The sequence below is a fragment of the Pan paniscus genome, chromosome 22 (assembly GCF_029289425.2).
Source record: "Pan paniscus chromosome 22, NHGRI_mPanPan1-v2.0_pri, whole genome shotgun sequence".
NCBI classification, from domain to species: domain Eukaryota; kingdom Metazoa; phylum Chordata; class Mammalia; order Primates; family Hominidae; genus Pan; species Pan paniscus.
Genome location: NC_073271.2, coordinates 24,236,455 through 24,308,543, shown reverse-complemented (window position 1 = coordinate 24,308,543; position 72,089 = coordinate 24,236,455). Strand labels below are relative to the sequence as shown.

At 35.5% G+C, this 72,089-nt stretch overlaps 1 long non-coding RNA gene across 1 annotated transcript; it reads right to left on the bottom strand.

The window, feature by feature from the left end:
- Positions 1 to 16,278: 16,278 nt before the first annotated feature.
- LOC130541127 (uncharacterized) lies at positions 16,279 to 35,347 on the bottom strand. The gene is made up of 3 exons (XR_008955171.2): positions 30,017 to 35,347; positions 19,223 to 19,276; positions 16,279 to 18,117 (listed from the first exon to the last, which is right to left on the bottom strand). It is a non-coding gene; the product is annotated as an uncharacterized LOC130541127 (long non-coding RNA).
- Between the last annotated feature and the right edge of the window lie 36,742 nt (positions 35,348 to 72,089).

Genomic DNA, 72,089 nt, shown 5'->3' with positions numbered 1-72,089 from the left:
AAAGTGTCATTCATGACTCTGTAGAAAAGACTAATGCTTTCTGTCAGGCAACCGTAAAATGATTTTTCCCCTTTTAAATAGGCTTTTTTTTTTTTTTTTTTTTAACAGTTTTAGTTTCACAACGATATTAAGCAGTAAGTACAGGGAGTTCTCACATATCCCCTGCCCCCAAATAAGCGTAGCCTCTTCCATTATCAATATACCCTACCACTGTGGTACATTTATTACAATTGATGCATCTAACTTGACAAATCATATCATCCAAATTCAGGGTTTACATTAGGGTTCACTCTTGGTTTATATATTATATGGCTTTTGACAAATATATAGGGAGATGTATCTACCATTGAAGTATCGTTTAGAGTAGTTTAACTGCCATAAAACTCTGTGTTCTGCTTATTCACCTCTTTTTATTCATCTCTTTTCTCTCCTTATCCCTGGCACAGATCCTTTTACTGCACCATAGTTTTGTTTTTTTTTTCAGAGTGTTGTATATTTGGAATGATACAGTATGTATTAATAGTATTTTCAGATAGGATTTTTCCACTCAGTAATATGCATTAAGCTTCCTCCATTTATTTTTTATTTTTTGCTTGATAGCTTCTTCTTTCCCCTAAGTTGAATAATAGTTCATTGTCTGGATATACCATTGTTTATTTTTCCATTCCTCCACTGAAGGAAATCTTGGTTGTCTTCTAGTTTTGACAATTAAAAATAAAACCGTTTCAGGGTGTGGTGACTCAACCTGTAATCCCAGCACTTTGGGAGGCTGAGGTGGCAGATCACTTGAGCTCAGGAGTTCAAGAGCAGCCTGGCAAAATCCCGTGACTACAAAAAAATATGAAAATTAGCCGGGCATGGTGGCGCACACCTGTAGTCCTAGCTACTTGGGAGGCTGAGGTGGGAGGATTGCGTGAGCTCGGGAGGTTAAGGCTGCAGTGAGCTGAGATCGCACCACCACACTTCGGTCTGGGTGACAGAGTGAGATCCTGTCTCAAAAAACAAAATAAAATATAACAAAACTGGTATAAACATTCATATGTAGGTTTTTATATGGATTTGGTATGATTTTTATTGTTAAAGTTTAGTTTTTATGTTTTAGAGTTATATATATATATGAATCATTTAATTTGTATGCTTATGTGTTTGGCTCCTTTTCCTCAGCATAATGTTTTAAGATTCCTCTATGAATCAGTTGCATATATCAGGAGTTTTTTCTTATAGTTTAGTAATATTCCATTATATGAATATAGTATAATTTCTTTATCTCTTCAGCTGTTAATGGACATTTAGGGTGTTCGGTTTGGGGATATTTGAAATGTTATGAACATTTTTGTACAGATCTTATGATAGATACATTTTTATTTTTCTTATCAGAATGATATTACTGAATCATGTGATATTTTTAACATTATGTAAACTGTTTTAAATAGAACAATTGTTTTCCAAAGTAGCTGTGCTATTTATACCTTCAGTCAAAATATACAAAAGTTTCTTGTTACTGCACATAATCTCCAACAGAAAGGACTTATGGTAAATCTTTAACAAATTTTAGTCATTCTACTCCCTGTTGGTGGTATCTTTTTGTGGTATTTTTGAAAGAAATTGACTTTTATTGAGGTATGATTTACATATAATTAAATGACCACATTAAGAGTACACTTTGATAAGTTTTGCTAACTGTACATATCAATGTAACCACCACAATTGAAAATTAGATCATTTTTATCTTCTCAAAGTGTTCCTTTATGCTCTTCTGTAGACAATCTTCCCCAGTCCTCAACACAGGCACCAATGGATATGAATTCAGTCATTGTCGACTGGTGTTCTGCCTGTCCTAGATGTCACGTAAATGGATTCAAATAAATGTGTGCTCTTGTGTCTGACTCCTTTTGTTCAGCGTGGTGCTTTTGAGATTTATCTGTGTCATTTGGGGTATCAGTAATTCATATCTTTTATTTCCAACTAGGGTTGTGTGATTATACCACAATGTCTTTTGCAAATTAGTTGTTTCGTTTTATATATTTTATATGTATCAGCAGTTTATGAGTTATAAATAACTTTTCTTTATAAATTACCCAGTTTCAGGTAGTTCTTTGGTGGTGTTTTCCTGTTGCTCTACGTTCTAACACCTGATATTGTTGGTCTTACTTTTAGCCATTTTAGTATTAGATGCTCCCCGACTCACGATGGGGTTATGCCCCAATAAATCCATTGTTAAGTTGAAAATATCACAAGTTGAAAATGCATTTTTAATACACTTTAACTATCAAACATCATAGCTTAGCCTAGCCTACCTTAAACAGGCTCACAACACTTACATTATTCTACACTTGAGCAAAATCATCTGGCAACACAGCAAACTGTAGAGTATCTCTTGTTTACTCTGGTGATCTTGTGGTTGACTGGAAGCCTTAGCTCCGTGCCACTGTCCAACATCCCAAGAGGGTTTTCTACTGCTTTCTACTGAATGTGTATTGCTTTTGCACCATTTTAAAGTAAAAAAAGTTATATGTCAAATCATCAAAAGTTGTTTTGATGAGATTTTCTGTTTGTGTAGTAATATTTCACTTTAGTTATAATTTCTGTATACCTGACAGCCAATTATATTTTGTATGTTTATATTTATTTACTTATTTCATACCTTCTTGTATGAAATTGTTGTCCAAATTTTTTGTCCAGTTTCTAAATCACAGTTTACTTTCTCATTATTAATATGTTTTTTATTTTTATTTTTTATTATTTTTGTTTTTAGACGGAGTCTCTTCTCTGTCGCCCAGGCTTGAGTGCAGTGGCGCGATCTCTGCTCACTGCAAGCTCCGCCTCCTGGGTTCACGCCATTCTCCTGCCTCAGCCTCCCGAGTAGCTGGGACTACAGGCGCCCGCCACCACGCCTGGCTAAGTTTTGTATTTTTTTAGTAGAGACGGGGTTTCATCGTGGTCTACATCTGACCTCGTGATCTGCCCGCCTCGGCCTCCCAAAGTGCTGGGATTACAGGCGTGAGCCACCGCACCCGGCCAAGTTTTTTCTTTTGTAAAATTTGAATATATAAGTCCCATATAAGGTCAATTTATTCTTTTTTCTCGCATGGTTAGTGCTATACAAGATGATAAAGATATATGCCTACCTTTTCTTTTCTTAAGTTTATATTTCAGCTCATATGTTAACTCTATAATCCATTTTGAGTTAATTTTGTAGATGGGGTGAGGTAAGAATAGATATACAACTTTTAGGCTGATATTCAGTTGTCCTAGCACTAGCTTATTGAAGATAATTTTTTCCCCATTAAATGTCCTTGAACTTTTTCAAAAAAGCAATTGACTATATGTGTTTGGGTGTTGATACAGTTTGAGTCTGTGTCCCCACCCAAATCATGTCAAATTGAAATCCCCAGTGTTGGAGGTGGGGCCTGGTGGGGAGTGATTGGTTCATGGGGACAGATTTTCCCTTTGGTGTTGTCGTTATGACAGCGAGTGAGTTATGAGATCTGGTTGTTCAAAAGTGTGTAACACCTCCCCACTCTCTCTTCCTCCTGCTCTGGCCATGTAAGACGTGACTGCTTGCCCTTCACCTTCCGTCATGGTTGAAAGTTTCCTGAGGTCTCCCCAAACATGCTTCCCATACAGCTTCCCAACTGTGAACAAATGAAATCTCTTTTCTTTATGAATTACCCAGTTTCAGGTAGTTCTTTATAGTAGTGAGGGAACAGACTAATACAGTTATATCCTGTTCCATCTTTTTTCTAATGCTTTGCTGCATTGTCTTATAACACAGCTTTATAATCTTAAAATCATAACCTGTAGGCCCTCAAAATCTTTTCTTTTTAAAAATTATTTTGGCTATTGAAGGTCCTTTGTGTTTCCGTATAAATTTGACAATTGTCTGGTTGATTTCCTCAAAAATTCTTTTGGCTTCCAAAATTTGAAAGCAGCCTAAGTATTATCAAGAGTTGAATGGATAAATAAAATGCAGTACAAATACACAATGGAGTACTATTCAGCAATAGAAAGAATGAAATCCTGTCATTTGCAACAACATGGATGGAACTGGAGGTCATTATGTTAAGTGAAATAAGCCATACACAGAAAGACAAACTTCATATATTCTCACTTTTTTTGCGAGAGCTAAAAATTAAAACAATTGAACTCATGGAGATGGAGAATAGATTGATGGTTACCAGAGGCTTGGAAGGATAGTGGGAGTGGGGAATGTGGTTGGTTAATGGGTACAAAAATACAGTTTGATAGGGTTAATACCTGTTGATACAACAACATGGTAGCTACAGCCAACAATAATTTCTCGTACATTTAAAAATAACCAAAACAGTATAATTGAAATATTTGTAACACAAGGAAAATGATAAGTACCTGAGGTGATGGGTACCCTATTTACCCTGATGTGATTATTACACATTGTATGTCTGTATCAAAATATCTCAGGCACTGATAAATGCATACACCTACTATGTACCCATAAAAATCGAAAATTAAAAATTAAACAACATAACGTTTCTACTGGCTTCTATTTTTTTCTGGCAATCTTTGTCTTCCTTGGCTTGTCAACTCATCCCTCCAATCTCAGTCTCCGTATTCACGTGGTATTCTTCCCTCCCTGTGCTGGTGTCTCTACATCCAAATTTCTTTCATTTTATCAGGTCGAGCCCTACTCTAGCATGACCATATTTTAACTTGATTACATCTGCCAAAACCCTATTTCTGAATAAGATCACATTCACAAGACATGAATTTGTGGGAGAATTTAACCCAGTACGGTACTGTTTTAAGAGATGTCTCTTTATATCTCATTTTGTGATTGTTTATTATTATTATATTAAAATATATGACTGTTGTATATTTACCACATACCTGTAATCTTATTAAATTTACTTATGGGTTGTAAGATATATTTTGCAGATTATTTAAAATTGTGTATATAAATTATTATGCCATTTGCAAACAAATATGTATTGTTTTGATTTATTTTTTTCTTACCTTCTTCCACTGGCCAAGTCTTTTAGTGCAGTGCTGAATAAAAATGCTAAAAATGGACATTATTGCCCTGTTTCTGATCTTAAGCAGGATGAGCTTTTTCACCATTAAGTATGTTAACCATAAGGTTTTTTTTTTTGCAAATACATTTTATCAGGCTAAGAAAGTAATGCATTCAGCCTCCAACGATGGTTTATTTCCTTTGTTTTTGTTTGTTTGTTTTCCCCCTATTTAAACTTGTTTCTTTGTTGCTAAGTCTTCGGTTCTTCTCAATGCGCTTCATTTTTTTGCTTGTTTCTCTTGGGATTTCTCATGTAGTTGCATTGAGAAAGTGCCTGGATTGGCTGTCGTTACAAGCTCAACTGGAACATGGAGACAACTGTGTCTTTCTCTTTGTTACATAGTGTGATGGTTAATATTGAGTGTCAACTTGATTGGATTGAAGGATGCAAAGTATTGTTCTTGGGTGTGTGTGCGAGGGTGTTGCCAAAGGAGATTAACATTTGAGTCAGTGGACTGGGAAAGACAGACCCACCCTCAATCTGGGTGGACACAATCTAATCAGCTGCCAGTAACGGCCAGAATAAAAGCAGGCAGAAGAATGTGAAAAGACTAGACTGGTTTAGTCTTCTGGCCTACATCTCTCTCCTGCGCTGGATGCTTCCTGCCCTCGAACATCAGACTGCAAGTTCTTCAGCTTTGGGATTCGGACTGGCTTCCTTGCTCCTCAGCTTGCAGATGGCCTATTGTGAGACCTCACCTTGTGATCGTGTGAGTCAATACTCCTCAATAAACTCCCGTGTGTGTGTGTGTGTGTATATATATGTGTGTATATATATGTATATATATATGTGTATATATATGTGTGTATATATATATGTGTATATATATGTGTGTATATATATATATACATCTCCATATATACATCTATCCTATTAGTTCTGTCCTTCTATAAAACCCTAATATACATGGTCTTAGGGTATCTCACACAGTATCTCCAGCAGGTGTAACTGGACATCTTTTATGGCTGCTCAACATTCCCAAGATCTCAAAATTAAAAATCAACAGCCTTTCTTAAATTGTAGGTCCAGAATTATCTCACCATTCTTCGTGGGCAAAAACTGCACAGAATCTGGAAGGCTGGCTCCTTTGGGGCCATCTTTGGAGACAAACTATCAGACTACCTGCTGGTGTACATTAAGTTAGTAATATTTTATGTGCTTTTGTTAGCTAATTATAGAATGTGGATTTCAGATGACATCTTTGAAGTGTGATCTAAAAGCTCTAGGTTGTAGATTGCAATTAACTTTTCTACCTATACACATGCCGTTGCTTACTTTGAACTATTTTAAAGTAAATTGCGGAAGATATAACATCATAGATTTACAATTTTATTAATTTTGTTTTATATATTAGCATTAAATAGTAAAATGATAATGCTAAAACACTAGAAGAAAGATTTTTAAAGAATATTAAATTAATTGCATTTATATAAAATGTAAAATTGAAAGTTATATACTAAGCCCCAAATGAAAAATAGAAGAAAAACTGAAGAATGAATTAAAAATATTGAAGTTACATTAATAGAAAAAAATAAAGAAAAGTATGCCTAATTTAAAAGTAATGTTATTTATGTAAAAAGCAAAACAAACTGACAAAAATACAAGCAAACACTTCTAACCCAAAACTCTGGACCTAGCCTTGAACTATAGAGTGGTTTCTATTGGTGTTTGCCTTTAGAAAATCTGTGCAAAATAGACATAGTGAGTCATCAAAGATTCTTTTCCTCAGGGCATAATTGATTTCTATTGAAATAAGTATAAGAAAAATTGTATAGATAAACAAGATAACATAATTGATGAATATCATTTGCAGGAGTAAAATATGCTACAATATGTTGTCACTAAAGTCATGTCTATATTATTTAGAGGCAATTATCCATTTGTGATTGAGATCTTCCATAAATATGTCAATCCATAATCAGCCCTTCCTTCTTCCTGTTATGGTAACTGCTATTTGTGAGCACTCACTTTGGATTATTAGCCATCTTTTAATGCTACTTCTTTATTATTTTTCTATGGAAAATTTTCATGAAAATTATAAATTCCCTTATGACTAGAAACTAAGCCTTCTATCTTTTGTGTCTCCCATATTTCAAACTGTGAAAACATATATTAAGGCTATAAATATTTGTTAAATTACGCAGAATTAAATATTTTTGCTACCCTAATTTTGGTAGTATATTTTTCATGAGCTTTCAATTACAAGTCAGCAATAAAAAAAGATCTGTAAGATAATTTGAACATATGTTACACCATGTTCTTCAGAGTCATTTAATAGTGTATACATGCACAAGCACATGTGTGCGCACACACACACCCCCCATATTCAGAGTCTTTATATTGAAGAACAATGAAATACTCTATGCATTACTTAACCAAATGATATATTGTGCTCATTTTAAAATACGCTCTACAAAATGGACTGTGTTTTGGAATTCAATCGCACTTCCAACAACTGTGTAAATTTAGAGGTTGAGCTGGAGAGAGCACATAAGTCATCTAGGCATAGTAGTTAGCTTTGGAAGAGCAAAGATGCATATCTAAGCATTACTGTATCCTTAGCAGTTACCAGGGACATTACTGAAAGAGTACTCTAGCTGACTTTAGGAGCCAACGATCAATTGCATTCAAGGAACTGTTTGGATGTAAACATTATTAAATTATTTTATCCACAGTATTCATACCATTTTTCACTATCATTCTAAATTAACAGAGATATTCATTTAATGGGAAAATCTACCTGGAAAAAAATTCTTAATTCTTGTGACTTATGTAAAAGTTTTCTATAATAGGACTTCAAATAACTTTTTATCTCCGAATGAAAAAGGAAACAAAAACCCAGACATTCCTATTAACAATAAATCTTGCTTGTAAAAAATTTAAGCATGTGAGGCCAAAATAGAAGACTCCAAGTGAAGCAGAAAACACTTACGAGGCAAATGTAGAGTAACATTTTAACTTACAATTGTTTTAAACAAGAAGTTACATTTTATGACAGACCGAAGTCAAACCTACATTAAAGAAGTGACATGAGAGTTTCATGACTCCAGTAGCAACTGAAGAACTGAGGTCAAAAAAGAAACCTCTTGCAAACAGTTACTTTTTGTTGTTGTTGTTGTTGTTGTTGTTTGTTGTTTGTTGTTGTTTTGAGACGGAGTCTCTGTCTGTCGCCCAGGCTGGACTGCAGTGGCGAGATGCAAGCTCCGCCTCCCGGGTTCACGCCATTCTCCTGCCTCAGCCTCCCGAGTAGCTGGGACTACAGGCACCCGCCACCACGCCCGGCTAAATTTTTTTTATTTTTAGTAGAGACGGGGTTTCACGATGTTAGCTAGGATGGTCTCAATCTCCTGACCTCGTATTCCGCCCTCCTCAGCCTCCCAAAGTGCTGAGATTACAGGTGTGAGCCACCACTCCCGGCCGCAAACAGTTGAGTTTTAAAGTTCAGCATGAAATAGTTGCAATACCTTGCCCTGGGCCGCATGAAGAGAAACACCCAGTAAAAGCAAAACTTGGTTCACAAGAAGCCAGAACATTAGCATTATTGAATATGGCATTATTCTTGCTATAGAAAATTATCATTTGCTATTGTTCTGTTAGCTTCTATAGAGTACCTTCCATTTGCTATTCACCAGTAGCTTGAGCTTAAATTCATTTTTTTGCCCTAGAAGTAAAAATCTGCATTGTTTACTAGCAGATCTCTTTGGTTGCTGAGGGCAGTTAAAAGTCCTTGATTGTGTATGTGTGTGTGTGTGTGTGTATTTATGGTTTATGTTTTAACCAGACTGTCAAAATATTGCTGTTGGGGTGAGAATCCAGATTTTGAAGAAATATTATAGTTTTGTATTTATGTTTACTTATGTTTTAGATAAATGTGGAGAGAAAAGAATGGTCAAAATATTGGCCTCTCTGGTACTTTTTCCTCAGCGTATCGTTCTGCAACTCTCAGGACATTTTAACCTTTCGATTTGATCTTATTTTGTTTTGAATGGATAGCGTGGTACCGGTAAGCCATAAATTGCATTATTGCACACTAAATACTTTTAAAAAGCATGGTAGAAACTAACAATTGCAAGAACTATTATTTATCCTAATTGATCCCAGCTGAGCTTGGAAGGGAGTCTGGCCTGAGAGCCTTCAAAGGCTTGCCAAAAGGCTGTCAGGTTTGATAACTCACACCACGCTGAACTTGGCTCAGAGAGGTCAGTTACAGAGTGAACGCTAAGCTGCCCCCGATATCCAAGCCTGCTTTAAAAATGCAGAAACACTGCCAGCTGACTCGAAAGCCGCTAGATTTTCAACTTTGTTTTAAGAAGCTCATGTTTTCTTGGAACTGGGGATGGGCTGGTAAGCAAAGAGAAGACGGTCCCACTTGGAGCTACAGAGCAGCTGTAGCTGTCCTGTGTGCTGGGAGGCATCTGTTTTTGTGAAAACATGGTTTACGCATTGGCCTAAAGATTTAGGATGCACTGGGGATATAACAAAACCTTAAATTATGCTTATTTGATTGAATAACTAAATGCATCCAGGAATTTGTATTTCATTGTTTTATATAATGATTTTCACATACAATTCATTTACAGATTATACGAAGAATTTTGTTTTACATTATCAAAACTTCAGCTGAGTAATCTCATGCATTAGAGTAATTTGTAACATTAAGTTGTAAGCACAGTGAAGAAAACAAAACAATATTTTTCTTTTCATTGTTACAGCCTCCTTGCCTAACAAAATCCCTGGGCTCACAATGGGATATCAAGAAATATTTGTTGGATGAATGAATAAATGAAAAAATAATTGCATGAATGAAGAAACTGGCCAATCTATTTTAAGGCTTTTCTTTTTCTTAGTTCAATAAACTTCCTTACTCTCATCACTTTTTAAGACATTTTGGTAGGAAGATACTATTTAAACCATATACTTACAGCATTCTCTTCAAATTCTAATAGCAGCTTTCTGAAACTTTCATATTATTCATAGACAATATTTTAAAAGGAGCCTAGAAATTGGCAAGAAAATTTTATAATGAAAGTTCTTTTTCTTCTCCATTTTCTAATTTATGAATATAGGTAGTAGCTTCTTTATATGTTTAACTTCATATCAGAAATATGGTCTAAATAGCATAATGGATTAAAGATGGCCACAAATTATTTGCCACTTTTCATTGAAATAAGGGGTTTCTATTCCCCTTGAATGTGGACAGGCCTGAAGACTGACTTTGACCAATATAATGGTCAGAAGTGACGTTGTGTACCTCTCAAGGTTGGGCCTAAAGATGCTTGCAGCTTCTTGTGTCACCTATGTTGGTACACTCCCTTTTGGAGGCCAGATGTCATGTAAGAGATCCAGGTGACCACCATTTTGTGAGGAAGCCCAATTTTCCCAGATGGTGAGGAAGAGAACACATGAAGGAGTACATGGGCTCCAGACATGTGAGTGAACTTTTTCTACCTTCCAGTGAAGCGAAGAGAGAGTGAATGGTGCTAACACTACAGGGCGCAGCTGTCCAGCTGATTCCTTCTTATGTTCCTGACACATTGGAACAGATATTGGAAATAGAGATGTCTTAAGCCAGTAAGTTTTGAGGTACTTTGTATTCATAGCAGCATATGTAGAAACATGCATTTTCTTTATTAAATATAACTTTGAAACATGCCAAATACAGTTATAACATATTCGGAAGAAAATAGTAAGTAATTCCACATTACAGTAAAACTTCTTTTTTCAATGTGAGTGTGATCCCCCTGGGGATAAATAATTCATTCCGATATGAATTTATAATATTAAATTTTCACACCTACTTAAAAACCAAACTGATTGAAGCTTTATTATATCATGACAACACTTAATACTAAAAAATCTAACTTTAGAAATATGGTTTTTAAATTTAGGTTTTTACTATAGTTTATTTCATAAATGTATAAAAAGCATGAATATAGTCACATCAGATTTTAATTTATTACATTCTTTTTACCATAAACAGATATCACATGTCAAGGTCCTATGTAGCTTTCTGTGGGATTTTACTTAGTAGACCCATTAAGCAAAATAGTTTCCTTTATTTGTTATGAAATGCATCAAATGATGAATTTCTTCATTTATTATCTCAATAATACTTAAGACTTCAAGCTGGGTTTAGGTCTGAGCTTTTTATCAATATAAACAATTTGCTTGAAATAGCCATGCTGAAATACATTGATCATCTTAGGATCGACACTTATCTAGTTTAAGAAAAGATAATCCTTTGTATCAGTTCACTCATATTTAGCAATTTTGCAAACTATTAGAGTTACATAAGATGCTCAAGAAGAAATGATGAATTTCAAATATTATTTAACTCTCCTTCAAATACACTATTGGATCAAATATGTGGACATATTTCTTAAATACTTGTAAAACAAATGAAGTGTAAGTGACATATCCCCCTTACCACCTCTCCCCACTGCCACACAACAATTGAAAAACACTTTTTTTTTTCTGTGACTTGGTGTGAAATGATTCAATAGACTTATCAACTGCTCATATGGATAGACTGGGCTGAAGCTGTAAGAAATGTTATACTTCATCATGCTCTCTTCCTTTCTGTATTAGTTAGGCTATGAGTTTAAGCACGAGACGATCCCAAATATGAGTAGAATTAACATGATAGAAGTTCATTTTTTCTCTTTTGTAAAATGTCAAGCAGTCAACCCAGCCCCACTCTGCAAAGTCAGAAGTTTTCTCTACTTGTCTATATGGTAACTCTGCTGCTTCCCAAGATGCTGTACTGCCCCTTCAGTGTTCAATATGAACAAGTGAGAAGAGGAAGAGGAAAAAAGGATGGCACACCTTATCAAAGGGCATCTCCCGGAATGCAGATGCATACCCATTACCCACATCCTAATGCAAGTGTTAGTTGCTTGGCTATGCCCAGGTGCAAATTTGGAAAGTATTTTTTATTTCCTATATCTGTATGTAGAGCTAAAAATTTTTATTATGATGGAGGAAGGGGGTACAGAAATTTACAGACAGCTGTCTCATGTTTTTTTGATCACTTATTCAATTCTTTATGACCATTTAGTAGAAAACTAGCATTTTCTGCCTTCGTGGTTGTTTTAGTCAGTTTGGACTGTTATGACAAAATGCCATAGACTGGATGACCTATAAATAATAGAAATTTATTTGTCACAGCTCTGGAGGCTGGAAGTTCTAGATTAGAATGCCAGCATGGTTGAGTTTTGGTGAAGGCCTTCTTCTGGGTTGCAGACAGCCAGCCTGTTGCTATCTCCTGACAGAGTAGAAGGGAAGAACTCTGGTATCTTCAGCCCCATATAAAGGCAGTAATTCCGTTCATGACAGTTGCTACCTTTATAACCAAATCACTTCCCTAAACCCCATCACATTTAGGAATTAGGTTTCAACATATACATTTGGGGGAGGACATAAACATTCTGACTATGGCAATATAAGACACTAATTGTAGATAATGTTCCAAGCTCTGTCTTCCTGCCTCCATTCTTATATAATTTAATATAAATTTTTAAAACACTTAACTTATCCTTAAATCTGTCTGTGAGATGACATTACAGAGAAATAGGTTAGTATGTGTTTTGAAAGATTATTTAGAACCACATAATGTTAAATAGAGAAGCTAATAGTGAAAGTACAGACACTGTATTATGCAAGCGGCAGAAAGTTTCTCATTACAAATGATCTTTACCTTTTGTCAATTATACCTTGTAGTAAATGTGTAAAGTAGATCTTAATAAATAACCTCATCTAATATTATCAGGAATTATTCACCTTTCTATTTTTCTTTGTGGTCTATATCTCTCCCCCCCCGCCCACCCTTTCTCTTCTGTATCATCTGTCTCAAGTGAAAGTACCAGGAAAAAGGGTAACCCAGCATAGCAGAAATATTTTAACCATACTTATCTTTCTTCAGGAGGAACACTATGAAAAAAATGTGTTCTATCTCCACCTCAATGAGTGCTATAACTGTGGGACTGGGGATAGAACCCTGTCTTCCACCCTCTTCCTGGAGTAAGGAGGTAGCATCCCCCCACCATGGAGGTTGTGGGTGGAACTCACATCTACCCACCTTCTGCAGGAATGAGATGGCCTTCCTTCCCCGTAGAGACTATGACCCCTCTGACTTTCTCCCTTCTTCTGCAGTAACTGGGATGTACCTCTCCCCAGTGGAGCTTATGTGCACAACTCAGACTTCCATCTCCCTCTTCTATGGTATTCAGGCAGTCTCACCATCCCTGCAGAGATATGGGGCATAAGCCTGTTCTCCACCCCATCCCAGTATCAGGAGGCACCGCTATCTACTGAAGCCTGTGGGTGTCACTCTGCCATTCATTTCTGACCAGTTTTAATGTATAAGTGCCATTTCCCTATGGACATGTGCCTGGAACTCTGAATTCCACCCTCCTCTGTGGCAGTGAAGTAATTTTCCTCTGTCTCCCCAGTCCATGATGAGAAGATTGTGGGGCAGAGTCCTGTCACCTGAGTCACATACAACTGTGACTGGGGGATACTGGACTCCAGGGGATTTAGAAACCAAACTGAAATTTGAACAATAGCTCACAAAAGTGAGCTAGGACATGTATTTTGAAACTAAACAGGTGGAATACCCACTTAAGTAAAAGATCGAAGTAATAACTTTAGTCTTATGTCATAATACATGTAGTGTCCAAATTATAGTCCAAAGTCACTTGACATACTAAGGACTAGGAGAATCTCAAATCAAGTAAGAAATGACAATCAATAGACTATAACACTAAGATGATACAAATGTTAAAATTATTGAGCAAGAATGTTAAACAAGGTACTGTAAAAATATTCCAAATAGCAATCTCAGCATATGGACAAAATCACAAAATGGAAACGACAGAGGAAAGGATCAGTAAGATTTAAGGTAGATTAGTAGAGATTACCCAATCTAAACAACGAGAGAAAACAGATAAGAAAAAGAAAACTGAGCCTCAAAGACTTCTGGAGCAATAATGACATAGTTAACGTTTGTGTCACTGCAGTCCTAGAATGAGAGGAAAAAGGACGTGGGGCTTAACAATTACTTGAGGAAATAATGACTGAAAACTTCCCAAATTTGGTGAAAAACTAATCTATAGACTCAGGAAACTGAGTGACTCCGAAATAGAATAAACGCAAACAACTCCAGGCTCAGACATATAGTCAAATCTATGAAAACTAAAAGAGTAATTGTATTAGTCACTGGTCTAATTTTCCAGAGATAATGCTAGAAAAAATACCATACAGAATTTAGTATGCTAGAATTTTAGTAGAAAAAACAGAAACCATGGACAGTTAGAGCAGCACACACAACACTTGGTAACTTAAAAAGATCTATGTGGAGTCTTATCTTGTTGGCTTATGTTTGACTGAATTGAACAAGACAACCAATGAACAAAAAAAAATGTATTTTTAAAATCACTTTGGTATTACCACAATTGTTGGTATTTTTTTCTTATTTTCTGATGAGGAATATTACCTTTATTTTTAATATTTTGGTTTTACTTTTTCTTGTTAATTTTGTTTCTCCAAATGTTATAAATACTTCTTTAAAGTTTAAACCTCATGCAACACTCTGAATCCAATTGATACACTTATTTTAATGTTAGAGCTGTTTTCCTATATTTACACAAATAGGTAATTTTCTATAAAGTATAGATCACTTTTCAGGAATACATATTCCTTTTTCAAAAATACTTTAATTCACTGACAGCAAGATCTACAGACACTAAAACTAATCATGCTTTCTGAAATAATTTTAAATCCTGGTATCAGAGAAACAAAAACTTTGAGATGTAATCAGTACTAATTTAGAAGTAAAAATAATTTATTTTGATAATAATTGTTATCAAAAATAACCATACTCTTTCACTCTTTATGAAAGGATTAGGTTTCTTATGGCCTATTTAAGGACTCTTTTTAATAGAATATTTGTCTTCAGCGTAAGGAATCTCAGAGGTAACTTGAAATAGGTAATGAACTTTGTATTATCTGTTCTCTTTTTAGACATCTGGAATGAAAATTTCAGCATATGCTTGCATGTTTGTGTGTATGAATGTCAGTATCCTGTTTTCAGTTGGCAAATATAGCAGCCTAAAATACACCTGTGATTTTGATAAGTGTTTGAGAGGAAGCATTTCTAGTTGTAAAAACTAGACAATTTTCACCTAGCCAATATTGGTTCATTACCCATAATCTGATTTTTTTAGAAAAATATATTAATTTCAATTCAGCTGTCAATATTATATATTTTGATTACCTCTCCCATGATCAATATGAATATTTACAGATAATGTATATTAATATTATGTATTCAATTAGAAAAATAAGTACTATTACTCCTTTTCTTGACCACATTTTGTGTGAGAATATTTTCCATGTCTCATCTGCAACTGAAAGTGTGTTGTCTCTGATAGATAAAATTCTTACCACCATTTCGATGGAGGCCCTTTTTCTACTTAAGTAAGGAAGAGATGTTAAAGATTAATTACTCACAGCTGCCAATTTCAGGCAACTTTTGTTCCACCACCCACTTTTTTATGTTTATCATAACGTATATTCACTCCATCCTTAAAGCCATCAACCTGTAACCTCCTAACATTCTCATTTTCTGAGTACTTGCTTCATAATTTTTCTCCACTCCAATCTTATTATGAACTCCATCATTTAAGTAGATGGTCCTTTTGGCACTCTGGCTCAGAGTCCCTCCTATGATGCCAAGGATTCTTCATTTTATCTGTTAATCACCGGCATAAACATGACCCTGATCAAAATCATCACATTTGTTTTCTCATTCTCTGCAATTTTGAATGCTGACATTTCCTTTCCTTGAACATGAGAAATTACAAAAAGAGTAGTTCTTTTTGACTTGTTTTGTCTCTCCCACTTCCATAACTCCAGCAAGCCTGTTTTTTTCTGTCTAAATCCTAACCTCTATTATTCTGTTATTCTCTAACCTGAAGCCTAATTCTGTGTTCATTTTTCTTCATTGCCAGCTAGGATGCCAGAGGCATCTGTGTCTTCTGCTGCCCATAGCAACCGAGGCACTGATACTCTGGCCACACCACTGTGACTGCACTGATATTTATTTATTATCTCTGCTGTCTGGTGTAATTACATCTGCTCTCCAAATAGAAGTTGTTGATTTAAAACATTTTCAAAAATATGCCGACTGCATCCACTTCAAGTTAATGTTATTCTGGTCATTCCTCACTTGTTTTTTTTTTTCCTCCCCTTGAATCATTATCACATTTCTTTCAGCAGGTGTTCCAGTGGTCTCTCAACTAACTGCCAATTTCCCTATTCCCAGATGAGCCAATATACTCCAACTTCAGGAATAGTGATTCATATAACAAGAATTATTGTACCTCCGTAGATCCATATCTTAATTACATATTGAGAGACCTGCCATACGTCAGGTGCTGGAGATAGAAGGATATTAAGCCAAAGATCGTCTATTACAAGTTTCATTTCTGGAAGGAGAAACACATAAACAATAATTTTGATTTAGGATGTTAAGGATTACACCTGTGATTCTTCTTTATCTCCCAATACTTTTTTCTTTACAAATTTCTACTTTTTGCTTCCTACCTAGGAGGAATAAATGTCTCTCTTCTTTCCAATGCTGTCTTCTTATTGAATGGCATTGACACAAAAATGCTCCACTATTTTAATCCCCTGCTAAGGTCTCTCATCCTCCACTGCATCTTTTCCTTCAGTCTGCAAACATTATTAAGGCTTAAAATGAAAATTGTCTTCCCTGGGTCTCTAGTTATTTCTTGACAATTTTTAAATAATTTTCTTTATTCAGCATAATTTGCTCATTTTACACTTAAAAATCAGCTTCTATCCTACCACTTACTGAAGCTTGGCTTGTGAATTACCAGATCAATTGTCTTTATTCATTCTTCATCTTCTTTGAATATTTTGCTTCATGAAATTATTTTTAGCTCTAATTTTTATTGCTCCTGTTAGGAAAAATCTACTCATCTTTCACATACGAGATTTAGTGCTTTGCTTTTTTTTTTTTTTTTTTTTGGATGGAGTCTTGCTCTGTCGCCCAAGCTGGAGTGCAGTCGCGCGATCTCAGCTCACTGCAACCTCCGCCTCCTGGGTTTAAGCGATTCTTCTGCCTCAGCCTCCTGAGTAGCTGGGATTACAGGCGTGTAATTTTTGTATTTTTAGTAGAGACGGGGTTTCACCATGTTGGTCTGGCTGGTCTAGAACTCCTGACCTCCTGATCCGCCTGCCTCGGCCTCCCAAAGTGCTGGGATTACAGGCATGAGCCACTGCGCCTGGCCTTAGTGCTCTTCTTCTGTGAAAATCCGGACACCTCCTTCCTCTCAGAATTAATAGGTCTGATTTCACTTACTGTTTGTGCATACTGCTATCATAGTTAATTCACAATTATTTAGATTCTAGAAAAAAATCAATAGTATGAGCAAACAAATTGAGAAATAATTTTTTTGAGTGCAGTACATTGTTGGAATTTATATTTTAAGTTATAAGGTATAACAAGGTGAATCTGGGAAACAGAGGTGAATGGTAGGTTACTGCCTAATAGTGAGCGTCCTAGAAAGCCACACTAAGCCTTCTGGGATCTAATCTTACTTGGAATTCTCTATATTGAAGGTACCAGCCCCATTTCTCCTTTGGCTTTTCAGCAGAGTATTTTTGAAAGAAGCAGAAATTGACTGGACAGAGTTTTTGATCAAATGTTAAGCAACTTCTGGGATATTTGGCATTTTTAGTAAGTTTACTATTTATTTCACCAGATTCTGATCAAATTTTCTAGTAACATTGAGCTGGATTTTCGAACATATTTATCTCTACCGTGTGTGCGCGTGTGTGGTTGTGTGTGTATCTTAGATAGCTGGAACCAATTTTAATAGCCTTCTGAACTTTCCACATTTAAAACTTGCATTAAATGAAACTAAATTGACGAGAAAAGTTTGTTGTCAGGATTGATAAGACCTCTCCTGAAGCTTCATTCTTAGGAAATCTGGGCTTCAGAGATTACTTCTCATTGGGCTCTTTCTCCAGGGGTAGATGCCTAAAAGAAGGAAGAAAATTTCTTTTCAGCATCCTTTATTGTAACACTTTTATAATGCTAACAGCAACACATAGACCATGCCTAGGGGAAATTTCAGGTAGATTGCTAATTATACACCAGCTTTATTGAATGAATGATAATCAACTCTTAATTTATTTTACTTTTGCTTAATATATTTTAGAGCAGAGTTTCTTTAGAATCGATTGAAAGTAATCTTTCCATTCCCTATACCACAGATGTGGTTATTCACCTAACTCCGGAGAGAGATTATGGAATTATAATTTGTTCTCTTTATTGCATAACTACATATGCTGACACCAAAGTTACACTGTTTACTAAAATGATCTTTTAGGGTCTGGGGGAAGCTTTTATTTAATTTCATACAATCAGATGTTATAAAGATTTAAATCAGCCTTGACTACAACATATCTGGGCAACAGTCTATCCTGTATTCTGAATTGCTGAAGACTACTGGGAGGCAAAATGAAAGTTTGTCCTGGCCAAATCAGTAAAATAATGTTATGAAATACTTTTAGATTAAGTCAATCTAAAGCTATTAAGTTCAAATCATCATCATCATCATCATCATCATCATCATCATCATTTTAGCAAATATCCTTTGGGAGTGGAAAGTAATGGGGTCACAAAAATTTCCCTTAGGACACTTTGGCCTGTAGTATGAGAACCTGAAATAATACAGGTTTGCAGCTATTATAAAGTATGCTATAGATTCTACAACACAATACGTAGTAGCATTTTTTTTATACTGGTGACTGACAGTTTACTTGAGCTTAAGTCTTGATGTGTTCCATCCACAGTTTATATACAAGGATATAAGATTTTATCTCATAAATCAATAAAAACTGAAGCCCTTCTACTGCTAGAATTATCATTCTGCCTAATTTTATGAGCCTCAATTATCATTTAAAAATAATATTACATATTATATTGAAATATGTTGTTTATTTAAATATATTATTTAAAATAATGTATTATTTAAATAATAAAATGCCATTTGATTTATTATGAATATTTATTATATTAATATTTATAATATACATTATATTTTATAATATTTTATTATATAAATAATAATAATATTCACCTTTAATCAATAGGTAAAGTTCCATAAACATGTAATATTAATGAAAGAATATTTCTGCAAAAAAAGGAAAGTTATCAAATACATTTTTGAAGTTATCATAAGTCTAAATACCCACGTAAACATACATAGACACATTAAAAAGCACACACTGGCACAATCAAAAGACCCAGTCTGCAAACTTCTAATCAAAATAGTGCCAAAACAAGTTTAATAAAAATGTTTGAAGAGCTATTGACTATGGCTAAGAATCACACATTAATAGATTGTTTTCTTTCAGTTTGAGTATTCTTCTTACATATTCTTTTCTTTAGAAATTCTTACTTGACCTCATCAAGTGTAAGTTGGATGCTTCCCTAATGTACTTACAAAGCAACCTGAACTATCATTCTATGCCCATTTGAATGCCTAAAATTAAAACAACTATCAATCCCAAGTGTTGGCTAGGAAGTGGAGCAACTGGAACGTTCATACATTGTTTGTGGGAGTATAAAGTGGTACAATTACTTTTGAAAGATTAATCCATTTCTTGAAAGGTTAAACATATGCCTGCCCTACAGCCATGTAATTCCACGCAAGGACTTGAACAAGATGCTGCATAGAAGCTTTACACAATGTAGTAAAAGACAGTAAATAATCCTAATGTTTATCAGCAGGAGAGTTAATAAGCAGATTGTGGAATAATGCTTCCTATTGAAAAAGAATGAACTACCCATGCATGCGACTGCGTGGATGAATCTCATTAGCATTATGTGGACAGAGAGACGACATTCACAAGACAGTACATATAGTGTGATTCCATTCATAGGATATTTAAGAGTAGATCTCTGGTTTCCTGGTGCTGGGATGACAGAGTGGGGATTGTATACAAAGGCTTAATGTGTAGTGGGTATAAAAATCTATGCATTTGTCATAATGCATCCAACTATACACTTAAACTGTGTTCATTTTATTATTTTTGCTTTAAATTTTAGAAAATTAATTGCTACTATAACACCAATAATTCTAAAGGAAAACCTATAAGATCATTTCAATGGATGTCGAAAGTAAAAAAAAGATACTCATTTCTATTAAGCAAAGCAGAACATAAGAAAAAAATGGTTTAAGTAGGACTAGAAAGTTAGTTTTTGAAATATGGTTAAGAAAAACTATATGAAATCAGTAGCCATTGGTAAATATAATTATGTGATGGTTATAAAATATAACTATTATAGTTAATTAAATTTATTAAATATATTAATATTAATATTTTAATATTTTACATTACTATGAAATTTAATTATGTTTAAGTATTGGAAACAAATAACTATTTCAGGACATTTTAATTAATATTAGAAAACTAAAGATAGCTAACTAAAAACAAATGAATTACCAAAAGGTTTCAGATGGGCATTAGGAGAATAAGAAGAAAGAGAGAAAATGCTGAAGTTTTCTGTATAACTGATGAGTTAGACTAAAATATCTGTACACAAATCATATGCAAAATATAAGCAAATCTGTACAGCACACATAAAAGACCTGTACAAACATGATTATAAGAATTATGAATATATATGTGTGTGTGTATATATATATATATATATATAAAATTTGGAATATATTGAATTTTGCTTAAGCTATTTAATGAAGGTCTAAATATTATTAAAGTGTCCTATTTTTTCCTAGATTAATTTACACTTATGGTAGGCAGCCAGCAAAAAAAAAAAAACCCCAAAAAACAAAACAAAACAAAAAAAAAGACAGAGGATTTTAGTGTGACAGCTGCAAGGAACTGATTCTGCCAAGAACAGAAATGAACTTGGAAAAGAATCTTCACACCAGATAGGAACACAGCCTGCTGTCACGTTGACTTCAGCCTGAACAGTGAGCCCAACCACACTGTGCTGGACTTGGGACCTATGAGCTGCTAACGTTGTAGTAATTAATTACATAGCAATAGGAAACTAACATGACATTTAAATATGACATTAAAGCCAATCGTAGTCTTGAGGAGACTCTTAACTTTTAACATAATATGGTTATTCATCTGAAAGAATGATCCTTTTTTATTTTAAAGTTATAAAGTAGATGAAGAAAAGTTGGAATTAAAGAAGTGTACCCCCAGATATTTTAGACATAATTAAATGTGTCCTGTCATCGCAATGATTTGTAGAAGTATTGTGAAAGACATTAGAATGTCCAGAGACGACAACTGCTTTCCTAAATTTTTAATATATGGTTTAAGAATCATCAAAACTCATGAGGCAGATATTTCTTATTAAACAAAATGTGTTTGAAAATTTACCTTGGAAACAAAATCAAATGAGGTCCAAACTACTACACATTAATAAGATCAATTACAGTTAGATTACATACTTAAAAAATTTAAACCACAATAATCTAAGATAAAATAACAAAATCAGCTTTGAATTTGCAATGACTTTCTACATATAAAACACTGTGAAAATCAAAACTTTCTTCATGGTAAAAACATAAATAAGGCCCGGAGCGGTGGTTCACGCCTGTAATCCCAGCACTTTGGGAGGCTGAGGCGGGTGGATCACCTGAGATCAGGAGTTTGAGACCAGCCTGACCAACATGGAGAAACCCAGTCTCTACTGAAAATACAGAAGTAGCTGGGTGTGGTGGCACATGCCTGTAATTCCTGCTACTCGGGAGGCTGAAGCAGGAGAATTGCTTGAACCCAGGAGGCGGAGGTTGCTGTGAGACGAGATTGGACCTTTGCACTCCAGCCTGGGCAACAAGAACGAAACTCCGTCACACACACACACAAAAATTAAATTAAAAAAATTAAATAAATAGACAAAAATGGAAAATACTTGCAAGGAATTTATGTTTAATATAAAAGGAACTCTAACATGATTATTGAGTTAAAATAAGAAACAATTTGGTAGACATAAATTGGTTCTCTGGACAGGAGCCATTGAAATGGATAAAAGCATGTTAGTAATAAAATAAACTAAATGAAAATACTAGTTTACATTTATTCAACTGACAAGCATATTTTTAAAACAATAATGCTGAGATAGACTCAGCATATGCAATATAATTCAAGAGTGTTAAACCATTCATATCCTTTGACAAAGTAATCCAACTCTTAGAAAACCTTTTATAAGAAAATAATCAGAAATTTTAAAATTATTTACCCATATATTATTTATACTAATAAGACACTGGAAATAATAGAAATATTTCACAGGAGAGAAACTGGGCTAATAAGTTATGGTATAACTAAATGGCCAAATATTCTGTTGGCCTTAAGGTGTTTTATGAAAAAAATATTTACATGGGGAAAATGCCCATGGTTTCTTAAGTAACAAAGTTAGATGTCAAAATAGGTAACTATTAGTTAACTCTATACAAACAAAAATAATTGGAAGGAAATGCCTCCATATGGGAATGGTTATTTCAGACTTTGAAGACTATAGGAATTGTTATTTTTTTCTTTAGCATTTTCTTTCTTTCCTAGTATTCCTATAGAACACTTTTATTAACTTTTAAGTCATAAACAGATCTATGTGAATTGTTACTTTAAGTGGTGCCTGTACTCTTGCTATTGAAAGTGTGACCTCGTGCATCAGCACTCGCATCGCCTGGGAGCCTGCTAGAAACTCAAACCCTATGCAGGGTAGCGGGGAGAAAATGCTATTTAAAAATCTGATGGTTCTCGGGGATCATGTTGAAATTTTACTATTGTCAAGGAGGCAATTTTTCATTCCCTGCTTCCTAACATTTCACAGTGTTCATTCATATCTACCATGTGTTTTCCATTAATATTGTTCTGTCATAATTATTCCCATTTCTAAGCAGAGCAAAGTCCTTTTTAAAAAAAATTTTTTTAACTCTGAGTTCCAGGATACATGTGCAGAATGTGCAGGTTTGTTACGTAGGTATACATGTGCCATGGGGGTTTGCTGCATCTATCAACCAGTCATCAAGGTTTTAAACCCCACATGCATTAGGTATTTCTCCTAATGCTATCCCTGTCCTTGCCCCCCACCCCCTGACCGGCCCTGGTGTGTGTTGTTCGCCTCCTTGTGTCCATGTGTTCTCATTGTTCAACTCCCACTTATAAGTGAGAACATTCAGTGTTTGGTTTTCTGTTCCTGTGTTAGTTTGCTGAGAATGGTGGTTTCCAGCTTCATCCATGTCCCGGCAAAGGACATGAACTCATTCTTTTTTATGGCTGCACAGTATTCTATGGTGTATATGTGCCACATTTTCTTTATCTAGTCTATCATTGATGGGCATTAGGGTTGGTTCCAAGTCTTTGCTATTGTAAATAGTGCTGCGATAAACATACACGTGCATGTGTCTTTATAGAAGAATGATTTATAATCCTTTGGGTATATACCCAGTAATGGGATGGCTGGGTCAAATGGTATTTCTAGTTCTAGATCCTTCAGGAATCACCACACTGTCTTCCACAATGGTTGAATTAATTTACACTGTCACCAACAGTGTAAAAGCATTCTTATTTCTTTTTTAAAGAAAATCATATTGGTAGTTGGGTCATGGCTTTTAGATGAGAGTGGTCTTTGCACAAGTCTCCTATTTTGTTTAAAATAATGGTGATGATATTATTAGTAGGCTTAATATTTTACAAATAATTTTACTTTGAATGGAAACAGAATATTTTTCTTGTAGGCCCATATACAGTTAATTTAGCAAAGAATTAAATAAAATGTCACATTTAAAAAAATTAATTTTCTTAATTAAAAATCCTTATAATTGGCTAGGCGCGGTCGCTCATGCCTGTAATCCCAGCACTTTGGGAGGCTAAGGAGGCCAGATCACGAGGTCAGGAGATTGAGACTATTCTGGCTTACACGATGAAACCCCGTCTCTACTAAAAATACAAAAAAATTAGCCGGGCATGGTGGCGGGTGCCTGTAGTCCCAGCTGCTTGGGAGGCTGAGGCAGGAGAATTTCTTGAACCAGGGAGGCGGGGCTTGCAGTGAGCCAAGATCGCGCCACTGCACTCCAGCCTGGATGACAGAGCGAGGCCCCGTCTCAAAAAACAGAAACAAACCAACAAACAAAAAATGCCTTATAATTAAAAAAAACTCAAAGGGTTCTGTTAATTTATCATTACTTGAGAATCCATAATTTTAATATGTGTGTTAAAATGTATGATTTAAATTCCCCACGGACACACTGCATCCTTGGCTTTTACAGAGATGTTAAAAATGAATTAATCTTATGACATTCACCATAGTGTTATTCAAGCCAGCATAAACAAAACATCCCAAGAAAAATATCTTCCTGCTAGAAAAACAGGTCTCTGTTTCCTTTTACCAAAAAATTTGAGCCTTGTTGAATATAATACATGTTGTATACTGAAATGAACTTTATTGTATAGTTTTGTTCATCTTGGACATCTTGTACACGTAGTTTTTTCATTCATACTCCTTTTAACTTTTTCGTCTAATCTATGCAGATTCCTCCTATGTAAAATGGAAGGAACAGTGATTAACATGGTAAGTTGTGAGAATTTAATAATAAAACACACATTCCTCAAGAGTTCAACTCACTGTCAGATACACAGTGATGTTCTGTGAACAGCAGCTACTTTTATTATAAATTTCTTCTTTTCAAAATATTCCGAAATATAAGCAAACGTGTAGTTTTGGAGGTGGATATAAACACAAATATCACTATTTTTATAAAAGTTGTTTTAGAAACCCTTCAAAGAATCTCCTAAATACTGTGATGCATTATAAAATAGCTATAATATTTTGAGGTTTAAAATACTTATTAAAAGAGGCATATTCATATCTAGACTATTAATCTTAAAACAAATTATCTACAAGTTAAAAATAAACCACAAATTGAATAGTAAAAATGTGTGAATTGGGGAGAAATAATAAATACACACATTTTGATTCTGGTTATAAGCTGGTAAGTAATTAGATCTGGGTTATAGACCTGATTCATTAGCCATAAATTTTAGTATCATTAAGGCTGAAGTTCCTCATCTGTATTGTGATAAAATGATACTAGTTTTTTGCTAAAGTTTTCCTGACTCAAAAATTTCAAAAATTAATTAATACCCCTCTAATCTGAATTTAATTTCTAAAGTTAAGAATGAGGATTTTTATTTCTGTTGTATCATTCTAAACATATATTGAAAGTTTTAAAATACATTTGTATTCTAAAAGTCTATTTACTGAAGAAGATTTTGGAAGAATATAGCTATCTGTAATCAACTATTCTAAGTACATTCAATTTTCCAAATTTTGATCATTTTCCTCATAGGGCTACAGCTCATCTCTGCTCTTAGACCTGGTCTCTTATTCAACTAGTTTGTCAGAAAGCTGGAAATTTTGAAATATTATAGCTCTAGTTGAGAGATTTAGTCAAAAGTACAGAAACTCTTCAATAGAGAGTTACATTAATGTCACACAGGAAGTTAGATTATTAGGTTCATAACCAAAAGCCTGGCTCTCCTCACTCCCCCACCCCCATCTACCATCTATCTGTCTGTCGGTCTGTCTGTCTATCTATCTTTTTATCATTTATCATCTATATGACTTAATAGAGTGTCTAATCTGCTGCACAGAAAGCCAGCCACTGCATTCTAAAGAGGAGAATTATGGTCATGGCCATAGCATGTGCATCTGTCTCTAGAAGTGATAATATAGAGATTGATATTATGGCAATGAGACCAAAGCTGGCTGTCAGGAGTATTTGTTGGAAATTGGGATAAACTTAAGCATAATCATGAATGTAGCTGCTATAATAATATTTTACTTTTGACTTAAATGAAAATTATCATATTGAATTGCTTCGTGAATGAATGTGTTTAATATCAGCTGTAGACCATGGAATACATACTAGCAGGATGGCAATTCTGTGTGGAGCAGATGGAGATTTTGGGTGCTCTTCAAAGTGAAGCCCAGTATATGACCCATTGCAGCAAGGTTATTTGAGGGGGTTCATAAAAGCATGGATCAGTACTGCATGGCTTGTATGACACTGAAAAATCCTCAATATTTTTTGTAGAGATACCTAATATAACTATTATCATTTGTCACACAAAAATCCTGGTTACAAGATCAGTTAATGGATTCCTTCAAAAATATTTTAAATTATGAATTTAGTCTAATCACATTTCAAAACTTGGACTAAAGTCAACTTAAATATGAAAATTTAATTTCCAAATTAGGGGTTAGATGTTATATGTCACATTCATTCTTAATTCTCTAGGAAAAGGCAGTGAAATTGATGTAACACTTCTAAAACAGGTTTGTTAAACATCCCCTCTTATTAATACAATTTCCATAAGATTATATAAGCAGAAATAAACATCATCATAGATGATTTTTTAATAAGTATGAACTCACACCATAATTTCTTAAAGAATGGCAGACTAAAGATGTTTCATCATTATCAGTTTTGTGTATAGATGCCATTTGTGAAAATGTCTTAAAACCATGAAAAAGAATGCCTTACACACCAGGCACATTGGATTCTTTGATTAAATGCTCCTTTTAATTAGCATTTTAAGAAAACTTTCTTGATAAGAAGATCAGAAAGCTCTTCAAGTGCAGTTACAAAGTTTTTTCAGTATTATTTCCAACATATCTACATTGCATAGAAATATAGCTAGTATTTTGCAGATATAACTCTAGTTTTAACAATGCTGTGTGCTGGAAATTATACTATTATTGAGAAATACAACTGGTTCTTATGATCCCAAATTATTAATATTTGCTCTTTTCACCAAACCATAGGATGTACCCTCAGGAGTCTCTCATATTAATGCAATTAATTGAGAAAACAATGACAACAACAGTAACAATCCATTTAATCAATGGTCATTTCCAATTTGATATCTTTCCATAATTAATTTTCTTTTTTCTTTTCTTCTCTTTTTATTTTTTATAGAAGGGGGTCTCCCTGTGTTGCCCAGGCTGGTCTCAAACTCCTGGGCTCAAGTGATTTGCCCACCTCACCTTCCCAAAGTGCTAGGATTACAGGTGTGAGCCACTGAACCCAGCCCATAATCAATTTTCAAAGGAGACTCAGGTTTCAGTCTGACTGTGAGCATATTTACTGCTAGTAGCATCTTTCCTCAATTTACCTGCTGTTCATAAAGTTGTAAAGTTATCTTTTCACATATAAAATAAATCATATTATTATGTGTTTCTATGTAATAACTGTCAAATGTTAGCTGGAACATAAATTAAACAAGTGTTTTTGAATACTTTATAATATGACTGGCATAAAGATAAGCCATCGGCTTTTGGCTATTTTATATTCTTCTCAATACGTATTCTGTCTTTTAGAATTCTACAGCTTGTTCAAAATGTCCTGAACTGCAGGATTTAGAGAGCCAATAATCAAGATCTTACCATTTTTAAATAGATCAAACTTTTAGAAATAACTTAATGCTGGCTTTGCAGAAAAATATTTGAAATGCTATAAACTATACTCCTAAAAATCTTAACCCAACACAAGATCAATAGTATTTGAACATCATAACGTCAATTTATATTTTCTGCAAAGGAATACAGATTTTACAAAATATGCTTCAAATATCTGTTAATACATTTCACTGCCAGAATTTTTATTCTGTAGAATACTTTTCACTGCATATTTTACTTCTTAAAAATATTATGCACGATGTATACAAGTAGAATAAAGTAAGTAAGCGTTCAGGACCAAAAGTCATTTTATCATTACCAACTAATCTAGAATGTCTGATTTGCGATGCCAAAAATGTTCTGCCCACAGTTGCTACTAGACTAAGCAGAATTTAAGGAAAACTAATTAGCTACAGAATGAATCTATGAAACGTTAAGTCAAGTTATCAAAATTCTCTCGTTCTTCATGCATTTGTACTGCTTATTTTATATGCCATTAGTGTCAAGAAATGTAGTCCGTATGAATTACTTTTATACAGTAACTTTAGTAAGGCCTTTAAACAATTTAGATATTTTATATGAAACAGACTTAAGAAAACTCTCACTTAACAAAGTGAGTCTTAATATAAAGAACAGTATCAGATAGTTTGTCTTAAGCAAAAATAGAGCAATTTACCAGTTGAACCAAACTTATCATTTCACTCAGCTCATAGTAAATATTTTAGTAAAGCTTAAACTAAAAACATTTGAAAGGACATATGCACAAAAAAGTAATGATCATTAACAATGGAATCATTCATATTGAAGGCATTTTTTAATTTTTTCTCTTAAATTTGATATAGACCTAAACTACTAACTAGAGATTTTTGTAATAGGTATGGATTTAATGTGTTTAGAAACAATATAACCAAGTAAAGTTTTAATTTATTTATTCATAAATTAGTAGGATTGAAAGGATATGAAAAACTATTCATACTGAACTGTTTATGATAATAGGAGTGGCATTTGAAGGCAGAGGAATTGTTGGTTTCTATCTTGGTATTTATAATTGCTATTTTAAATAGGGATATTATGTTTATATGTTATATGATAATTTAAGCATATGGTATTTAAAAACAATGAACATTAAATATACAAATTACATTTTTCATTGTCCCCCTATTTGTTAACCTGGGACAGAGTGTGATGATAAGAAAAGGAAGGATCTGGGCAGCAGTCATAGATGTCCCAGGCCACTCCTTGCTTTTCTGGAAGTGGCTTGTGTTTACTTGTACCCTTATACTTATCAGTGAAGTTTGACACGGGATAACAGCACTAATCCATGTGAGTCTGCCTTGACAATTCGACCTTTTTATGTTCACAAAAATAACAGGTAATTCTCCAAAGAGTAAATTTAAATTAGCACAGGGAGAGAAATCAGTTTGCTAATGAGAAGAGAAAATCCAATAAGCACACGTGATAAACCATTTCCCTCAAAATTTAAAAAGGTAACTGTACCAGGTGAAGATACAGATGTAGAAAAGAAAAAAGAAATAAATTCCCATATCTGATGGGAATATAAATCAGTATCAACATAAGAGAAAGCAGTTTGGCAACACAAATCTAGGGAAAAATCCACTAACCCAAAAAGTAAAAAATTACGTGTGTATGTGTGTGTAGGTATGTAGCCTAGTGAATCCACTGCACTTGTATATAAAGACTTGTATATAAAGCAAATATTTTCACTGTAGCACTTTTTGCTATGAGGCAAAATTAGAAATGACCATCAGTCAAAAATTAGATAGACAAATTTTGGTGTTTTCATACAATAGAATACTGGAATTTAGCAGTTGTTTAACCATACCTGAGCAAAGCTTTATGAATCAACATGAATCAATTATTACAAATAAAGATGAAAAACAAGTTTCTAAAAATACGTATATATTTTGTCAGTGCAATACAAGACAGTGTTTTTGTATTAGATATTTATGTAGTGTGTGACATAACAAAAATGGTAGTACTGAACACCAAGTTTAGAAAATTAGTTAACTCTGGGATATGAGGAAGAGAAATAAAATTGGTGAAAATAAATTTAAATACATAGGATCTTCAAAACTTCATGGAAAATATGTATTATCAAAAATACTATGTGTGCTGAGATTCAGGGGATCACGATGGACAGGAGGCAGGACTAGATTGAAGCTCCAGGCAGAGCAACCTACGGAGGCTTGCACTGTGAATTTTAGCTCCAGATCAACTTCAAGAATAAAGTAGCAATCCCAAGAAGACCCACAGCCCCTCTGAAGGAAGCGGACTGCTCCTGCAGGACCCGGGAGACACCCCAAATACTATGAGTGTCCCAACTGTGGAAGTGGGAAAGGGAGTGTCCCGAACACACACCCCCACTGGAGAAGCTGAAGGTGTTTGTGGGAGAAGTTTCCGACTTTACCTGGAGCTGAGTCAAGTCAGAGAGCCGAGCGAAATACAGGGGTACAGGAAGCAGCAGAAAGGCCCTCGGAGCTCACTGGGTCCCCAAGCAGCCCATTCCTGCCTGGCAGCACAAAGATCCATCCGGAGGGCGGCCAGAGGAGCAGGGGGTAAAACTCTACAGGGAGAAGGAATTCTCTAGCTGAACTTTGTAACCATTTGAACAGGGCAAGAAGCCTCCTGGCCAGAACTCGGGGGAGGGCGCGAATCTGGCCTGCAGACTTCACAGGCAGGGGGAGGAACTAAAGCCCTTTTCTCTGGGGGCTGGGAGATGGATAGCATTCAGCAAATTTTCAAGCCATTCTCACCCTCCGCCTAAAAACTGACTCTGGGCTGTTGGGGTTACGGGGGCATGGTGAGAGTGAGACCAGCCCTTCAGTTTGCGTGGGAGCTGGGTGAGGCCAGTGACTGTCAGCTTTCTCCGACTTCCCTGACAACCTGCATGACTCAGCAGAGGCAGCCTTAATCCTTCTGGTACATAACTCCAGTGACCTGGGAATGTCACCCCCATCCCCAACAACAGCTTCAGCAGGACCCACCCAAAAAGAGTCTGAGCTCAGACACGCCTAGCCCCACCCCCACCTGATGGTCCTTCCCTATCCACCCTGGTAGCAGAAGACAAAGGGCATATAATCTTGGAGATCTAGGCCCACCCGCTGCCAGTTCCTCTCCACACCACTACAGCTGATGCTCTCTGGAAAGCACCACCTCCTGGCAGGAACCCAACCAGCACAAAAATAGAGCATTAAACCACCAAACTAAGGACCCTTATGGAGTCCGTTGCACCCTCCACCACCTCCACCAGAAGAGGCGCTGGTATCCACAGCTGAGAGACCCATTGACGGTTCACATCATAGAACTCTGTGCAGACAACCCCCAGTGCCAGCCCAGAGCCAGGGAGACTCGCTGGGTGGCGGGGCCCAGAAGAGAGACAGCAATCACTGCAGTTCAGCTCACAGGAAGCCACATCCATAGAAAAAGGGGGAGAGTACTACACCAAGGGAACACCCAGGGGAACAAAAGAATCTGAACAACAGCCTTCAGCCCTAGACCTTCCCTCTGACAGAGGCTACCCAAATGAGAAGAAACCAGAAAACCAATCCTGGTAATATGACAAAACAAGGATCTTCAACACCCCCCCCCAAAATCATACTAGTTCACCAGCAATGGATCCAAACCAAGAAGAAACCATTGATTTACCTGAAAAAGAATTCAGGACGTTAGTTATTAAGCTAATCAGGGAGGGACCAGAGAAAGATGAAGCCCAATGCAAGGAAATCCAAAAAATGATACAAGAAGTAAACGGAGAAATATTCATGGAAATAGATAGCTTAAAAAAAAAACATAAAAAATTCAGGAAACTTTGGACACACCTTTAGAAATGCAAAATGCTCTGGAAAGTCTCAGCAATAGAATTGAACAAGTAGAAGAAAGAAGTTCTGAATCCGAAGGCAAGGTCTTTGAATTAACCAAATCCAACAAAGACAATAAAGAATAAGAAAATATGAACAAAGCTTCTAAGAAGTCTGGGATTATGTTAAATGAGCAAACCTAAGAATAATTAATGTACCTGAGGAAGAAGAGAATTCTAAAAACCTGGAAAACATGTTTGGGGGAATAATCGAGGAAAACTTCCTGGCCTTGCAAGAGACCTAGACAGCCAAATACAAGAATCACAAAGAACACCTAGGAAATTCATCACAAAAAGATCTTCACTTAGGCACATTGTCGTCAGGTTATCCAAACTTAAGATAAAGGAAAGAAGCTTAAGAGTTGTGAGACAGAAGCATCAGGTAACCTATCAAGGAAAACTCATCAGATTAACAGCAGATTTCTCAGCAGAAACCCTACAAGCTAGAAGGGATTGGGACCCTATCTTGTTTCCTCAAACAAAATAATTACTAGCCAAGAATTTTGTATCCAGTGAAACTAAGCATCATATGTGAAGGCAAGATACAGTTGTTTTCAGACAAACAAATGCTGAGAGAATTTGCCATTATCAAACCACCACTACAAGAACTGCTAAAAGGAACTCTAAATATTGAAACGAATACTGGAAACACATCAAAACAGATGCTCTTTAAAGCATAAATCACACAGGACACATACAACAAAAATACAAGTTAGAAAGTGAAAACAAAAAGTAAAATCAAAGTACACAGGCAACAAAGAGCATGACAAAAGCAATGGTTCCTCACATTTCAATACTAACATTGAATGTAAATGCCCTAAATGCTCCACTTAAAAGATAAAGAATTGCAGAATGGGTAAGACCTTACCAACTAATTATCTGCTGTCTTCAGGAGACTCGCCTAACGCATAAGGACCCACATAAAATAAAGGGATGAATAAGGATATTTCATGTGAATGGACACCAAAAGCCAGCAGGGTAGCTACTCTTGCATCAGACAAGACAAACTTTAAAGCAACAGTGGTTAAAAGAGACAAAGAGGGGCAGGATATAATGGTAAAAGGCCTTGTCCAACAGGAAAATATCATAATTCTAAACATATATGCACCTAACACTGGAGCTCCCAAATTTATAAAAACAATTACTAATAGACCCAAGAAATGAGATAGACAGCAGCACAATAATAGTGGGGGATGTCAATACTCCACTGACAGCACTAGACAGGTCGTCAAGACAGAAAGTCAACAAAGAAACAATGGGTTTAAACTATACCTTGGAACAAATGGACTTAACAGATATATACAGAACATTTCATCCAACAACCACAGAACACACATTCTATCCAACAGTGCATGAAACTTTCTCCAAGATTGACCATATTATAGGCCATAAAAATAAGCCTCAATAAATTTAAGACAATTGAAATTATATCAAGCACTCTCTCAGACCACAGTATGATAAAACTGGAAATCAACTCCAAAATGAACCTTCAAAAAAGAAAACTGCAGACCAATATCCTTGGTGAACATAGTTGCTAAAATCCTTAACAAAATACTGGCCGACTGAATCCAACAACATATCAAAAAGAGAATACACCATGATCAAGTGCGTTTTATACCGGGGTGCAGGGATGGTTTAACATACACGAGTCAATAAATGTGATACACTACATAAACAGAATTTAAAACAAAAATCACGTGATCATCTCAATAGATGCAGAAAAAGCATTCGACAAAATCCAGCATCCCTTTATGATTAAAACTCTCAGCAAAATCCGCATACAAAGAACATACCTTAATGTAATAAAATCCACCTATGACAAACCCACAGCCAACATAATACTGAATGGGGAAAAGCTGAAAGCATTCCCTCTGAGAACAGGAACAAGACGAGGATGCCCACTCTCACCACTCCTCTTCAACATAGTACTCAAAGTCCTAGCCAGAGCAATCAGACAAGAGAAAGAAATAAAGGGTATCCAAATCAGTAAAAAGGAAGTGAAACTGTCACCTGTTTGCTGACGATGTGATCATTTACCAGAAACCTCCTAGAACTGATAAAAAAAAAATCCAGCAAAGTCCTGGATACAAGATTAATGTATACAAATGAGTAGCTTTCCTATAACACTAGCAGTGACCAAGCAGAGAATCAAATCAAGAACTCCGCCCTTTTTACAACAAAAGCTACAACAAAACAAAAGAAAACAAAAACATAAAATACTTGGGAATATACCCAACAAAGGAGTTAAAAGACCTCTACAAGGAAAACTACAAAACACTGCTGAAAGAAATAGATGACATGAACAAATGGAAACACATCTTATGCTCATGGATGGGTAGAATCAATATTGTGAAAATGACCATACTGCCAAAAGCAATCTACAAATTCAATGCAATCCCCATCAGAATACCACTATCATACTTCAGAGAATTAGAAAAAAAAATTCCAAAATTCATATAGAACCAAAAAAGAGCCCCCATAGTCAAAGCAAGACTAAGCCAAAAGAACAAATCTGGATGCATCACACTACCTAATTTCATACTATACTATAAGGCCATAGTCATCAAAATAGACACCCTTTTCAACAAACGGTGCGGGGATAATTGGCAAGCTACATGTAGGATAATAAAACTGTATCCTCATCTCTCACCTTATACAAAAATCAGCTCATGATGGATTAAGGACTTAAATCTAAGACCTGAAACTAAAAAAAATTTCTAGAAGATAACATTGGAAAAACCCTTCTAACATCAGCTTAGGCAAGGATTTCATGACCAAGAACCCAAAAGCAAATGCAATAAAAATAAAAATAAATAGCTGGGACCTAATTAAACTAAAGAGCTTTTGCACAGCAAAAGGAACAGTCAGCAGAGTAAACAGACAACCCACAGAGTGGGAGAAAGTCTTCACAATCTATACATCTGACAAAAGACTAATACAACGAACTCAAATCAGTAAGAAAAAAACAAAGAATCCCATCAAAAACTGGGCTAAGGACATGAATAGATGGTTCTCAAAAGAAGATATACAAATGGCCAACAAGCATGAAAAAAATGCTCAACATCAGTAGTGATTAGGGAAATCCAAGTCCAAACCACAATGAGATACCACCTCACTCTGGCAAGAATGGCCATAATCAAAAACTCAAAAAACAGAAGATTTTGGCATGGATGCGGTGAACAGGGAACACTTCTACACTGCTGATGGGAATGTAAACTAGTACAGCCACTGTGGAAAACAGTGTGGAGATTCCTTAAAGAAGTAAAAGTAGAACTACCATTTAATCCAGCAATCCTACTACTGGGTGTCTACTCAGAGGAAAAATAAGTCATTATTCAAAAAAGATACTTGCACATGCATGTTTATAGCAGCACAATTCACAATTGCAAAATTGTGGAACCAAACCAAATACCCATCAATCAGTGAGTGGATAAAGAAATGGTGATATATATCACAGCCATAGAAAGGAATGAATTAACAACATTTGCAGTGACCTGGATGAGATTGGAGACTATTATTCTAAGTGATATAATGCAGAAATGGAAAACCAAACATCATATGTTCTCACTGATATGTTGGAGCTAAGCTATGAGGATGCGAAGGCATAAGAATAATACAATGGGCTTTGGAGATTTTTGGGGAAGAGTGGGAGGGGACAAGGGATAAAAGACTACAAATATGGTGCAATGTATATATGGGTGATGGGTGCACCAAAATCTCACAAATCACCACTAAAGAACTTACTCATGTAACCAAATACCACGTGTAACCCAATAGCTTATGGAAAAAATACTATGCATGGATTTCAAAAACTTTTTGCATCAAAATAAACTTGTACTAAGCTGTTACAACATATTTGAACAGGATCTAGTTGCATCTAGCTTGAAGCACAAAGAAGGATAAGACATTAGTTTGAAAAGAGCCCCTATCAGAGCAACAGGAATTCTGCTAAAGTTGAAGCAAGAGCAAACATCAAATTTATGGTAGATCCTGTATAAAAGAATGGTAAAATGATTGATACATTAAGAAAAGTTTGTGGGGGCAATGTCTCAAAGGATTCAGTGGTTTATAAATGGAAAACTAATTTTAAAACGGGACGAGACAATGTTGAAGATGAAGCTTGCAGGGGCAGACAATTCATGTCATTTTTTGAGGAAAAAATTCATCTTGTTTGTGCCCCAAATAAAGGGGACTGAAATTAACAGCAGAAACAATAGCCAATAGCATAAACATCTCAATTGGCTCAGCTTGCACAATTCTGACTGAAAAATTGAAGTTAAGCAAACTTTCCACTCAATGATTGCCAAAACTGTTGCACCCATATCAGCTGCAAAAAGGAGCAGAGCTTTCAATGGAAATTTTAAACAGGTGGGATCAAGATTATGAAGAATTTCTTCAAAGGATTGTAACAGGAGATGAAACATGGCTTTACCAGTATGATCCTGAAGACAGAACACAATTGAAGCAACTACCACCAAGAGGTAGAATTGGTCTGTTCAAAGCCAAACTGGGCTGGTCAAGAGCAAAACTCATGGCAAAAGATTTCTTTGAGATTCTTACGGCATTTTGCTTGTTGACTCTCTGGAGGGCCAAAAACCAATAACATCTGCTTATTATGGGAGTGTTTTTGAGAAAATTAGCCAAAGCTTTAGCAGAAACCACCCCCGCGCCCGGGAAACCTTCACCAGAGAGCCCTCCTCCACCACGACAATCCTCCTGCCCCATTCCTCTTATTGAACAAGGGCAATTTTATGAGTATTTTCATAGGAAATTTTTAGACATCCGCATTACAGTTCTGATTGGTTCCTTCTTTGTGTTTCATAATATTAAAAAAACCTTTAAAGGGCACCAATTTTTCTTCAGTTAATAATGGAGAAAAGACGGCATTGACGTAACTATATTCTCAGGACTCACTTTCTTAGGAATGGACTAAATGGCTGGTATCATCACTGGTATCACTTACTTATTTTGAATTTGTTGGAGCTTATGTAGAAAAATACTATTTATATTTTTTATTCTTATCTTTTAATTATATTTTTTCCATGAACTTTTTGAGGTCTCGTATATAGTTTTTAAATAAAATATAGTAACAAATATTTGTAAAATTTATATGGTGTATAAAAGGTGCTTAGTTATAATATCCTTATACTTTTCTTTATGTGTTAACTATTTTTTATTAAATGAATCAAAATAGTTTGAGCTTCTCTCAGAAGTCACCCAGGAGGACATCAATCAAATTGATGTGATTTTCTTCATTATTCTGGCAGAATATTGGGCTTCTTCGTCTGGGCTTAGAGTTCATTACAAATTTCCAGAAACTTCTTTCTTGGCTTTGATCCTTTGTCATAATGTGCTGGTGAATGTTAAACAGTAGGCTCTCTGGAGTGTATGTAGGGGGCGATATAGTAAGGGGAGTTCTGACAGGTTGCATTTGCTGATTTTTGTGGTGTAAATTTCTCTAATATGGTCACTTTCAAGCTACCAACACGATGCCACTGAATGCAAAATTTTAAAAAGTTGTACTGTGGCACATGAATATGATAGTCATAACCTCAAGAACATAGATAATAAAGTATAGTAAAATAATTAGAACATGATGAGTTTGAGTCTTTCTTACCTTTTTAAAATATGATTTATTTAATTCTAAGCTTATATAATTTATGGTAGCCACCTTTCCTCCTTTAGAGCCACATATCAGTCATAATTAGCACCTTGGCCATGGAGTGAGGCAGAAAACCAAACCAAATCATACAAAAAGTATGGATCCAGGTAGAGGAGTATTTGTTTTTCTGATCTAATTGCCATTAATGGGATTCTTCTGATATTAATACCAGAAGTATAAATGCTTCATGACTGAGCGATCATCTTTTTCAGACGAGGCAAAACAGAGTCATATACATACATCTCGTCCCGTCCCGTCCCATGCCATGCCGTCCCATCCCATCCCATATCTCTCTCTCTATCTCATCTATCTATCTTATCTATCTATCTATCTATCTATCTATCTATCTATCTATCTATCTATCTATCTATCTATCATCTATCCATCCATCTACCTATCTCATCTATCTATCTATCTATCTATCTATCTATCTATCTATCTATCTATCTAATCTATCATGTATAAATGTTGTTGACATTACTGCAGATACTTTGTGTTGTCTTAACTTCTTTTGTATATTCTGATTTTATTTTGAGTCATGAAAATTAAAGCTATAGTTCAAAAAAGTGATGGAAATGTTAGTGATACAGCTGAGCTTCAATATACTCTAGGTTTCTTTTAAAAGCTGTATGCAGAGTGCAGGGGCTTATGCAACTAAGTGGGCTGTTTGGCAAGATAATAGACATAGCAGAGAGAGAAATTTATATCTCCTACCTGAAAGTCTGTGTGTTTACAAGAGTAGATGTTTGACACATTCCAGAGGTCGTACTATGTCAGGTTATCTTCTGAATTTTTTTGGCCTACTATAGTCTACTTAGAATACACCCAAGTGTACATAAATTTCTTCTCTGTTTTGAGTTTAATGTGACCATTGTCCTTATAGACATGCTTGTAGGTACAGCCTCTTGAAATGATTTAATTAATACAATGTTATATATAAACTTTAAAAGTATTTGACAACATCTGATCATGAAGATTCCTATCAGTATAGAAAAGTGTCAGCCGGGCACAGTGGCTCACGCCTGTAATCCTAGCACTCTGGGAGGCCAAGGCAGGTGGATCACGAGGTCAGGAGTTCAAGACCAACCTGGCCACCATGGTGAAACCCCGTCTCTACCAAAAATACAAAAATTAGCTGGGCGTGGTGGCGGGTGCCTGTAATCCCAGCTACTTGGGAGGCTGAGGCAGGAGAATCATTTGAACCCGGGAGGTAGAGGTTGGAAAAGTGTCAGCAATGTTACCAGTTGCCATTTAAGTACACTTTCTTTTACTTTCAAAAGGATTTTTTATTCTATAATAAACTATAAAAGAATCATGGCAGTTGCTTTCGATCGATTCATATAATTCTCTGCCCAGAGAGAAAATGCAAAGCATTAAAAGGACAGAATCATAAAATATGATGCCTCCAAGCAAAAGGCAGGGAATTTCATCCTCCTATGTATTTTTAATTTAAGAGGGACATGAAAAAAGACATGACCGGCGATAGAAAAGGTGAATTTGGGGCACTTCTGTCCTTTTTGTTTTGTTTTACAAAATGGCCAGAAACTTGTTTGTGACAACATGTCTAGCAACTTGCTTGGCTTCAATCACTTGCAAAAGAAATAATAAAATTATTAAAAATGGAAATGAAATCTTTCATTTTGTTTCACCAGTGAGAAAAGCTGGTCAAAGAGATTGTCCTGAGAAGTTTGTTTCCTCATCTCTTAAGAAAGCTGTGATATGACTGAACAAGTGACTTGTGTTTTTCATCATAATTATAAAGATTATGAGTAGAATGGTCAAATTAGAAGACATTTTAAAATGCTTACTTGATGTACTACAACTTGAGAATCAGCCAAGTATTTTTAAAGGAGTATTTAAATTAGATCATAATAAATTGATAAAGAAACAATCCCTCCAATTTAAAAATTAAAAAACATGCTGTGGCCAGGCGCCATGGCTCACGCCTGTAATCCCAGCAATTTGAGAGGCCAAGGCCGGTGGATCACGAACTCAAGAGATTGAGACCATCCTGGCCAACATGGTGAAACCTGTCTCTACTAAAAAAAAAAAAAAAAAAAAAAAAAAAAAAAATTAGCTGGACATGGTGATGGGTGCTTGTAATCCTAGCTACTCAGGAGGCTAAGGTAGGAGAACTGCTTGAACCCAGGAGGCGAAAGTTGCAGTGAGCTGAGATTGCACCACTGCACTTCAGCATGGGTGACAGAGCAAGGCTCCATCTCAGGAAAACAAAAACAAAAACGTGCTGTGAGGTTCATTCTTTTTAAAAATATAGCAAGAAGGAAATGGATCAACAGATATCACACATAAGTGCTATTTCTGCTAGAACAGAGACTCTGATGTTACTTAGACTCAAACTGTTGCTATACACCAGGAGTTTCTGAACTTTAGCATGCATTGCAATCACACAGATGTTGAGCTCTAGCCCTGGAGTTGATGTGGTACATCTGAGGTGGAGCTTAAAAATTTCTATTTCCAATGAGTTCCCAGGTAATGATGATTCTGCTGAATTGTGGATCATCCATTGAGAACCACAGCTATAAACAATATCACATATTGAGGATAGATGTGATGATATAAAATTATAAAGAAATGCGTGAACATGAAAATTGCCAGATTCACAATAGTGTGTGTTTATGTTGGAGAAAGTAGTGTGGAAAGGTGACATAGAATGTTTAATTCTATTAGAAGACAATATTTTAAATAATCTAAGTAGGTAGATGGGTATTTGTTGCATCACTTTTTATAGATTTTGCATGTCTTGAACATTTCATGATTTACTTTTTAAAAATAAAGTTGTTAATACTGAACTAAGGTTTGTATAAATTAAGTACGAATGATCGGGTACATTCTGGTAGCCAAAAGGTACAGAATTGCTAGGATTTGAATTTCCTTTAATCAAATAGTTTAAATAATACAATCTTAAAAAGCTTAAAATGTTGTTATATAAATGACGTAATAGAAAAAATATTACAGTGACTGTTCGGTTTTAAATCTATTAGTTTATTCAACAAATATTTACTGAGTTTCTACTATGTTTCAGAAAATGTTCTAGGCACTAGAAATACAATGATCGAAATGGACACAAATGTTGGCCTTATGGGGCCTCCATTCTGTAAAAAGTCGTATATTCTGTTCAGTAACAAACGTGATGTGATGTAAAGGTTGGCAAAAGGACAGAAAAACCTGAAATATCAATCCAGTTTTGATATCTAAAAACAGTAGTGAACAAATAAAGTGAATTCTAAGCTAAGGAATTGTTCAGAATATGCTAATAAGAAATATACTCAGCAAATTATAAAATTAAAATAAAAACTACAAGTTTAATCTGATTTTCATGGGGAAGACTCGTAGGAAGACTGTTGGGAGAATTTCCACTCATTTCTTTTTTTTTTTCCTGAGTATCTAAGCCAGTTGTATGCAACATGGTTTTTCCCTCTATGAATGTCTCCTTTACACATATACCATATTTTCCATGGGAACATGTCTAAATAGAGACAATGATTTGGGGGTGAAGTTGTACAGATGATTCCTGCCACTACTCAGCAAACATCTTTCCCGAGAGTAATGCTCCCTTTTCATTTGGGAATTAATGAAATAATTAAGTCATAAAACATGATTGTACATATTTATTTAACTGCTTCACTAGTTTATTTACTTGTCAAGCATGTTTAAGATTTCTAATAAGTTATTAGCTCAGGACACAGCATCGAAGTTCAGATTACTAGACTGGGTTCTGCTCTCAAATAGCTCGGAGGAGGATGAAGGACATATGAAAAATGCGGTCAGAGAAGAGCCATGATAAAAGGACTTGCCAGAGAAGACTTTGAGTGACAGCCCATGTATACTACTCATACATGAAACAGGCAAGGATCCCCAGAGGATGTAATGCTTTGAGCTGAGCCTTGAAAGGTGAATAGAGTTAGCTAAGTGAGGAAAGTAAAGATAAATTGAGAGGTGAAGACAGCCAACATGGAAATTATTGCCACATTTGCCTTCGTCATGTGTGTGACCAAAAAACTCAGGAAAAAAAAAAGATTCAAATACTTGTGTGTATGTGCGTGTGTGTGTGTGTGTGTGTGTGTGTGTGTGTGCAGTGTTCTTTGTGGTGTCTGTTGAGTCTCAACAGCCCCCCTGGTGGGGGCCAGACACTACCATAGTTATCAAGCATTCAAAGGTGAATGAGAGAGACATGGTCTTCCTTTCAATGAATTTATACTCCCATAGGCGATTTGCAAATTACTCTTTGCTTTCGGGGCACTAAGTGATTCAATTTTACTGGCTAAAAACTGTAAAATAACCTTTAGCAAAACTGTAAGTACTATTCTTGCTCTCAATTTTTATGTTTTAATGTTATGAAAACTCAGTTTAAAATAACACATTAATTAATTAATACATTTTTTTTCTGCAGGTCAAGTACTTCTTATGTACATATTGAGTGTATCTTTTACAAAATTTTGGATAAAATTTTAGTAGACCTTTAGTACACATCCTTAGTTATATATTACCTGAAGGGAAAATCAAAACCAAACCAAATAAATAAACATACAGGCAAAACAAAACCTTTAATTTTTCTCCAAGCAAAAAATCTGTCAGTGGTGTCTCCTTTCTCTCAAATATAAAATTACGTTTATAATAGATGTTAAAGGATATCTACCAGCTATTGTTTGGGGTTATTTTTATCTCCTACTATTACTAACACAGATAGTGGTTTATGAGTAAAAGCATGTATTCTTTTCTGCTTTAATTTAATTAAATATAGCGGAAATGGTGGCCATTAAAGAGGACTCATTCACCCACATACATTATAAAATTGTTTATTTAAAAGCAATCTGTGGACATGGTTCATAACAGAATTTCCCTCTCATAGTACATGGAGAAATTATGGACCGCATTTTAAAGTTTTGTGTTCTAAATTAAATCATGTTGTGCTCTAAATTGAATCCCTTAAAACTCAAATGTATTTTTTCTCTGTTGGCAATTTTAAATCGCTTGCATAATTTTTCTTAATTAGGTTTTAAACTCAACAAGGCCAGTAACTATATTTGGTATCCTTTATACAATTTATACTGAGCTGTCATTGCAAGCAAATCTAATTCTGGTTATCAGCATATGAAAAACAAGTAAAGCTTTCTTTTTTTTTTTTTTACTTCTAAAATTTGGGAGTATGATTGATAGTACTTTATTTATAAAGCAAATTTCAGAATCATGATCAGAATTATGCTGATGCCAAATTTCGTGTGAATTGACTTTATGGGAAACACACTAAAATAAGTGTCTTGGTAGACTAATAAATGAAAAGGAATAATAACACATGCTCCTTTAATTTTATAAACACTTTTATTCTAACCAGGAATTAGAGGTATGACAAATAAATTTTTAAGTTATATGATTATTTATTTAGTACTAATATTTCTGGTATAGCCAGTTCATTAAAAAAGAGCTACCCAGAGCCCCTGACATAAAATACTCAAAAACAAAAGCTACTATGCTCAAGACATTATTCCTAAAGAATTTACTAGAAGCACCAACACTTATTATACCAAGGAAAATGCAAGTTTGTTAACACACTTCTTGATGTATTATTACGTTTATAGGGTAAACAGCCCGCTTTTGGTTCTAAATCATTGACTCACACTTGTGCATAGCATAAAATCTGATTTACGTATGAATGACAAAAACACTATATATATATGTGTGTGTATATATATGTATATGTATATATGTATACATGTATATATGTGTATATATCTACACGTCTATATACTATATATGTGTATATATATACACGTCTATATACTATATATGTGTATATATGTGTATATTTATACACAAATACACACATATATACATATATTTACTGGTATGACAGAAACCTACTGAAAAATCAATTATAAACATCTACTAAAATGAATTTAAGTTAATATTGAAAAACAAATACGTTACAGACATAGCTCAGGGCCCTTCCTCCATTCTCATTCTTAAGTAAACAAGTTAGTAAGAAAATGAGTTTGCTCTCAAGACTTTTCCAGCCCATTTCTAGGTTGATACTGTTCTAGGGTATCTGCTGGTCTGCTGTGTTTAAAATAATGTTACTAATTCCTTAAATATTTAATGGAAGCAAATCCCCATTTGCCTGGCCTCTCCCCCCAACATAATTTTCTGTCATTTTAATCTGGTTTGCATCAACTTTCTATTTAGATTGCTGTAAAGACACTGCTGAGTATTAGTTTTCTTTTCTCCTGGAAGATTTACCTCTAATTTTCTGATGATTTTGTTTTTCTGTTTTTGTAGAGGTAGGGTCTCACTATGTTGCCCAGACTGCTCTTGAACCCCTGGGTCCAACCAATCCTCCTGCCTCAGCCTCCCAAGATTTCTGTTTCTTACTAAAGGTAATGCATTGTATTATTCCGAGATTATGAGTCCATATTGGTGGTCACAGTAGATGGCCCTACTAGATGGCCAAAGAATCATCCTTCTCCCTTCTCGTTCCTAAATAGGATGACAGAGATTCTAAAATGAACCAATACATGGTTTTCATCCTTTGTATTTATGCATAATGTTTAAATGTAATATCTCGTGTAATTGGAAACATTTGGAGGTCTTACTAAATGTATTTCTTACAATTAATTTTTATTTCCTAAAACAATAAAACAGATTATTGGAATCTACTTGAACTATAAAAACTTTTGACCCCTTCGGGATCCAGGGCAAACTGAACCTTTTTGCCTCTTAGAACTAGCCCTTCAGCGTGCTTTCATTTTGAAATCCTTAATCCATAAAATTGGGTGAAAATGCCCTGCTGTGTCGATTGATAGCCTAAAATAAGAAGTTCGTACCCTCTCAGTTTTCTTTCTAGTAGAGCTTGCTGCTTTCTGGAATGAGCTTAATTTCTCCATTCTCTGTACTATGCCTATCATTTCTTGTTCTGCTACTTTAGCCAAAGCATGGAAATTAACTCATTCCAAACCAAATTCTTGCATATTTCGAAGATTTGCTTCTGAGAGTTGTTTTGGACTACAAATCTCACATAATGAACTCCATTGGTGAAGTGAAGACAAGATAGTGTCAGAGTCTATGCACATCTGATTCAGGTGCCCTGGTACAATATTCCATATGGAAGGGGTAGGTTTTAGAATAAGTGACTAAGCCAATAATACAATATTCTTTTGTATCTAATTCATCTTCTACTTTTCCTCTTCTTTTTTAGTCTTTTCTTTTTAATCATTATGAGGATTTTTCTGTCTATGATTCTGGCCAGATAGACCTATTCATTAATTTGCCTAGAGCTAATGCTTTAAATTTGCATTACTTACACAGAAGCAGCTAACTAATCTTTGCAAGGTTAGTGGGTAGCAAGTTAGTTGCTTGAATATTAGAGAAAAATGGTACAAGTATTTCTTTACAAACTTAGAATCTGGATGTGAAAATAAAATTTGTATTCCTCTTATAGCCATATCGCTTCATATTTCTTATATAACACTCATTTGACAAAATGTAACTTTGATTTTTTTTAAAAGGAAAACATTTAAAAAAACCCACAGAATACTTTGAGGTAATAATACACTGTCAGTATATTTTGCCAAATTTCAAGAAGAAAAGTAATAATATAAGAAGTAGATTTATTTTCTCACTGACTCAGTGTTTTGTTTTCATTGTGGTGTAGGGCTAATGCAACTTTTAAGGATTTTAGATATTTGTTTTGTGTGATTTCCCTAGACCAAACTGTATCCTTTTTGAATTTTGGTACTTTATAACAGGAAGCAATTTTGCAGCAAATTGAACTGGTTGGATTTTACAGCTCTTCTTTAGAACATCTCCTTCCCCACCCCCAACTTTTCTTTCATCAAACAGCAATTACCCAGCATCCACACAACATATTACTTGATTCTTCTGAGACCTTCTAGTCACACAGAAAAAAATATTTTTCCTCCTAAGTGTTCTATTATAGAATTTTCCTTTCATAAAGCATCTATCTATGTCCCCTTTTACAGTGATTAAAATCAGTTTCATGCAGTGCCAACAAGAGGATCATTTCTCTCCCTCAAAGAACTATTGTAAACACTTAATCTCCTTTATTTATATTATTCCTACTGTAGAAGGCTTCTTTTATGATATCTTATTCTAGGGTCACATTGTCATGTCTGTGATCTTTATAGGTGCACAAATTCTTTCATCTTGTTCCAATATTTGCTTTAGACATGGATAAGATTTGATTTTGACTTGGGTAGTCCACACTACAGCAGCAACTGACTTATCAGGGTCCAAACACTCTCCCCACCATCTGTGGGGAGTTGACACATCCAAACTAGACAAGAGATCAGATTATGAGGTCTTCTCTGACCACATGGATTCAAAATAAAATCTAACTTCTCTTTATAGCCTCCATCACATTAGGAAAATTCCAGAATACACTGCCTTCTAGTCCTTTTTTTTCTACTCCCTACAACCAGTATTTAAGCAAATATTTAAAAAACATTAAGAAACATACACTTTACTGAACTTTCCACCTTGGGCAAAATGTTACAAACAGTTCCCTCATGGCATCAAGTTTGCCAGCTTGCCAGTAGGAAGTCTCAGGGAATACCATCTCATCCCCCCTCTAACTGCATGCATACTTTAGAGGCTAATGCTCCTGTATCAGAGGTTGGTCTTCTAACTAGGTAGAGCCAGGTGTGTGTTATCACATTTAATTCTCCTTTGAAAGGACAGGCTTACTCAAATAGAAGGTGACTCTCCTCCTCCAGTAGTTAGGGATTCCAAGGGTTACGTGAAGAGGCCTTCATCTCAGAATACGAGAATTCAAATCTAGGTTTTCTTATATATTAACTATGTGACTTTGGACAATTTTGCCACTTAAACTGTGAGTCTTAAGTTCCTCATCTTTAAAATGAGGCTAATGATATGTTACTTATGTCATGGAGTTGTTAGAAGACACAAAGATATGGTATAACAGTACCTGGTGAAATGTAGGCAATCAAGTATTACTATTATTTTCTTTTTAACATCAATAACTCTGAGTTAGCTAGGCATGATGGCTCACGTCTGTAATCCCAGCACTTTAGGAGGCCGAGGTGGGCAGATCAATTGAGGTCAGGAGTTTGAGACCAGCCTGGCAACCACGGTGAAATCCCATCTCTGCTAAAAATACAAAAATTAGCTGGGCTTGGTGGTACATGGCTGTAATCCCAGCTACTCAGGAGGCTAAGGCAGGAGAATCAGTTGAAACTGGGAGAGGAATGTTGCAGTGAGCTGAAATTGTGTCACTGGACTCTAGCCTGGGTGGCAGAGTGAGACTTCATCTCAAAACAAAAACAAGCAAACAAAAATCCTCTGAGTTACTCATTCTTTCTTTCTGGGGAAAAGAGGTTGAAGAATGATATAGCTTTCTGGAAAAATGATGGTTGAAATGTACCTCAATAAGGGTCCAACCCAGACATATCTTTAACAGATTATTGTATTTTTATTTACATCTTAATATGTGTTTTTACAGCATGGAGGTAAATATATCCAATATCCATTATTCTATAGTATTTTTCTATCACACTGAAACATACCTGCTAATGAGTTCATTACATGTTAAATTATTAGTTTATTGGCACTTAGTTACATTGTATTACACAAATTTTTGCTAGATTGTTTCTGGTGTTGAAGTATGTTTTGTGTTATTGGGAGTATGGATTAGAAGGTGGTGTTATTTTTTCCCCAAATTAAAAAAATGGAATATGAGCTGGTGCTGTATGAAAACTCACTATCCAACATAATTTTAGGAATGGAAATATTTAGGTAACAAGGATCACATTTTCTATCTCATTCAGTCCCCCTTAAGCTATGAAAATCTCTGTTGAGTATCTTTCACTTTCAAACCCCAAGGAATAAAGTATTATTCGATATCAGGGGAACTAGCCCCCAGTATTTCAACGTAGGTCCTTTTCTATTTTCTTTAAGTGTCAGGCGGTGTGGGAAATAAAGGGAAAGAGTACAAAAGAGAGAAATCTTAAAGCTGGGTGTCCAGGGGAGACATCACATGTCGGCAGGTTATGTGATGCCTCTTGAGCCACAAAACCAGCAAGTTTTTATTATGGATTTCAAAAGGGGAGGGGTGTACAAATAGGGTGCGGGTCACAGAGATCACAAGCTTCAAGGGCAATGAAATATCACAAGGCAAATGGGGGCAGAGCGAGATCACTGGACTAGGGCGAAATTAGAAATGCTGATGAAGTGTCATGTCCCATGGGGCACGCATTATTGTTGATAACATCTTATCAGGAGACAGGGTTTGAGAACAGACAACCAGTCTGACTAAAATTTACTAGGCAGGAATTTTCTAATCCTAGTAGGCCTGGGGGTGCTATGGGAGACCAGGGCTAATTTCATCCCATACCTACAACTGTATAAGACACACATTCCCAGAGTGGCCATTTTAGAGACCTATCCCTGGGAATGCATTCTCTTTCTCAGGGCTCTTCCTTGCTGAGAAAAAGAATTCAGCGAAATTTCTCCTATTCACTTTTATAAGAAGAGAAATATGACTCTGTTTTGTCTGGCCCCGCAGGCAGTCAGGCCCAATGGTTATCTCTTTTGTTCCCTGAAAATCGCAGCCATCCTGTTCCTTTTGGATGCCCAGATTTCATATTGTTCAAACACACATGCTCTACAAACAATTTGTGCAGATAATGCAATCATCACAGGATCCTGAGGCTACATACATCCTCAGTTTACAAAGATGACGGGATTAAGAGATTAAAGTAAAGACAGGCATAGGAAATTATAAGAGTATTGATTGGGGAAGTGATATATGTCCATGAAATCTTCACAATTTATGTTCAGAGATTGCAGTAAAGACAGGCATAAAAAATTATAAAAGTATTAATCTGGGGAACTAATAAATATCCATGAAATCTTCACAATTTATGTTCTTCTGCCATGGCTTCAGCTGGTCCCTTCGTTCGGGGTCCCTGACTTCCCGCAACAATTCCTGACTTGCTTGCTATTTTCATTCTCAAATCCAAGCACTATGACTTCTTTTGCAGCTAACTCTTTACAACTTGCTTCCTTAAAGTTGACCGGTTTCCACTGAGTGGTGATCTTCTATTAGTTATTTTTATTCCTGGACACCTGTCATATACAACAGGGGTCTCCAGTCCTGGGGCCATGGACTGAACCGTTAGGAACCCGGCTGCTTCCTAATATTGAAGCTTCAGCATATTTACAGCCACTTTCCATCACTCAAATTACTGCCTGAGCTCCACCTCCTATCAGATCAGCATCAGCATTAGAGTCTCATAGGAGCGTGAACCCTACGCTGTGCATGCAAGGGATCTAACTTGGGCACTCTTTATGAAAATCTAATACCTGATGATTTGTCACTGTCTCCCATCACCCCCACATGGGACCTTCTAGTTGCGGAAAAACAAGTACAGGGCTCCCACTGATTCTACATTATCATGAGTTGTATAATTATTTAATTGTATATTATAATGTAATCATAATAGAAATAAACTGCACAACAAATGTAATGCACTTGAATCATCCACAAACCACCCTCCACCCTGATCTGTGGGAAATTGTCTTCCATGAAACTGGTCCCTGGTGCCAAAAAGGTTGGAGACTGCCAGTAAATAACATTATTGAACTCTGTTGCTGTTGATACTCTTTTCCTAGTCTCTTCAATATAAGAAAGTTTTTCTTTTGAGGCCCTTGGTTGCTTGCTCCTCAACCTTTTCTTGTTCTCTAGAGATAAATGTTTATCAGTGTTTTTTCTTGTTGGCCTCCAGAGTCTCATAATTTCAAGCATTGCTTTCCAGCAGGATGCATTTGCACCATGCACCATAAAGCTTAGTTATAGCTCAGCTCTAACATTCTCCTTTATTTATTTATTTATTTATTTATTTATTTATTTTGGAGATGGAGTTTAGCTCTGTCTCCCAGGCTGGAGTGCAGTGGCACAATCTCTGCTCACTGCGACCTCCATCTCCCAGGCTCAAGCGATTCTCCTGCCTTGGCCTCCCGAGTAGCTGGGATTACAGGCACATGCCACCATGCCTGGATAATTTTTGTATTTTAGTAGAGACAGGGTTTCACCATCTTGGCCAGGCTGGTCTCGAACTCCTGACCTCAGGTGATCTGCTCACCTTGGCCTCCAAAAGTGCTGGGATTACAGGTATGAATGACCATGCCCAGCCTAAAGTTCTTCTAATTTTTATATGTTTTTATGATATTTCCAGGATGTCCCATAGACATTTTACATTTAAAATAACTAAACTGATCACCTTTGTCTCACACACTGAACCCGTATTTTTGACATCCCTATTTGTATTCACGGCGTTAATCTTCTTTAGTCACCCAGATTTGAAATCTTCATCATCACAAACACCTGATTTCCCTTCATTACTCACGGATAACTAATGTCTACCTCTTACATTTTTCAATATAGTAGAATCTATTGAATCTATTTCTTAATTTTTACCTCAGTTTTCATCACCCTAGATTAGACCCTAATTGCCACCATGATGACCACCTGCAATAATCTACCAGTGAGTTTTATCACATCTTGAAGACTGCAGAATTTTGACAGTTAAAGATGGAGGGAGGTATTATATACAAAGGGCATATATTTTGCTGAAGATCTAGGATTCACTTTAGAATCTTTAAACAGTTGTACTGGGAGAGGGTCACACAGGTAGAAGAGTAATAAGATTTGAAATGCAACTTGGAATAAGATCTCGAATCCCAGACTATTGAGAAATATTCACAAATATGCTTCTCTTCCATTTTATTTTTTTCTTTATATCCATAGTACCTAGTAAAATGCTTTGCATATTTTAGATGTTCAGAAAATTCTTATTTCAACAAACAAAGGAAAGTATTATAAGCATGTTAAATTACTAAAATGCACCTGGATTTATTTCTTTTAAAAGTATGTAGGACACATAAACTATCATTTTGCTTCTACAGTTCATCTTGTATTTAAACACAATAAAATATCAATTTTAATGTTTTTCTTAATGATTCACTAAGTGTCATATATACATATCACTGAATATATTACAGACATACATGTATTGTATATGTAATATATTAAAAGATAAGGATTAATTGAAGGGGCTTATGTGGTGCTAGAGTTTTGCTTTGCTTTTGAATTCTTATTTTATTCTGCTCTATTTACTGAATGTCCATCTCTGTATAATATTTGAAAAGCCTCCTGAGTTAAAAATAGTTAATTCTGGGAAAGAGCTCAGCTCCTGGTATTTAGCCATATTATTCATCTTATATGGCTGATACATTTATCATGCGTTGATTCAAATACATGCAGCTTTTAACTTTTTGCAGAAACTATAAGGTCATACATCACTGATTACTATTCTTCTCATGCCCTCCCCCCACATTCGTACACAAAGGTCTTTTGTGGTTAGTGATATTAATCCATTCCTGTGGTTTTGCAGTCAAGAGGAATATAGTGCAGCGTGCCTCCTCGTTTAAAACAAAAAGGCTTACGGTGTTCTTTGGCTTTATGCTGCTTGACTTTCGCCAGAGGACAGCATCCATGAGAGGGATTTGCTTTGTTTTTCTAATTATCAGCAGCTGGGTGAAACAGCTTCCAAAGGGGGAGAAAACAACACAGAGAATTTTAAGCCATGCTACTAACAGGTGTTCCCAGGGATCAAGTTCTTAAACAACCCTAAGAGTAAGATGAGATGCACTTTGTTGAACTGTTGCTGATGGTAGAGGGAAAATAATCAGGAATTTGCATACAACAACTCATTAAGTCCCCTTCCCAGTATATTAAATAGACTTAATTTTTCAAAAGGCAATTTTGGATAAAGATAGTGAATGGTGTGCTGATATGAAATGACTACACAGCATAATTTCATTTTGCCTTGGTTTGTTACTCCTCCTCTCCTTGCCATATCTCCAATATAAGCCACCCCCACACACATACATACACACTCAGATGTGTACACACTCATGTGAGTGCACACATATTGCATATTTACTGATAACATTGTCCAAGCTGCTGTGATGACATCCAGGGTCATTCACCTGCAGTTTTATGCAATTATAAATAAAATAGAATTCAAAAAGAGCACAAGAACATATTATGAAATAGGTGAGATAGCTCCGTGGGCTAATCCTGAATGGCGAGACTCATCAAATTATTTAGATTCTATCTTGAATTTTAAAAGCTGGTATAAATCTTAGTATGAAAGATTTAAGCAAAGAGAGATGGGTACTGGGTAATATAACTGCATGAAAGTATTCTTAAATAAATATAAGCCTATCTCAAGTTTATAGAAAAATAACAATCCCAAAGAGGTTATCCCTCACATAAAGGTTACAGTTTTAGCAACCGGGGCATTCTACCAGAGCTTTCAGGAGGTGAATAAAGTAGGCTTTAAGCTTCAGTCACTTGCTGGGCTCTTTCACTAGCATGTGAAAATTTGCCACCTCATGGTGACCTGGAGTTTATCAAAGGCCAGTCAGTGTTAGAGAGAGAAGTAATGGCAGTAAGAGAGAGGATCACAAGAACAGTTAAGCCAAGACACTCAGTCTGTAGGCTCACGTTTCTTCCACTGCAGCACACTGGAGGAGCTACTCCCAGAAGAAGGCAAGGAAGAGGCAGCTCTGAGCCAGACCTTGCTTAAGACAACTTCAGCAGCCTTCTGTGACCATCTGAGCTTCAGCTCAAATCCAGGCTGGTGTCAAAGGAGAAGCTGATTTTTACATTGAGTTTACATTAAAATTTAAAAGGTATAGATTTTAGTAATTAAAAGTGCCAAAACATTTTGGATTCTGCTCAAATGGCACTAAAGGTTAAGAAAGGAAGATTGATGGAACATAGCTGAAGGTAATGATTACAGAAAAATAAAATCACTGAGTGGGAATACTAGACCATGATTCTCTCAGGTGGATGACAGCGAACTGGCTGTCTACTGATAAAACTTGATATAATCTTTAAAAATTCCTGAAATAACCTTCCCCTACCTCTTCCCATTACCTCTTTAACATAAGTGGAAAAATAAAAAAAGACTAAAAAACTGCCTGCTTTTCTGGGCAAAGGCAAAATCTGTATTTAAGAGTGTTAATTATGACTCAATGACTACATCTGAGTTCCACATCATTCCCTTTTTAATATCATCAGCTGTGTCTTGGCACTCAAGTTTTCTACTAGTTTGTATCATATGCAAATGTATTCTTTATTTCAGTTTTGTCTTTTCCTGTTATTTTTATTTTAAATTAGCAAACTAGAAAGACAAAATATATTTTACTATCCCCAAAATGTATGCCCACTTCTGTTATTGCTTTACCATTTTTTTCTCTTTAAAATTATTTTTTAGGGTGAAGGGTTGTTACTGGTGGTAGACAGTATCATGGCACAATTGCTAGTAAAAGCTATACTTTTGGCTTTTAACTAAAATCTATGCTTAAACAAATACTATTTAAATAAAAAGATTAACTTTCTCAATAGATATGTTTTCTATACAATTTGAATACTTTCTTTGTGTATAGGTGTCATCAATAGGTAACATTTATATCAACAAATTATTATCATTTACCAGAATTTCCTGGAAATAAAAATAATTTTTAAAGACTTTAACCTATCTCTGCTTTACAAAACAAGCTGTTTATTAATATAAGAGTTCAGGACAAATATTTCTGAAAGAACTAAACATTATGTTGGTTGACCTACAGGTTCTCACCTACAGAGGGAACATGAGCTACCCTAAGCTGGAGAAGGGTGACTCCCAAACTTCTCTTTACTATGTAACATCTTTACTCTCTCTTCCAATTGCAGCTTTTTCCCTACCAGAAAACTAGGTCTCCTAGACTCTCTAAATTCAAATTCTTCACTCCACCAAAACTTGAATAAATCTGAATATAAACATGTCTCTGCAAATGAGTCATAAATAATCTTGCGTGCATCCATAGGTATTTTAAGACACCCTAACCTAAGCACATTACAGGTGCAGTGAGTAGTGTGGCTTCTATGACGTTGAAGTTGGCAGAGCCAACAACTCACATTTTTTACTCATATTAACATCTGTGTTCACGATACGGCATTGAATATTCATATCTGCCCGGCTTTTCCTATCTCTAGAAGTTTTCCAACCCCTCTGCCCTGCTGTACTTTGGCCATTTCTAGCTGCCACTCAAAGTTTTTCAGTCTTTGCAATTTTTATTTTTCTTTTGTCAGCGTTTTCTTTTATCCCAGATCTTCCCCTCAGTACACAGATTTTTCCACTTATTTTCAGCTTTCCTTATCTTCTGAGCTCCAGCCCTTGCATGACTGTTTTTCTAGACTTTTGTTCAGTGGTTAGCTAACCGAGCCCACTACTCCTTTGGATTTTGGATCTTCTTGGTTAGTGAACTGAATGACTACCATGTTTACTTTACCTCAGCTCTAATGAACTTTATTTGAACTACAGTCTTTAGTTCTCCTTCTGGCTGCCACTTCTGCCCTGGGAAAGACAACCATTACTTGAGAATTCTGGTTAATCAAAATGTTACCGTCCTTGAAAAATGGTCTAACATTAATGAATCTGACACCCAAATAGACACATAATTATATCTGCAACCTGGCTTTTGCAGAATTTAAAAGTACAAATAAAGACTATGGTCGTGTTTTTTTTTTTATTTTTAATTCAGTCAACCAAATCAAGGCTGCTTCCTTTTTCTTTTTTTTTTTCAAAAGGCTTGAGCTCAATAAAATGAACATGATTTTTTGCCAAGCAATTCTTTTTTTTTTCCCCTTAATTTTTAAGCCCATGGGTATTTCAAGGGAAATTCAACCCACATGTTTCTGATTCATTTACACTTAATTCATTAAAATGTTGTTTTGTAAGAGTTATTTGATGTCCAAGGGCCTTATGAGTCTTTTTATATGACTTCTTATGCCATTTTTTTCCTCAAAAACAGGAAGTGGTATTTTGCTAAGAACTGAAACTCCAAAAGGGTTGAATTTCATATGAATCACATAAAGCACACTAAGATGATTGTATCTCTCCTGGGTCATCCTTGCTTTGAGGAGGCACCTGAAACAGTTATCTGCATTGACTATATGTTGTTAATGAAATTCCAATTTCTCCAACACAATTCTAAAATCTCCTAAAAAGGGAGACTTCCAAAGTCAATCTTTAAAAGGACACACAAAATGAATCAATTTAACTCAATATTCATATGAATATAATGTTATTTATTAAGACAAAGTTTTATAGCAGAGGCATCCACCACGTGATAGCCTCAGGAATCCCCTACAGTCTGTTTATTTAAATCTAAACCTTCCTTCATTCCCTCATCTCACTCCAAGAAAGGAACTTTGTGTAAAAAGGGGCAGAGAAGGAGACTGCAATGGATTAAGCAAACAGAATGTGTGTGTGTTGGATGACAATAAGAAACACTGTAATGTATATCTAAGCTATGCTTTCTTATATAGAAGCAACAACTTTTTTAGCCAGAGACTATTTAAATAGCAGATGTGCAATATTTTCTTTGTGACAAAAAAAATTGGAATGCTTATGTAATGAGTCTGAACTTGCATGGATACACAGTTTTTACTAGCAGAGCACTGAAGTGTCTTCTTGAGAACGCTTGAGTTCAAGAGCAGCTCTGCGGTCCCTGAATGAAATCCAGAACCAAAGTCCCACCAAAGGGTTCTTCTGACTGGTTTAGTTTCCAGTGCAGGCAAATTCAATGAAGGAATCCGAATACCACTGAGAATAAGAGAACCATTTTGGATCAAATCTTTGGCAGCTGAAATCAAAACTAGAAAAAAAATTATTAGGAAAAAAATTATCTGGGGTAAAAAGAAATGAGATTGGAAATAAAATTTCTTAGTAAAAGAACATAATGATGTGGAGAATGAGCAGAGGATGACAAGTCCTAGAAACAGAATGGATAAAGTACTTAAAGTAGAAGAGGAAGTTTTAAAAGAGAGAAAGAAACACAGTAAACTGTCAGAGGAAATACAACGACAACTACTAAAGCTGAAGTTGTATTTACTTAAATCCAGAATACCTGGCTTACTTACTGGAAATATTCGAATTTCTAAATACAGCAAACACATGAAGTGCAGGAATTAGAACATCCACAATGTTCTCCCCCACCCAATTATTCACTGTAGAGCAACTAGATGGATACCTATGCAAAATCTTTGATGTAACATCATGTAACGGTACTGTACTGAAACTAATGTTTTACAAAACATCCAAGCTTGACGTTTATTTAGAAACCTACTAACCATGATGTGTAGATTGCCTGAAAATAGAAAGGAATTGCCCTTTAACACCAATTCTGTTGATTCTGACATCAACATAGTTCTCTCAACCCCCAAACCATAAATACATGGGATAAACATCAATATTTATGTGTACTCTTTTGCTCCACAATATCTCATGATGTATGCCTTCAACACCTGTTCACAATTCCACTTTCTTCAGAGAAAGCAAATCTTGAGTAAAGAGAGAAGATGAGTACCACATGATTGGTATAGCATCATAACATTTTTATAATGCCTTAGAAACATTGATTAATTTCCAACTATGGACAAGCTATTTTTCTAAAAACTTCAAGTAGTAAAATTAAATTTAAGACTCATTTCTTTAAGTGGATTACAATTTACTGGGGGTGAGAGGCACTAAAGAAATTACAATCCAAGATACTACATTAAATGTTATACAAGGGATGCAAACTATTTATTTTTTTGGTTTGAGCTAGGATCTTGCTCTTTTGGCCAGGCTGGAGTTCAGCTGCGTGACCTTGGCTCACTGCAACCTCTATCTCCCAGTTTCAAGCAACCCTCTCACCTCAGCCTCCTGAGTAACTGGGACTATGGGTATGCCAGCATGCCTGGCTAATTTTTAACAATTTTTTTTTTTTTTTTTGTAGAGATGAGATCTCACTATATTGTGCAGGCCAGAAACTTATTTTAATAGATACTAAAAATAATTAGGGTAGTATTTCAATTGGAGATGTTAGAAATGGCTTTATGTAAGAGTTAGCCTGTGAGTTAGTAAGAATTTTAATAGGTATGAGTGAAAAAGAAGGAAGAAAGGATGAGTGAAAGCGGGCAAGTAGAATGAGGTAAACTAGGATAGTTAGAATAACAGCTCTACTGGGAAATCATATTGGAAGTTTAATTGGAGCCATGCTGTTGGTGACCATGTGTGCCAGACTGAGTAATCTGAATAAGTACATAGTGCATAGTTCATTAGACCCTGGGAAAATGGAAAATAATTTGAAAATGGGGAGTGCGAAGGAGGTGGCATGGCTACATTTGTGTTTTAGAGCTTGGCAGTCAAATGTAGAAATTCTTAAGAATCTATGAGTGAGCTTCAGTAGCTTAAAAACCTTCAGAAAATTGATTTGTTTTCTGGGACAAGTTTTCTATCTTTTGTCCGTTTCTTTAAAAAGCCACGATGATTCAACAGTTGAACAATTATTGGGACCTGTCGGGAGGCAATGTTCCATGAATAACTCCTTGCATCTACATATTCAGAGCTTTCTAAGCAAAGAGTGCTGCCACCTAAGTTAAAAGTTAATTGAATAGCAAATAATCCTTGGAAGTCAGAGACAGATGCTTCCAGAGAAACATAGAGATATATCTCCCCGTATCCATTTGTTTATATTTCAGGGTAGTAAAGCAGTGACACTTGTCTTGACTCTGAGAAACAACTTGTTTAGATTCTGGAACAAAGGTTTCTTTCTCTCTCAGGGAGCATGGGCAGTTTTGCTAGTAGCTCCTGCACAGGTGCTATTTTCATAACTTGGAGCCTCCTCTCCTGTGGTGTGAAGCTTGCTGCATGACATCTTGTAGTATCATGGGGAACTAGCACAAGTTCCTCTGTGAGAAAATAATCGTTTCCCCAATCAGAATACTTGTAATTATGTGTGTGTGTGTGTGTGTGTGTGTATATATATATATATATATATGTATATATATGTATGTATATATGTACATATATAGCTCTCGCATACTAATTTTTGATCTTGCAAAGTAACATCTCAGACTACAGTTTTGAACTAAACAGAATCAAATATAAATTAAATACCAGAATCACAACTAAGATAACTTCCATTATACAAGTATGTCTCAACATTATTAAATCTATTGATATAATTCATCACATGAAAAGACTGAAAAAATAAGGCAATCATATTACTAAATTTCAAAATAATTTGATAAAATGTTGTATTCATTGCCAATAAAAAAAAACCCTTAAACTAAAAAATAAGAAATTTTAACTCTATTACTATAAGCCACAGGTAGAAACCTACCTATAAACATACTTAAGAGAGACAAAAACAAACATTTTAATATACTTAGCAAAGGAGAAAGATTCACACCATTGGAGCCCTACTGCAATAATACATAATAAAATAGTAGAAAAATTTTTATTATAATGAATAATAAAACATGGGTACTGCTATCATTCCTTTATATTTTTCTGTAAAATACTATAATCCTACCTAACTCTGAAGATAACACTCAGTATTTGTAGATTAAATAATTATTATATGAAAATATAGTTTTCAAAGTGTGGCCCTAAACCAGCAGCAGCTGCAGGTTCTAGAATTATTAGAAATGCATTGTCCGGTGGCTCACGCCTGTAATCCCAGCACTTTGGGAGGCTGAGGTGGGCAGATCACAAGGTCAGGAGATCGAGCCCATCCTGGCTAACACAGTGAAACCCCGTCTGTACTAAAAATGCAAAAAAATATTAGCCGGGCGTGGTGGTGGGCGCCTGTAATCCCAGCTACTCGGGAGGCTGAGGCGGGAGAATGGCGTGAACCTGGGAGGCAGAGCTTGCAGTGAGCCGACATCGCACCACTGCACTCCAGCCTGGGTGACAGAGCGAGACTCCGTCTCAAAAAAAAAAAAAAAAGAAATGCATTGTCTCAGGCGCTCTATCACAGACCTGCTGAACCCAGTGATTTGTGCTGTAACAAGCATCCTGGGTAATTCCTATGCACCCTAAAATATGAGAACTACTAATATAGAAAATTCAAGAAATTTTAATACACTTCAAGATAATTAAAGATAATAAACTGAAATAATCTTAGAACAATGTAAAATCCATAAAATACACCGGAAAAATAGCTTTATAAATACATATATTAATGTCTTACTAAATGTCAGAAAGACATACAGAGCTAAAAGCTTTGTAAAATATGTGAGATAATATATCAACATCACCAGTATATAAAAAATACTCAAATAACGCAAAACAAAGAGATAAAATGTTTGAAGAAAATAAATGAATGACCTATCAAATATGTAAAGATATTCCAAATCAAACACTCATGAAAATTAATGCAACATTATAACTTTTTTTATTCATTAGATTGACAACACTGAAAGACCTAATACTCAGTATTGTCTAGGCCATAGAAAAATTCACACTCTTTGAAGTTATTGTGGAATTGTAGATTGTTAAAGCTTCTCCTTGAAAAGAGATAATTTAGCATTACTCATTAAAATTAATGTCAGATTTGTTCTTTGCCACCAAATTTATACTTCTAGCATGTTATTCTATAAGGATTCTTAAACATGTGTAAAAACATGAACTTCTGTGTGTGAATCAAAGTATTATTCACTGATAGCAAAACACAGCAAGAACCTAAGTAATCTTTAAGAGGAAAATTATATAATAAATTTGTGTATGTGCATGCAAATGTGTAGAAATGGAACTAGCAGAAATGACCTCTGAAAAATGAATAATTCATTGATAGAAGGGGAAAAAAGAAACAGCATAACCAATTTGAGAAAGAGAATGTTTCTCTTTCCAGTGTCATTGATCAATTTCAAGACCCTGTCTTTGCTCATGGGCTGGGTGGGGGCATGTGCCCCAGAAATTGAGTTTCATGGATCAGATGCAGCTTGTTCATCTTGTTCGCTGGTACAGAAAATGATGTGGAGCTCTTCCAGTGGAATCAGAAAGAGTCACAAGTGGAGATTAAATTTAAGTGGATTTTAGCTGTCACCGAAAAGGAAGAAGAGGTCATGTAAATAAGTTTAAAATGATAGCACTTAAAAGCCTTCATAATGAAGGAATGTACTCCAACTTAGATAACAGGACCATTTTAATAGATAATTTGTTCACTTTTCTGATTTCTTACTAAGTTCACAACATTCATTAATAAATTTCTTTAAAGGCTTTACATATGCAGTTGTTGAAACAAGACAAAAAGAAAGTCAACTGCACAACAGCAATGAATACCTCTATCCTTATTATATCTGAAATAGTTTTCAGAATTATCATAACTAAATGTACTAATATTAAACATGTTCAAAATATATAGCTACTGGATTATATGAATAAGTGTCACAAATTACAAACATAAGTGACATTTGTTGATAGAACAAAGCAGAGCTTTTTGTTGTTAAAAATACTCACATTTTAGAATAATTTGTGGGTGTTAAGTTATTCTGGGGTGACAATAGCAGCAACTGCCCAATTCTAGATCACAAAAATTGTGCACCCATTTCCTCTTGTAATGCTATAGGATTAGCTGTTACATTTAAGTCTCTGATCTATATTGAGTTAATTTTTGTGTACAGTGTAAAACAGTTGTCCAATTTTGTTCTTTTGCACATGGATTTTCAGTTGTCCCAGCCTTACTGAAAACACTATTCTTTCCCCTGTTGAATTGTTGCAGCACCTATGTTGAAAATTAATTGACCATAAATGTGAAGTTTTATATCTGGATTCTCAAATATATGCCATTATATAAGTACAGCATTGTCTAATTATTGTAGTGTTGTGGTAAGTTTTGAAATCAGGAATAGTGATTCTACCAAATTTGTTCTTTTTCCAGATCATTTTGACTATTCTGGATCCCTTAAATTTTCATATAAAATTAAGGATTAGCTTGTCAATTTCTGTAAAGAAACCATCTGAGGTTTTGACAGGGATTACTTCAAATATGTAAATAAAATTGGAAAGTACTAATACATTCTAAATACTAATATTTTCTTAATAATGCAAACGCCTTAGTTCATGGACATATTGATCTTGTATCCTGCAATCTTGTTGAACTAATTTCTTAGTTTTAATAACATTTGTAGATCCTTTAGTATAAACTATATATATATATTAGTCTGTTTTCATGCTGCTGATAAAGACATACCTACGAATGGGTAATTTACAAAGAAAAGAGGTTCAATGGACTCACAGTTCCATGTGGTTAGGAAGACCTCATAATTATGGTGGAAGGCAAAAGACACATCCCACATGGCGGCAGGCAAAGAGGGAATGAGAACCAAGTGGAAGGGGTTTCCCCTTATAAAACCATCAGATCTTGTTAGACTTACTCACTACCATGAGAACAATATGGAGGAAACTGCCCCCCATGATTCAATTATCTCTCACTGGGTCCCTCCCACAACACGTGCGAATTATGGGAGCTACAGTTCAAGATGAGATTTGGGTGGGGACACAGACAAAGCATATCGTTGCACCCCTGGCCCCTCCCAAATCTCATATCCTCACATTTCAAAAACAATCATGCCTTTCCAACAGTCCCCCAAAGTCTTAACTCATTTCAGCAATAACTTAAAAGTCCATAGTTCAAAGTCTCATCTGAGACAAGGCAAGTCCCTTCTGCCTATGAGCCTGTAAAATCAAAACCAAATTAGTGGGGTTACTTCCTAGATAAAATGGGGGTACAGGCATTGGATAAATACAGCCATTCCAAATGGGAGAAACTGGCCCAAAAAAAGGGGATAAAAAAACCCATGCAAGTCCAAAATCCAGCAGGGTAGTCAAATCTTAAAGCTCCAAAATGATCTCCTTTGACTCCATGTCTCACATCCAGATTACACTGATGCAAGAAGTAGGCTCCCCGGCTAGGCAATGCCCCAGTGAGGACACTGTGTGGGGGCTCCAACCCCACATTTCCCTCCCACACTGCCGTAGCAGAGGTTCTCCATGAGGACCCTGCCCCTGTAGCAAACTTCTACCTGGACATCCAGGCATTTCCATACATCTTCTGAAATCTAGGCGGAGCTTCCCACACCTCAATTCTTCACTTCTGTATACCTGCAGGCTCAACGCCACATGGAAGCTGCCAAGGGTTGGGGCTTGGACCCTCTGAAGCCATGGCCCAAGCTGTACCTTGGCCCCTCTTAGCCATGGCTAGAGCAGCTAGGATGCAGGGCACCAAGTCCCTAGGCTGCACACAGCAAGGGGGCCCTGGGTCCAGCCCACGAAACCATTTTTTTTCTCCTGAATCTCTGGGCCTGTGATGGGAGGGGCTGCCACAAAGGTCTCTGATGTGCCCTGGAGACATTTTCCCCATTGTTTTGGCTATTAATATTTGGCTCTTTGTTACTTATGCAAATTTCCGCAGCCAGCTTGAATTTCTCCTCAGAAACTGGGTTTTTCTTTTCTATCACCTCAGGCTGCAAATTTTCTGAACTTTTCTCTGTTTTCCTTTTAAAACTGAACGCTTTTAACAGCACCCAGTCACCTCTTGAATGCTTTGCTGCTTAGAAATTTGTTCTGCTACATACCTTAAATCATCTCCCTTAAGTTCACATTTCCACAAATCTCTAGGGCAAGGGCGAAATGCCACCAGTCTCTTTGCTAAAACATAGCAAGAGTCCGGCTGGGCGCGGTGACTCACGCCTGTAATCCCAGCACTTTGGGAGGCCAAGGCAGGCGGATCACAAGGTCAGGAGATCGAGACCATCCTGGCTAACACGGTGAAAACCCGTCTCTACTAAAAATACAAAAAATTAGCCAGGCGTGGTGGCGGGTGCCTGTAATCCCAGCTACTCGGGAGGCTGAGGCAGGAGAATGGCGTGAACCCGGGAGGCGGAGCTTGCAGTGAGCTGAGATCGCGCCATTGCACTCCAGCCTGAGTACTCGTCTCAAAAACAAACAAACAAACAAAAAAAAATAGCAAGAGTCACCTTTATTCCGGTTTCCAACAAGTTCCTCATCTCCATCTGAGACCACTTTCACCTGGATTTCATTGTCCATATCATTGTCAGCATTTAGGTCAAAGCCATTCAACAAGTCTCTAGGAAGTTCCAAAACTTCTCACATCTTCCTGTCTTCTTCTGAGCCCTTCAAACTGTTTCAGCTTCTGCCTGTTACCCAGTTCCAAAGTTGCTCCCACGTTTTAGGGTATCTTTATAGCAGTGCCCCACTACCTCGGTACCAATTTACTATATTAGTTAGTTTTCATGCTGCTGATAAAGATATACCTGAGACTGGGTAATTTACAAAGAAAAAGAGATTCAGTGGACTCACAGTTCCACGTGGATGGGAAGGCCTCACAATCATGGCAGAAGGTGAAAGGCACATCTCACATGGCAGCAGGCAAAGAGGGAATGAGAGCCAAGGGAAAGGGGTTTCCCCTTATAAAACCATCAGATCTCGTGAGACTTACTCAATACCATGAAAACAGTATGGAGGAAACTGCCCTCATGATTCAATTATCTCCCACTGGGGTTCCTCCCACAACATGTGGGAATTATGGGAGCTACAATTCAAGATGAGATTTTGGTGGAGACACAGGCAAACCATATCAATATATAAGACAGTGTCTTCTGCAAATAGACAATAAGTTTGAACATTTCTCCCCCTTGCTCTCTCTGCTGAGTTACCACTTATTCTCCACATTCATCCACTGAATGTTGCAGCCCCTGTCAAGCAGCTCTGACTATGGCTATTTTCTATGTGTGCTACTAATCAGTCTCTCTCTTTGTCCCTTTAGGCCCATGGGTGCCAATGGCTTTTTGATTTTTTTAGCCCTAAGGGACCACATTAACTATTATACATTTCTTCTAGCCTTGCCTGTACAATTTTCCTACCTTAGAATATCTTTTAAATTATATGTTGACATACTAATATGTATAAAAATCTAAGACATAGTCTAAAATGATAAAAATAATTTGCATTGTTAAAAAATATATTACTTCTTTCAATCTAAGTATGGGAAAACTTAAATATCTAAGGCCCTAAATCCTATACTACTGCTAATTTGCCTTTGCTTTTAAGGATTTAGAAATATTAATGCAAAGCACAGTGAAACAATATGTAACATTTATACTGAGAATCACTATTTTGAGAAATTTCTAACTTTAGTGTATGTTGGGAATTTAGAATCTATTAAAACGTAATGAAGAGTGCTGCATTTGTCTTTCAATAGTTCGTTATATATGTAAGGCAAATGCATTAATTGGCTTTTGAGTCAGAACAGTTTCTTTACGAATTACATATTAGCTGCAATTCAAATTAATCCATATGCCTCAATTTTATTTGAGAGCAGAAAATGCCAGGCTTGAATAACTACCAGTAAGTGACACGTCAAAATAATTCATATTAAAGTATTACATATACTTCAATATCCTCAAACATATCAGTCAATTTTACAATAGCTTCTGTTGAAATTCATCATAATTTTCAAAGAAAATCAGGCATAGAACAATTATTCTCTCCTTATCATTGTGTTTAGTGTCTTAGAAATAAGCCAGTTATTGAGTGAGACAGATTTTGAAAGAAAAAAGAAGGCATTGTAAAACAGCACCTTAGGTGGAAGAATTACAGATTTTAATTTAAAAACATTATGCTTACATTTCAATAGCTGGCATTTTTCACTTTTATATAAAATTTTAATAATAATGGGTGTTATGAAAAACACACTTGGTAATAAGATTTTGCATTTAAAATCTATTAAAATTTTATTAGTTTCTCAAATCCAGGAAGAAGATATTTTTGCATATAAGGTGCATATTTTCCCTCCTGTTGTTGCTCCAGTGCTATTTCTTATAAGAAACTCAAGCTCTTTAGCATTTGCGTCTGACTTATGAAATTTACTACTTTTTTTTTTTTTAACTTTTCTACTTATCATCTCAGTTTCATTTCATTTTCCCCACCTCCTCTCCATAATTCAGCCTGTAGAGATGTATTACTAGCCTGTGGAACATTATCTTTCAAAACATGCAGCCAATTGTGCAGAGGTCTGTATCTTTGTTGCTTTGATATTTCCAAGCTAAAATAATGCAGATGTCATTATTGGGGATCACTTTGAAAAGATCTTAAATCATGGGTAATTACTTCTTTTTGTATGAGGAATAATTGTCCACGGAAACTAGGAAGGCGAAGATACATAAAATCCCTGGGCCCACGTATGTTGATTATAAGAAGGTTGCAGGACCTGAACAATGACATTATGTCTGTGGATAATAAATACAGATGACTTTATAGCTTCCAAAATATGTTCCAGAAACATAATTTTATATTACTTTATAGTCCTCATTTAATTAACAAACATATAGTTGCAAAACTTTCCCCAAAACTCACATATACCCAAATTCACAGCATTCTAAAAACAATTGCTAAACCATCCACGTGATACTTGCCATGATGGCCCCAAAACTATTCTGACATTAACGCATTACCCATTATATAAAGAAAGGGACAAGGATGAGACGGGAGAGGGGAGGGAGAGAGTTTATTTTAAGGGAATAATGTGAATGACATTCAATTTATCCATCACCATCTGTGGCTGAAAGAGGACGTTTATCTTTTAGCTTAAGTCAAGTGAGGAGGAGAATTTCAGGAGAATAAACACACACACACACACACACACACACACACACACTCACCCATACAACCATACAACAAAACAAAACAAAGCCTTTGAGACCTCGATTTAAGCCCAGGATTTCAGGAGATACGAGTATGTTGTAGCTTACTGAACAAGGATACAGCGATCTATGTGTTTTACAATGACAAAGCAAAAGCATGGATTTCTCAAGGACTAGATTTAAGAACATGCTAGGCTTGTGTTATTGTAAAAGGATCTTGATCAAGACTACCATCAAGAGAGAAAACGCAGCTGCAGCAAGAGTAAGAGACAAGGTGAAGTCCAATGGCTCACTTCAAAAAATAGTGGCCAAAGGACCCCAGAAAGAATCTAAGAGTAACCTTCACTATCATCCTACTGGAAGACAATTCCACTTTCAACATTCATTCACCAAGTCCAGAGAGTACCAACACCATCTCTGGTGTACCATACGCGTAAGCCTGTGTTCACTACTCCAAATATCAGCTTACCTGGGCCCTATCTGTTAGGCAAGGTAGCAGAAGAGAAAGTAAGGTAAGGAGAAGGAAACAAAGCCATCACATTTCTCCCTCCACTACAGGCTCCTAACACTGGAGTGAGCCCAAGTTAGGGGAGAAAAGAAACGTTAAACAGATACATGTTTGTCATTTGGACTTTTTATGATGGATTGGACTATGTATTGGTACTGAATGAGTAGGACCATTTGAAATGTGAAAACATCAATCGCTGAGCATGTAATTATCAGGAGTGGTATGTTCTGCTAGAGATTTTATTTAGTGAGACAGAGAAAAAAAGAATAAAGTTGCTTTCTCTGCATACTAGTGAATCCAGGATGATTTTTTCTTATAGAAACAATACTTTTCACATCCTGCTCTTTAGACAAATTCACATCAACCCTTTTCTCACAATATAAAATACATATCTGTTTTGGCACTTACAAACACTGAGGAGCAGCAATTTCTTTTCTTCCCTCATCACGTTTTTTGACATATCAATATATCCCTAATCAGTTGATCATTGCCAACATGCTAATCATAAGCACTAGCTCAGCCCAGGTTTATTGCAATTAAGTTATTTCACAAGTTGAAAACATCCCCTGGTGGATTTTAATAAAACAGGGAACTTTGCTATGAAACTCTAGTTGTGGTATGATCAAAAAGTACATGTTATTAAAAATGTTAGGGATCTTAAATTTATATACATATTATGTGTTAAAATTAACATTTCAATACAAATACATTAGAAAAAGGGGAGCAGATACAAAAAGAAACTGGCAATACATAGACTTTTTACATGTTATCAACATATGAAAATAAAGTACTGAATCTGTTTAAAATATCGAATTCTACTCATGTGTTAAAAGCGTGTTTTGAGTAGTTAGGACACTCAAAATGCTGATTACATCTCCAGCACGTAGCCCGTGCTGGATATTTATATATCTGATCCTACCTATTTACAAGAAAAATAAGAAACAAAAAAAGAAAGAAGCAGAAATTAAAAGGATAAGGAAGCTAAAAAGGCAGGCAACGAAGAGTTAAACTCTATGATAGTGTTATTATTTATTTCAGATGTAAAGTTATATTACATATTATTTTTAAGTCTGTTTGTCCTCCAGCAGCAAATGTACACCTACTTTTAGGATTATAAATCAAAACTATTTATTGAGAAACTGTCATAAGTCAGGCACTATATTCAAGCTATGATTCTTTTACTATTTGAAATAAGGTTTAACCAGAAGGTTTACATGGAGTTAAAAAGTGACCAAATATTTAAAATGACTCAAACTGAATATGCTTTGTTTAGTTCAGGTCTGTTAAACATCAAGGGTAGACATGCCAGCGTTGCTTGAGTTCAGCACTGAGCTTGGTCAGCTATCTCCTGCTGATAAATAACAAAGAGGCAAAGATGACATTGAAACTAAATGATCCTGAGAAGGTGAAGGTTGAGCCTTCTTGAAGCACATCCATAAACATATGCGCACACACACACACACACACAGAGGCCCCAAGTCACTTGGTCACTTCATAGGAAATAACTTCAACTACCAATGTGTATGTTTTGGGAAATAAACATGGAAGAAGATAGGTCAGAGTCAGCTTAGTGTCATCATCAAAAAACGCCTGTACTACTTGGCTCTTCTTTAAATACGATACTTGGGTTAGGAACAAAGACTCTGCTGGAAAAGCAGTTTAATGATCACCAACCTTCTCAAAGCAAAGGACAAAACAACTACTGTGGGATTTCAAATCTGTCAGCAATCTCTCTTATACTTCATTCGTCACAAGGCCCCTGGATTTAACAAGCACTAGGCCTCACCCACTTCAAAGACCATGGGGAAACCCGCTTCAACAAAAGTCTCCTTTGAGCCTATGTGGAGTGATTTTACTTTCTTCTTACTCTTCATCCCAGAAGTTAATTCCAGAGTTGGTTGATACCATAATCTTGAGCAATCGACTGCAAACCTAAACACTTCTTGGCTGACTTTATCCCATTTGAAATGCATGAAGTTACTGTGATTCAAGTTATGCCCTAGGTGTTGATTTTTTATGAGCCTATAATCCCAGAGATGTAACATTTGATTTGTTCACATGGTGTCTATAAGAGTACCTTGCAGTGATAGAAAATTAGAAACAACATTTATTAATAAGTGCCAGGTTTCAAGGACTCCTGATCCAGCCCCATGACATAAATCCTGGAATCTGCAGCATGTATATTTGAAATACATACATTATCATAAAATATTTATAATTACTTTTTAAATTCTCTTGGACTTGTCTTGGTGTCAGAAATATAATATTTATTTATTATTAGTTATTTTTCTCTTGGCTCATTTCTCTTTGTGCATTTTCAGAGAATAACACTTGACCTAAACATTTGCATTTTTAATTTATTTATAATAAAAAGAACTGATAATTTGCCAACCGAGACATTATACTGATCTTCACCACAAGAAATAGATGCTGTGTGTCCATGTATGTACGTACTGTGATGCAAACGAAGAAAGTAAAATGTGGAGCAATTAGATAGTTTGTCCAAGGTCACACTGAAGGAAAGCCAACACCCAGGAATCTCACTCTGTTGCCTGTTTGCTTAACAATACCTTAAGCTGCCCATCTATCAACTGTAGCTCAGTTCAAATCCATCCTCCTTCGTGATCCCTTCTCTGACCTCTTGGACTCCAAATCCTTTGCGGCATCCCTACGACATTGGCTGTGTCATTTATTTAGAACATATCATGTACTATTTTCCATTGTCAGTTATCTAAGCTGACTAAAATTTCTGGTAGGCAGATCCTAAATCTTGGATTATCAAGGACCTACACCCAATATTATCCTAAGACTCAAAGCTAAGCAGTTACTTGATTTTATAACCTCTTTAGAAGAATCAAAACTGGAGTATACAAAAAGTTTTCCTAAATACAGTTTTGAATAATAGGGTCATAGATTTAGTATCATTAATACTTGCATATAAAGAAAGAAAACCAAAGGGTTTATTTACTTTTGAATCTTATAATTATCCAACTCGTCTCCATCAAAAGTAGGTACTCATTACAGACCAATGTTTCACAAGCCCCAGTGAGCACAGATTGCTTAACACAGAGAGAAATTGTTATTCCCTGATACACAGACTGAGAAACAGAAATGATTAAGAAAGGCCTACCCTCCGGTGGCCAACCTCTTTGGAAGTAAAGGATATCTACATCATGTTTCCTTTGATGTTAGGAATGAGGACTCCAGACTAACACAGATTGTATTTTCCCTGGTACAAATCATAATTTCCTCAGATTTTCCAGTTCCAACCACTAGATGTCATGCAGAGACCATAAAGTAGAACATCTTAGTGGTTTCCGTTGTTTTTTTTCCCCCCATGTCGAGCATTACCAATTTTATGAACTTCAACATTTAAGGTGGTTTGGAAAAATTTTAAGTGACAGGCATTAAAGACACAGGTCAGCGCAATTTATTTCACAGTCTGGATGCATAGACATTATGGCAAAAATATATAGAATTTAAAGTACTACCTCATTCATTGCAAAGCATTATTTCCGGAATCTGAAAAATTCATGCAAGTGGGTTCCAAAAAAATAAAAAATAAAAAAGATAGAGAGAAATTCTAAAGCCTCCCTTCTTTAGCAATCATGTACTTTACCCTGGTAGACAAAACTGGAATTCAAGAAAATGGAAAGAAAGCGTATATAATAGAAAAAAAATCAGAAGTTTTGGATTAAATACTAGCTTGGACATGTGCTAATTGAGTAAACCTGCTGTAATACTTAACTTCTGTAAGTATCTGTTTGCTGGTCTGTGAAATGAGAATACCCGACATGCAATAATTGGGAAGTTTCAATAAAACATTGTATATATATTTTATATTTTATCTATCTATCTATCTATCTATCTATCTCAGGACCTCAGAAGATAATTAAAGAGTTATAGATTCTGGAGTCAGCAAGTTATGAGTGAGAGGTGAAGCGACTGGAAGAGGACTAAGTTGTCCAAAAAGACTGCAGCAGATTAAAAAAAAAAAAAAAGAGCATCTGGCTTTAGGTTTAGGAACATTTCAGAAATGGGTAAGCAAAAGATAAGAAAGAATCTACAGATACATGTTTGGGTGTATAAGTAAAAAGATAATTTCAAAATCATTTCTTTATTGTTTATAATTAGATAAGCCTCCACTAGTGGGAAATGAGAGTAAGAAGACAGAAAAAAAATTGAACTCTTGAGAATAAAAATTCTCAAGGTGAAAGGAGATGGGATTCAGACGTGGACAAGGCTGATTGGAAAGATAAAGGATCCCTCCAAGCGTACAATTAAAAATACAAACAATAATAAACCAAAATAAGTTTAAGGCAGGCCAACAGAGTTTGAAGAAGTAAACAATATAACATCTCACTCACCACCACACAAAGCTAGTTTTTTAATCAAGAGAAAACTTATAAAATGGGAATCATGGCCTTTATCCTAAGAGCCATACTAGATGTAAAAATCTCTCTAAAGTACATGATACATATTTAAACATACACACATACATACACACATACACATATGCATATATAAGTTTTTGAAAAACAAAATTATGAAAAAGTTTTCTTTTTTATGCATCTTTTGCTTGTATCAATAAATCCTACAGTCAACTTACAATGAAGGCCAGTTTTTCTCAAACGCCGTAATGCTCTGCCTAAATCATTCATTTTAAAAATGATGGGTAAAACTTTACAAATAAAATGAAGTATACTTTATGTTAAATAATTTTGAATTCTCTATATTTTAAAATAATATTGAGATTATTACTCCAGTAAACAAAACTGAAATGCTAAAGATTACATTTAAATAACGCATTCTTTATTATTATTATTTTCTTATTTTAAATTTTACTTTAAGTTCTGGGATATGTGTGCAGAACATGCAGGTTTGTTACATAGGTATACATGTGCCGTGGTGGTTTGCTGAACCTAACAAACTGTCATGTAGGTTTTAAGCCTTGCATGCATTAGGTATTTGTCCTAATGCTCTTCCTCTCTCCCCTTGCCCCCCACCCCCCGACATAGTGCATTAAAACATCAAGTATTGTAATTTGCAGTTTGTGATACACCATGTAGGCTAGAATAAGAAACCTTTTAAGTATGAAATAGGAAGATATAAAGAAATTAATTTTTAAATTTAATTTTAAATTTTCAATGTTTATATTTTAATAATAATGCTTATAGTTTAATATTAGCTATTGATGTTTTATCTATAAAGGCAAACTATGAAATTTACATTTTACATATTTCAACTTTCTTAGTTTTCAAGATTTTTCAAATCATGTACATATTTGATGATTTTTATGATTCATTGAGGTAACTATTTGATAATATTGTTCAAAATGACCACATTCATTATGTTTTTAGTAATGATTTACTCCCCCAAAAGGTATATGTTTCCACCTTAAATTCCTGTAAATAAAATTCTTGTGATAGCTTCTTAAAAAGTAAGAGAAAAGAAAGACAGAGAAAACTGATTCCTTTCTACTTGGAGCTTGATTTCAAATATATAAACCCCAACTACGTAATTATGTACACAGGGATCTCATTATTTGTTTTCATAGTTGCTGCTTTATTTAAAATTTTGTCTCTAAAGTTTGTATTTGGCAAGACAAATAAAAACAAGCTGGTTTATAATTTTTCTCATTCTAACATGTGCATGTGTATATGTGTAAATATGTTTTAATTTCTAATGGCCTGTCCAGATGAAGGTATCACTCCTGGAGACATGGCAACCCATATGAGAATGTTTATATACACTGGGATGGAGAAGAACAACCATTCCCAAATCCTAATTTAAATCACCTTCACCTTTGAAATGTTAAAATTGTATGTGTCTTTTTCAGTTTCTCTCTGCTCCTCCTTTTCTCCTATGCTCTTGCTCAGAAAACATTTAATTTCAACTCAGGTGTATTTATTAGAAAGAATCCTTCCATTTTAATTTTTTTGAAAGTCATTGGAAGCAGATCCTGTGTCCTTATAAAATTCCACAATAAAACATTTACTTTTGTAAGCTATGTGTATCTAGATGGTGATATTATTGTTAGGGAATAAAAGGAGAGCATTTGGTAACTATGGCAACATGATATGTTTCAAAAGAAATATGAACTCTTTTTCCTTGAAGAAATTAGATATTTTCCTTGACTGGTACTTAGGGATCCAAGTCTAGAAGAGAAATAGGATTTTTTAAGGCTCACTATTTTAGTCTTTTTTTTTTGGAAATTGTTCACCTAGCCACATCTGACAAAATAAAAGATTAAATTTGAGGCTGCTGAAACAAAATTGCGTTGTAATTTGCCAGCACCTAGTCCATGTTAGGGTAAACAAACACAGTCAATTCCCATTTATCTGAAGTTTAAGCAATAATAATTTTCAAAAATGGAATTTCTTGCCTTATTATTTTTTCTCCAAAACGCAGAAAATGAGAATGTGTTAGTCTAGTCTCATGCTGCTGATAAAGACATACTGAAGACTGGGCAATATAAAAAGGAAAGAGGTATAATGGAGAACTCACAGTTCCACATGGCTGGGGAAGCCTCACAATCGTGGCAGAAGACAAGGAGGTGCAAGTCACATCTTACGTGGATGGCAGCAGGCAAAAAGAGAGCTTGTGCAGAGAAACTTACATTTTTAAAACTATCAAATCTCATGAGACTCATTCACTGTCATGAGAACAGCGTAGGAAAGATCCACCCCCATAATTCAATCACCTCCCACCCGGTTCCTCCCAGGATATGTGGGAATTGTGGGAGTTACAATTTAAGATGAGATTTGGGTGGGGACACAGCCAAACCATATCAGAGAATATTCTTTATATAGAGATATATTGAAAAATGTTACTTCTGGTTTCAGTCATTACACAA